The following is a 72,089-nucleotide window of genomic DNA, read 5'->3' on the forward strand; positions in this document are numbered from 1 at the left end:
ACAATGAACACTCGTAACATGGAATGCTGTTGAGAAAAAAAAACGAAAAACACGCGCTCATTCTGAAACAATCCAAATACTTGTAGCAACAACGCCTTGTTATTGCTTTTGGCCATTGTTGATCTACTTTCCAACAACGTCGTTTGTTAATTTTCACAGTTCTTGTTAATGTTTGTTGTTTCAATTTCAAATGATATGAAAATTTAATTTTTAATGAAATCTGTTAACACTTCCTGTCTTGGGCCCAGAAAAAAAAAACAGAATCCGTTTTAGATGTTTGTTAGCGGAACATTTTTTTTTTTTTTGATTTGTATTTTTTTCGATTTTTTTTTTTTTGTACATAGAATACAATAGAAAACATGATAAACACCAGTAAGACTAAACATTTTTTTTCAACCCCCCACTCTTGAGGGGGGTTGAAATCTACTCTAAAAGCAAGAAGAAAAAAATACTATGTCAACATTAGTCTAATAAAATAAACGACTGGAATCCTCCAAAAATAAAGAACAGCCAAGCGAGTAGTGATAAGAAGTTTGGCAGCAAAGCTACGAAAAAAAGGAATGAAATATGTCTTTGGTGGCGCATAGATGACTAACTCCAGTAAACACATTTATCCCAAATAAACATTTGCTTATAATTTCACAACAACAGCAACAACAAGACGGCGAAGAAAAATTATATCTGCATAAATTTCATGGAAAAAACCTATGAGGCATTCAATAATAAATTTGTGTACATTTGGATGTTAAATGAATTATTATCATGACTTCTTTGGTGTTTTATAAGGCCTATGTAGGGAAAGTAGGTCGCTTATAAGTGGCGGGCCACTATATTGTCAACTTGAACGGATTACAAACTTTTCAGAAAAAGACCACATCTCCTCCCCCTCCCAAAAGAAAAAATAATAATAATAACAATTTAAAAAGCAGTAAACTGGGCCGAACTTTGAATGCTCTCCACAATTTGGAACGATATTTAGAAATTTTCAAAAAATAAAATCCTTTAAAAATTCTTTTAAAATCTTAAAAATACCGAATATATCCATTATATAAATATACCCGTTTAAATTCGAAGCTTGAAATAAACGGTGAATAATGCAGCTAAAACCATCCAAATACCGTATATAGGGAGGTACCGTTATATCGGAGCTGTACGAAGACCTGGACCTGCATGGAAAATTTTCTGTAACTTCGAACTTCGAATACGACATCTCAAACAATTTCGTTGAGTATTGTACCTTGAATCGTCAAAAATATAGAAAGGACCTGCACAGACAATTGTCTGCCAAAGGCTGCAGGATCCATTAAGAACTTTAAATTCCAAATTTGAAACAATTCCGGTGAACAATGCAGCTGAAATCAACCAAATACCGTATATAGGGAGGTACCGTTATATCGGAGCTGTACGAAGACTGGACCTGCATAGAAAATTTTCTGTCGTAGGCTGTAGCATCGAACTTCGAATACCACATCTCAAACAATTTCGTTGGGTATTGCACCTAAAATCGTCAAAATACCGAATATAGGGAGGTACTGATATATGGGGCTTATACGAAGACGTGGACCTGCACAGGCAATTTTCTGTCATGGTCTGTAGTATCCACTGCGAACTTCAAATACAAAATTTGAAACAATTCCGGTAAATAATGTCGCTAAAATCATCAAAATATCGAATATAGGTAGGTACCGTTATATGGGAGCTATATGAAAGCGTGGACCTGCACAGACAATTTTCTGTCTTAGGCTGTAGTATTCATTTCGAACTTCAAATACCAAATTTGAAACAAATCCGGTGAATAATGTCGCTAAAATTATCAAAATACCGAATACCGGGAGGTACTGTTATATGGGGACTATATGAAAACGTGGACCTACATGGCCCATTTACAAACATAACCTGCCTACTGGCAAAGTTAACATATGTATACATTTTCAACTTTCTTTCTCAATTCGCTCGGAAGATAGCGTGATTACAACAGACAGACAGACGGACATCGCTAAATCGACTTAGAATTTTACCCTGATCAAGAATATATATACTTTGTTGGACCTGACATGATTATTTCGAGGAGTTACAAACAGAATGACAAAGTTAATATACCCTCTATGATATGATGGGGGATAAAAAAATCCCCTTCAACTGCTTCTGAAAACAAAGTTTTTTTTTAATTGGACTTTCAGGTTGTCCTGATAGCTCCAGCATATTTCCCACAACAAATTATTATTAAAATAATTTAAAATTACTTGGGTTTATAAATATTTTTTGCCAAAGTGTTAATGCACTACTTACAGCTGGGCCATGGATAAAATACCATCACCAACTTACCTATAAAGATGGAAATAATACAATATTAGTTATTTTCTATTATTAATTATTTCTGTATCGAATATTCAGATGTTTTAAAGAAAAATATAAATATTTGACATTAAGAGAAATTATAAAATCATTGAAAAATTATGCAATTGAAAGTACTAAGCTACTAATCACATTTTAAAGGGGAATTTGGGCAATTCCTATTAATTGGTCTTCACAAAAAATTCAGTCATTTTAGAAAAAATTAAAACGGTTGACCCTTAATGGGTGGGGTACCAGAAGGGGTTCGCAGATATATATTATCTTCACAACAGCTCTTGTATTAGCAAAAATGTTTGTGTGTGTGAAATTTAAAGAGAGTTGTACCCTCTCTTTGAGCATTTTGTTTTTCAATATCTTGAAACCTATGTTGGGAAGGCACCAGAAATAATGGGATATCTGAAATATGCAGAGAATCGGATTTAAAATCGTTTTGTATATTCAAAACCCTTTGTGGTTGAGATTCCTTAGGGAATTATCCGATCTCTACTATCTTTATAACAGATCTTGTATTTATGGAAATATTGAGATGAACCAAGTCTGAATGGAATCGGATATTAATTTATGAGGTTCATGGATATTCTAGTGGACCGATATATTCCACCTTAGCACTAGATCTTTAGTTTATAAAAATATTTGGATGTGTGAAATTTTAAGACAATCGGATTCTTACATCACAATTTTGACCCTTTGTGGGGAAGCATTTGATGGAGTGGACCGATATTATCCATTTTTACACCTGACTGAGAACTGAGGATTGAGAATATTAGGATTTGCAAAATTGGAGCAAAATCTGATTACTGCTTCTCTTCCTGTGCAGATTTTTTCGAAAACTTTAACATTTTTTGGTGGGAGGTACCAGAAGGAGTGGACCGATGTTGTCCATTTTCGCACCTGACCAAGCACTGACGCAAATATTAAAATTTTCAAAGTTGGAGCAACATCGGTTTTTTTTTTTCATATTTAACTTTTTACAAATGAGATACATACATTTTTTTGCCTTTTCACACAAAAGAAATATTTTTTTTGGCTTCCAGATTTAGTCAAATTTCTGCCCCCATTTTAGGTAATATTTTTGAAACATATTTTTTGAAATTTGTGAATTTTGAAAATATATATTTTCCACTGGTTTCCTGGACAAAAATATTTTTTGTAAATGAATGTAAAGAAAAGTTTTTGAATATTTTTAAAATTGGTTTATAATTTTATATTTTTTTCATTCTCAAAATTGGTGGTTTCGCAAAATCTTCCTTGTAAAATATCTAAAATAATTTCAAATTTTCTGAAAGGTCTTTATTGAAAAAATATGTTTTTATAGAAATCCGCACATAAACTCTGGACTCTTCTAGAATATTTATTGACTCTTGCACCTGAAAAATACTACAAATGATGCTTTTTAATCGCATATGATTAGTATATATATGCATGACTATATACTGAGAATACAAAGCCACTAACACTACTCTCTCATTTACCCCAATTTTTGTTACTCCCCTTCATCTGCAAACAGCTAATTTAGTCACCCAATTTTCAATTTCAATATCCAATTAGTACAATTTCTATTCTTGATTACTTTCTTCAATACACACCATTCAAATTTCCACCGAAAAAAAAAACAAACTTTAATTTAGTAGCGCAGACCCATTAAAATGTAAATTAAAAATCCTGACGAAAATAAGCAAATACATTCGGGGAAAAATATTGAAAGGCCGAGCAAGGTCAGTGCCAAAATAAAACCAAATCAAAAGTTCTTTACAAAATATTTTTTTTATTTCATTTTCAAATACGTTGTACATTTCTTGGTTAGTAGGGGGAGAGTTTTTAGTTGGTGGCGAATGCTAAAAATATATTTGCTTGAAAACACCCAGTCAACTCCCTTATTAACCTACCTTTAAAAGAAGAAGTGTTGGATGGGGGGAGGAAAGAGAAAGTTCTGTAATCCCATTTAAAATTTGTAAGCAGCTGTATATTTGTAAAATATTTATTTTTTACTATTTACATCAGGTGTTCAACAACACCAGCAACAACAACAAAATCCTCCTTTTTGAAAAGCAAACTCCCATTCACTAACGAAAAAAAAACAAAATTTGAATGAATAGCACGTTCGTTTTCCTCTTTTCAACTTTCAAGCTCTCAAAGTGGATACAACAGCACACTATTTTCTAAGGCCTATGCAACAACAACAAAAAAAAACAGAAACCCAAAACAGAATTCTTGTGAAACAAATTCACTTTCAATTTTCCAAGTTAGTATGGCTGTGTATGTGTGTGTGTGATTTTAAGTTCACACAGTTTGGCCTACCCTGCCGACAGAATGGTGTCGTTGTGTTAGTGTTGGTGTTATTAAGGGAATGTTATTAAAGTTGGTTGCTTCGTTGGTTAACTTGACCTGAAAGGCGTTCGTTTGCTTGTGGTTCTTCGTATGTGTGTGTGAGTGTCTTTGCGGGGGACTATTGCCCGAACAAGTGGAAGTGTATAGCATCTAAGGCTTTAATGTCAAATAGCCCGTGGATATGTGGGCTTTTGTAGGTTTGTATTAAAATTTTTCTCTTATTACCCTCATTAGTTAAGTCATTTGCGAAAAAAAGAAATTATTTTATTTTTCATTTTTTAGATTTCTTAGTAGGTCGAAAACCAAAATTAAAAAAAAAACGAATGAAAAAGACTATGGTGTTGGCAAAATTTAATTTTACAGCAATTTTATATTTGAATATTAGAGTGTTAAGAAATTAAAAAATATATATATTATTTGACACTCAAGGGGGAGAGGTGTTAAAGAAATTGTAAGAAGACATTTTTGTTTTTTGGCAGAAAGTCTTTAAAAGTTCTAATAAAACCAAGATTTTGTAGAAAATCGTTTCAAATATTCTAAAATAGTATCTAATGTTAAAGCGGTAAGGGTAAATATATATTTCTTAAAAAAAAATCTAATTTCTAAAATATATATATAAATGTAAAGTCCTCAAATATCCAACAAAATATTGGAAAAAAAATTATATATGTATATGGAAAGTCTTCGAAACATATTTAAAAATTCACTTTTTCTGTACAAACGGAAAAAAATAAAAAATGAAAAATATATGATTCTGGGCGGGAACGTCCTTGATAATTTTCTTAATCCACGATTCTTAACTAATAAGAACAGGTGGGAAGGATGTAATGAAGGACTTACTAGACGAAAGTCCTTAAATAAAAAACATATTTTGAAACAAAAGACCACGATTTTTCTCTTGAAAGTACTTCCTAGACAAAGTCCTTAAAAAATAATTTGAAAAAAAATCCACTTTTCTTGTCGTGAAATAACTTCCTAGACAAAACTCCTTTAAAAATATTTTGCAAAAAATTCAAGATTCTTGTCTTGGAAGTCCTTAAAAATATTTTGATAAAAAACACGATTCCTGTCTTTGAAGATCTTCCTAGACAAAAGTCCTTAAAAAATATTGTGAAAAAAATTCTACGATTCCTGTATTGGAAGGACTTCCTAGACAAAAGTCCTTAAAAAATATTTTGAAAAAAAATCCGCGATTCTTATCTTGGGAGTCCTTAAAAATATTTTAAAAAAAAAAATCCACGATTCTTGTCTTGGAAGGACTTCCTAGACAAAAGTCCTTATATAAAAACAAAATATTTTGAAAAAAAAAATCAAAAAAGACTTTTTAGACAAAAGTCTCTAAATGAAAACAAAATATTTAAAAAAAATCCACGATTCTTGTCTTGGAAAGATTTTCTAGACAAAATTCCTTAAATAAATATTTTGAAAAAAAAAGCCATTTAAAAAAAATCCAAATCAATCTTAGAAGGACTTCCTAGACCAAAATCCTTAAAAAAATATCCACGATTCCTGTCTTTCAAATCCTTAAAAAATATATTGAAAAAAGGCGATTCTTGCCTTACAAATCCTTAAGAAGTATTTAAAAAAACTCCACGATTCTTGTTTTGGAAGGACTTCCTAGACTAAGTCTTTAAATAAAAAAAATATTTTGAAAATAAAACAATGAAAGACTTCTTAGATAAAAGTCCCAAAATAAAAACAAAGTATATAGAGAAAAAAAAACCACGATACTTGTCTTGAAAGTCCTTAAAAAATATATTAAAAAAATCACAGAAGGTCCTTAAAATATTTTAAAAAATCTACGATTTTTGTTTAGAAGGCCAAACAAATTTCAAAAAATATTTCATGATTCTTGTCTTGGAAATCCTTAAAAAAATAATTTTGTTTTTTTTTAATTACAAAAGGTCCTCAAAAATATTTTGAAAAAAAAAACACGATTCTTGTTGGGAAGTCCTTAAAAATTATTTTTCAAATATTACAAAAGGTTCTTAAAAAATAGTTAAATAGTTAATAGTTAATATAAGTTCTTAAAAATATTTTGAAGAAATTCATGATTCTCGTCTTGGAAGTAAAAGTAGTATTTTGGAGGAAAAACAGGATTCTTGAGAAGTCAATGAAATATTTAAAAAATCCAAATTGCAGTCCCGAATATTTGTAGAAATATGTGTTCTTAAAGTATATCTAAATATGTCTTAGAAGTCCTTAAAAAGGATTATTTTAAAAACTCAATATTTTAGCTTTGGAAGTCTTTAATTTTTTAAGGACTTTTTAACTTGGCCAGAATACCTTGAAAAAATACATTTCAAAACCAGCGATTTTTGGCCAGTAAGTGCTAATCTTGACGTGGAAGAATTTTTTAAGAGTCCACAGTTCTTGGCCAGAAGTCCATGTAAAAATATTCCCAGATTACAATCCTTGAAAATTATGTTATGCCTTAGAAAGGACTTCTAATTTTGCTTTGGAAGTCCTTAATTTTTTAAGGACTTTTTTAAGAATTCCTTGAAAAAATATATTTTAAATTCAGAGATTTTTGGCCAGAAGGTCCATGTCACATATTTCTTAGAAATATTAGCGATTCTTAACTTGGAAGTATTTTTTAAAAGCCCTCAGTTCTAGGTTAGAAGTCCATGTAAAAATATTTCAAGATTATAGTCCCTGCAAATAATATTTTGGAAAAAAACACAGAAATGTGGCCATAAATCAATGACTTTTAAAAAAATCCAGATAGTCCTTAAAAAATATTTCTTTATATTTTTCTTGGTTTAAATTTTGAAATAAATTTGTGTATTCTAAAAAACTACGATTTTCTTAAAAAGACTATCAAAATAAAAGCCAATCTTTGACTTTGTCTCAAAAAAAATCTAAACGGATTGTAAGATAGGAGCCCTGCAAAATGTGCCCTTTGGTCATAAAGGCCCCAAAAATATCACACCTTTTTTGGCCGTTTATCACGGCCTTCCTCATTTTCATATCTTTGGATTTTCTATTGATCTTCCTCTTCTCTTGCCAAATGAATGTGTATCTTCTGTATATTCCCTTCTTGAGTCATAGTACGTATTAGCCGAACTCTATATGTCCACTCCAAATGTTCTAATAAGTATTGAATTCAGATTGACATATAGCCGATGATCTGGAATTTTAATAACGATTTTTCAATATAATTGGTCATTGTAATATTTATTTTTATTTAATTCATCCTCCTGTAATTGATTATTGATAACTTGAAAGGCCATTTAGCTGAGACATAGGGATTTTTGTAAGTTGCATTGAGTTGGCCACATATGTCCATATTCAGATACAACTCACCAATATTTTTGAAAAATTATTAAAATATATCAAAATTTCACTTTTTATTTCCATCCCCGCAGCATCCTAATATACAAAACTCAGCACCACTACATTCAGCCAACTCAAAAAAATTCATACCAAACCCAAAAAAGGTATCTTCTTCTGTCGTGTGAAAACCTTCAGGCCAATTTGCACACTCGAACACAAAAAAAGGACAAATAAAAGTTTTCACTACAGCTGTACTCATAAACAGAGGAATTTAATTTGTATCTTAAGTCCTGCAAAATTTATTGGGTAAACATTCAAATATATACGACCTTAACCCACACACGCATACACATACATGAGGATGTTTTCCAAATAAACACACAACTTGTTCAAACAAATTGTGTTTTAAATATAGCAACGTTTTTAAAGCATGAAATGTATTTTTAAATGCAGAATGGAACGACATATAAATTGGAATTTTTTATATTTTTTTCTCAAAAAAGGTGTGCCATGAATTATGTACTATTAGTATTTGTTATTACCCTTAAGATTTATTTTTATTGTGTCTTAAAATCACACATTTTTTTAATGCATTCTGAGATTAGGGATATGTTTTTTTAAATAACGGAATTTATTGTAAGTAATGTATTTTTAAAGCTTACACACCATTAGAGCTTTCTAAGGATTTTAAAGAAATATTAAGAGGAGTATAAATAATAAACTCTGATGAACTCAGGGTAATATATGTGAACAGGTGCAAAGTCTGCACAATATTTTTCATGGTGTTTTTTTTTTTTTAATAAACTCCACATTCTTAACATGTTAAGGTGGAGTGAAAAATGTCTCCATATAAATATCGTTGTGAAGTGGTTGCTCCCAATAATGTTTTGAAAACGATTTTAAAATTCTTTTATAAGATCACCCTTTATTTTTTGAAAAAATTTTCAACTATTTTAATCCTCTTATCCTGCATTTAATGAATTCAAAAAAAAAAAAAACACATAAAGTAAAATTGTGTCAATGGAGTTGCCCATAAGAAACAAAATTATAAAATGTGTAATATTATATTTTTCATATATTATTCTACAAATTTTGGTCAAATTTTCTTATTTTTTTTTTTTCTTTTTTTGCAATTCGCAAAGACTTCCAAATCTCAAAATGTAGATTCTTAAAATATTTGTTGGCTTCCTATCCAGAAAAAAGTGTTTTTTAATTCTGAAACATTTCATAGGCAATGATTGGTCGACTTTTAAGGACTACCAATTCAACATTTATTTTTTGTTTTTTTAATAAAGACTTTTAAGCAATAAATTTTTGACAATATTTCTTTAAAAATTCCAAGCCAAGAAACATGAGTTAAAAAAATACTGACTTCCTAAACAAGAATGTTTTAAATATTTGTAAGAAAGTTCCTAACCAAAAATATTGGATTTAAAAACATTGAGGAGTCTCTAGCCCAAATGTTTCAATTTTTAAAAGGCTTCCTAATCCAAAAATTTGGATTCCTAAAATATTTGCAAGAACTTCTAAACCAAAAAATGGAAATTTCTGGAAATTTTCTAAGTTTTTTTATTTTTTTTTTTTTTAAACAATTTTTTAAGGACATCCTAGCCAAGATTTTTTAATAATTGAGAACTTGTTAGACATAAAATATATAATTTTTCAATTTTTTAAAGACTTCGTTGTACGAAAATTTTTATTTTTTGAAAATATTTTTCAAGAAACAAATAAATGTGAATTTTTCTAAGAAATGTTATAAAAAATTTTAAAAGACAAATAAAAATTGCGATAAAAATGTCTTTTTAGGACTTTTATCCTAAGAATCGTGTAAAGTTTTAATTATGATATATCTTTAATCAAGGTCTAAGACCAAAATCGAAGTTTTTTCAAGAATTCCTAGACAATTTTCATTTTAATTTTCAATTCTTTTAGCCACAAATTAAATTTTTAATTTTTTTTAGTCCTCCATGACTTCAATTTCTTTGTGTTTGTAACTACGTGGTTCTTAATATTTTGTATATATTTTTTAAGGGCTTTTTATGATTTTTATTTATTATTATTTTTTTTTTTAAATATCTTTCAAGATTTTCAAAGGCAGGAATAGTGTTTTCAATGAGGACTTCCTACGCAAGATAAGTGGATTTCAAAGACTTTGTAGCTGATAATCAGATTTTTCTAATATTTTTTAGGACATGGTAGCCAAGAAATAGTGGATTTTTTAAGTATTTGTCAAAGAAATCGTGAATTTTGTTTTAATTTTTTTAAAAGACTTCGTGGATTTTTAAAATATTTTTCAAAGTCTTCGTGAATTTTTCAGCTATTTTTCAAGATTTTTTCCAACATTTTTCAAGGACTTCATGGATTTTATAAATATTTTTCAATATTTTTGCCAATGTTTTTCAAAAATGTTCCCAATATTTTTTAAAGATTTTGTAGATTTTTTATTTTAACTATGTTTCAAGGTATTCTATTAAAAGAATTGTAGATTATTAAAATTTTTTTAGGAATTATTTAAAAAAAATCCACACATTGAAAAGAAAAAAATCAAATTCTAATTGAAAGTTTATGAAAAACAAATGTAATTTTCGAACTATAATTTAAGTGTTTCAAATTAACAAGTAAAAAAGTATCGGTCTGTTTTGCCGACAGATGTATACCCCCAGCCAATGTTTGATTATTTACAAATATTTTGACTTCTGTTATGATTATTTAAAATACTTGATGGAGTGGACCGATATTGTCCATTTTCGCACCTGACCTAGCACTGACGCAAATATTAGGATTTACAAAATCGGAGCAATATCGGATTATCGTTTCTCTTTCTATGCAGAAAAAAATTCAAAATTTCGATCATTTGCAGGGAAGGCAACAGTAGGAGTGGACCGATATAGTTCATCTTAACACCAGATCTTGGGTTAACATAAATATTGGGAGGTGTGAAATTTGAAGACAATCGGACTCTTGCATCACACTTTATAAGAGTTGTAATCATTCAATATTTTGACCCTTTGTGGGGGAGGTACTTGATGGAGTGGACCGATATTGTCCATTTTCACACCTAACTTAGCACTGACGCAAATATTTGCAAAGTTGGAGCAAAATCGGGTTATCCTTTCTCTTTCTGTGCAGAGAATATATTTTTTGATAATTTTAACCTTTTGTGGGGGAGGTACCAGAAGGAGTGTACCGATTTTGGCATTATCCGATCTCGATCTAAGTTTGACAAAAATATTACGATGAACCAAGTTGGGCCAAATCGGACACTCCCTTCGCGAGTTATCAGTCTAAAATCGTTATTTCGACTGCGCACGTTTTGACCTATCAAATTATATATACCCTCTCTAACCATACGGCAGAGGGTATAAAAAATTCTTGAATTGCAATGGAAATGTTTCGATTTACAATTGTAATTTTTGAATAAAAATATTTAAAATTACATCAATACTAATTATGGTCTCATGCCCTTTTTATGGATTCTAGATATTCCAAATTACAACTTTCTTCAGATATTCTCAAATACTGCTAAGGTTTAAATAAATGTTGGAATTACAAGGGTCAAGGTTATCTTAAGTCAAATATAATTGGCTTAAATTAAAAACAATAACCACCCACCTCGTCAAATACTAATACAATGTAATAACTCAACATTTTATTCGTCGGCCGTCATCAATTAAAATGAAATATTGATAAATTATTGTTTCAAAAATGTCTAAACCATGGCAACCGAATTGAATTTCCATTTATTGGCCCATAATTTATTTACACCACATAATCCTTTTAATTGGACCAATGAGACTAAATGCGACACAGCTCCTAGTCATATAATGGGGTGTCAAATTGATTTTATTCATGTCGTTGACGTTGTTGTTGTTGTCGTTTGTTGTTAATAATTAATGGTGTAACCTAATCAAATTCAGATGTCTGTGATGATAGCGAAACGCTTGCGGCTGTGTCTAATATTAATTTAATAACAATCAAATTTTCAACATAATTAGGCACATCATCATCATCATCATCTGCATCATCAACAGCACACAATGGAACAATATGGAAATTAAAAGCCAAAATGGCAAGCTGATTAATGGGGTGAAGGTGGGCAATATAAAGAGAGGGTTAAAATAGGTATTGAATTGGTTTTAGACCCTAATTGTTTTTGTATATTTGTGTTTCTATTTTTCATAAATTCTGGTTACAATTATTATTTATAACAAATATTAACCTAAGGCTTGCAAATTATTTTCCCAAAAAAGGACAAAAATACAAACAAAATAACAAAAAATATCAAAACATCCTTTAGCACCCTCCCACACACAACCACATTAAATTATCATAAAATTATCTGTATCTTCAATAAATACACATTTCCCCAAATGAAAACTCTATGCAAATAATTTTCAATTTATTATTCATTCATGTTTGGCATTTGCTGTTCAATTGCGCATCGTTTGGAAAATGAACAACCAACAATCGGCCTGCCATGGCGAAGCCACGTTATCGAACAAAACTATGAATTTGAAAAATAAAAACGCAAGAACAATAAAAACAATTAATTTCTAAATACCGATTAGTTTATTTTGTACTTAAATATTCATGAATATAATTAAATGTCTGTTATGTTCTGTGGCAAAATAATCACCAGAGAAATTGATAAAATGCACAGCTGGATTAGAGTTATCATTTTTTTTTTTTTTTTTTTTTTTTGAAGAATTCTCGATGTGATGAGCTAGTTATAGTTTAGTATTTGTCAATTTTTGTGGTTAGCATATTTGAATAAAATAGAAATTAAAATGAACATTAAAAAAATATATATATATGAGATGTTGAAACTGCAACCAACTTCAAACTGCTGTCATTTCTAAGCCACTCGTCCGACAGCTGTTAAAATTATTCCAGTGACAGCTCATTATATTATTTACAAGCGTACAAAAGCATTTTGGTGAGAATTTTCCTGAAAAAATGTTATTCGTGATGTGACTCAAGCGTGATAGTGTGTTTTCTTTATATTTGGCTGGAAAACCACAAGTGTCCATCGTTAGAGCTCTCCAGCATTTAAATATGAATGAATCTTTTGTTTCTCGTATCATCGCTCGTTACCGTGATACTGGTAGCGTAGCCCCAAGTCAAGGAAGTGGACGGAAAAAACAGCAACATCAGCAGAAATTGTTCGAAAAGTGGGGAAGTGACTTGATCGAAACCCGCGTTGACGTAACCAAAAAAATTGCTCATGAGCTAAACATATCGCAATATTCCATTTGGCAAATATTGGAAAATTAGCTCGGGGTAAAGCCATTGAAATTCCAAAAAGTACAATAACTTACTCCGCAACAGAAAGAGAATAGACTCCAAAAAGCTAAAGAGTTGCCTCGCTTGGCCCAAAATGGTGAACTGCCGAATTTGGTTTTCTCCGTCTCCGATGAGATAACATTTGTTGTCCAGTAGTTTGTAAACAAACAAAATGATCGTGTTTACTTGACAAAGAGGTCATCTGAAAATGTGCACCTTCGGTTGGCCACCAGAACTCAAGCGCCGGCGATGGTGATGGTGAGGGCCGCCATAACAGCAGATAGTCACTCTCCACTGGTTTTTAGATAAATGCCGAATATTATCGCGAAAATATTCTGGAGGGTGTATTAAAGCCTTGTACACGCAAATATTTTGGTAGCAGACCTTGGACATTCCAACAGGACTCAGGAAGCGCTACCCAAGAATGGTTAAAAAAAGAGGTTCCTCGTTTCATTTCCAGCGCACAATGGCCACCAAACATTTCTTCTGGTACCTCCCCACAAAGAGTTCAAGATTTTGAAAAATGAAAATACCAAAGACATAATACCTTGACCACAGTGCAGGGTATAAAAAACACAAAAAGCCGGATAAGCATCCAACTCCCTTCAAATTCTACAATATTTATATCATATTTAAATATTCGAACATTGGCTGAGGGTATGCATTTGTCGATTAAACCGACTGATTCTTTTTGACTTGTCGTCGTAGACCCCATAAAGTATATATATTCATAATCAGCATATAATTCTAAGTCAGTTTAACGATGTCCGACTGTTTGTCCGTCTGTTTGTTGAAATCACGATACAGGCCACATTATTTGATGTAGAGCGCCAAAATTTAGGAGAGCAATTTGTATTGTGTCTAGGATGGTTGGTATTGAAAATGAGATATATCGGTCCACGTTTTGGTATAGTCCCCATATAACGGTACCTCCCCATATTCGGTATTTTGAAGGTTTTTGTCACATTTTTTCACTGATTTGTCTAAAAATTGGTATTTTTCGGTCATAATGGGTCTTAGTTCGTGTGGCGAAACATTGTATGTATAGGTCCACGTTTTGGTATAGTCCCCATATAACGGTACCTTCCGATATTCGGCATTTTGATGATTTTTGTCACATTTTTTTACGGATTTGTCTGAAAATTGGTATTTTTGGTCATAATGGGTTCTTGCTCCTTTGGCGAAACACTGTATGTAAAGGTCCACGTTTTTGTATAGCTCCATATAGCCGTATTTCCCGATATTCGGTATTTTGACGATTTTTGGCACATTTTCCCATGAATATGTCTACAAATTGGTATATGTGGGTATAATGGGCCCTAAATTGGTATAATGGGCCCTAATGTTTCCTTTACCCTAAGGTGGAGGGTATTAAAAGTTTGGCCCGGCCGAACTTAATGTTTTTTTACTTGTTTTTAATATAATCCTTCTCAAAGAGCTACAAATGGCTCCGTCAAATTTGATGGAATTCGATTAAGATTTGGATATACAACCGACATATTTGTTCCCTCTGAAACCGAATTATAACAGCTCTTTAGCTATAATATGCATTCAAAAAAGGTTCATAATTGGTTCACATTGATTCCCAATATAAATGTGCAAAATTTTATGGAAAATTTATCGAATTCGAACATATTGCTAGCAAATATACATGGATGAACTGAGGGACTTAAGATTGAAAAGTCTAAAGTTGGACTTAGAATTTAAATATGGCCCGGTAAATGGTTTTGCAAGCTAATCTATAAAACGTGAGTCATAAATAAAATGTATAGCTGTACCAAGTTTGTAAATTAAATCGAAACTATACTTCTCCAGTAGGCACTAAGCAAGAGAACAACCCATAAAAGTATAGAATTGTTACAAATAATGATCCATTCAATTTTTTTTTTTCAAATTCCGCCTGTCACCCACCACCTTTAAATAAAATGAAATATAACAAATTCCTCAATCTAACTTTCATTACTCGCACAAATGATTCTTCCATTGTGTTTGTCCATTACAAATTGTAATGTTGTGCGTGTGTGTGTCTGTGTGTTGTAAGTCGAATCTAACCATAATTAAATGATAGGAATTTTGTAATTTCATTACTTACTTGTCTTGCCATTATTGCGCTTAGACAAAACTTTGGTTTAATGAAATTTCAAAATCCTATAAAAATTTCAATGCAAAGTTGTTTAGACAATTCACAGACAGGGAGGCAGACACACAGGCGGACGGACAAATAATGACGTACAGATTTGTTAATGGAAATTTAGAAAAACAAAGTGTTAATTGAATTGAGATAAAAATAAACTGTTAATTAAAAAGTTGGTAAAATTTGTTATGGCAAGGAAAAGGAATAAAGGTAGGCATTTGCATTGATTGAAAAGAACTGGGTGTTAGGAAACGAAAAGAAAGTTCTTTGTAACGTATGAACAACATTATTGCAAAAGTTTAAGGAGGTATTAAATATAGATTATACGCTAAGATGTACAAAGTTGTTGTTTGTTGTCACATTATGTTAAGGCAATGTAAGCATTTTTTAATGAAATATCTTAGAAATTATTTTTTTGCTGTTGATAAAATTGTGGGTTGACAATTTTCTAAAAATCCCAAGTTGTTAAGGATACTTTGACAAAACATTCAAAATAAATAATTAGAAAATCATGTGTAAAATTTAAATATTTTTAATTTCCATTTTAATATTTAATATCTTTTGAACTTATTTCCAGTCTAGTGAGTTTTAACAAATTTTCGTCCTCCATTCATCACATGTTTGTCCAATTGTGTGTAAAGATTCATAATTTCCAACATTATTAAATATTGATCACAACTTTCCACTTGAAGTGATAATCGAATTTTATTAATAAAATTATTCGATTTTACAAAAATTTTAAGTATTTGGAAAATTCTCAGCAAATATTTTTTTCCAAGAAATTAGCTCTGTTGCAAGCATACAAAATACACACATATAAAAATACGAAATAAAACTACTCATACATAAAAATGTGTAGACTATGAATAATTTATCTTTAAGTAGCTTGAATTCAATTTTCTGTGTGTATTTCAATCAGGGTAAACGTTTTGGGCTTCATCAATTACAGCATTTGCAAAACATTTTCATATTTGGGCATTTTGAAATTTTCTTTGATATTATGACAGAAAAAGAATTGGTAAAGGCTTTTTATTTCGAAATGGCATTATCAATTTTCACGATAGAGTATTTAATAAAATATTTTTCTGCAACATCAAAATGAAGATTTTTTTCCTAAAATTTTGATAGATTTGTTTTTGGTGTTTAGAATAAGTTCTGAGTATTAGAAAAATTTCAGTCTAGTAAAACTGCATTCTAAATAATTTTTTCAAATAAACAAAGTCTTTTCATCTTAAAAAAATATTTTGTTAAGAATACATTTTTATTAAGCCGAACGCTTTATAATACTAATATAATATAAAATAATAATAATATAATACTCAAACATAATTCTAACAACAAAAAAATATATAAAAAAATATATCGAAATTTACTAAAAAATATTAGTTTCCTTCTTTTTGATGCTGTAGAAAGATACGCAAGAACAGTTGTTTAAATTCAGTTTATAGCGGATATATACATATAATTTAGTTCGCCCAAATTGTCTTCGATCGAAATACTTTTCGAAGTCCTTGGTTGTTTATTAAAATTATTTAGAAGATATTCCTGGATAAAAAATCTTGGAATCCTAAATATCGAGTAGTTTCTAAGGTGCATATTGAGATACCCTGTGGGCCAAAATAAATATTAAAATCGTAAAAATTAAAAGAAAAAATATTCAATGCCTTTTTGATCAAAAACGAAGTCCACCAAAGAGTCGTGGTTTTTTTTAAAGAAAAATGATGTCCTTCTGACGAAAACTTTAAGGAGAGTATTAAAGGAGAATTTGAACCTAATATACTATACACTTTTAGAGATAATTTTGAAGGAAATTTCTTTTTAACAAAAGTCGTAAATTTTCAGGGAAAATGTGGATAGACCTTCTGAACGATCCATACATAATTTTTCAATGAAAAATTGCAGGAACTTCTCCTCACAATACACGTCTTTTGGAAATGTTTGAAGAACCTTCAGACCAAAAATCATAGACAAGGACCCTCTAGCCAAATATCTTGTGTTCTTTGATGGGAAATGTAAAAGAGCCTTCTTTTTTGCAAAACTCATGACCGTTTAAAGAAATTATTTCAGGACGTTTGAACCAAAAATCGTTAATTTTTAAAGAAAAAATTGAGAGACCATATGATTAAAAATAAAAAAATTTTTTATCTTAAAATGTTGATATTTATAAAAATGTGAATTTTTTGGAAATATACCTTAGGGCCAGAAATTATTGAATTTTTTTATGAAAATTCATAACTTTCTACATCTTAACTTTCTACATCTAACATGCATAACTTTCTACATCTTAAAATGTTGATATTTATAAAAATGTGAATTTTTTGGAAATATACCTTAGGGCCAGAGATTATTGAATTTTTTTTATGAAAATTATTGAAAGACCTTATGAAAAAAAATCTGCGATTCTAACCAACATCTTGGATGACTATTTTACGAAAATCATGGACAATATTGACAGAAATCTTGATTCAAAATTGTAGATTGTTTAAAAAAAAGTTAAAAGGACTTCTTGACTAATAATCGTGGATTTTTAAGGAAAATATCACAGGAGCACGTGAACAAAAATCTTTAAAACAAAACATCGTGGACTCTTGGATTTTTTAAGGAAATTGTTCAAGGCCCTTCTGAACAAAAACAAACAAACAAAAGGAATATTTTACCACCAATCATGGATCTTTATAGACGATATTGACTGCCATCTGATCCAAAATTGTAGATTTTTTAGAAAAAATGTTGAAGGACCTCTTGACCAAAATTCGTTGATTTTTAAGGAAAATATTGACGGACATCTTGATAAATTTTTTTTTGAATTTTTAGGAAAAAATTGTTAATTTGTTAAGGAAAGAAAATGGGAAGGACCTCTGTACAAAAACTCACGGATTTTTCTTTAATAATATCTTCTGACTAAGAATTGTGGATTTTTGAAGGACATTTTGAATGACCTTTTATTGAGGTAGCACATCTGACCCAAGAAGAGTGGAATATGTGGGAAAACCATTTGGCCGTACATCGCGATTTTTTTTTTGTTTTTTTGAAATATTTAAAAAATCCTAATTTTTTGTAATGGAATGTCGAAGGAACTTCTGATTAAAAATCGAAGATCTCTAAGGGACATTATTTTAAACCTTTCATTTAAAAGGGTTTGGCTAACCCTCGACAATTTAAAAAAATAAAGAGGAGAATCTTGAAAGATCTTCTGTTGAGGTACCTCATCTGACATCAAATTGAGAAATTTTTACGTAAAATTTTATAGAATCTTTGACAAAAAAAGTTTTTCGATTTTGAAAACAGGTCTACGGACCGAAAGAGTGTCAAATGTAAAGATATTAACTTTTAAAGAAACTGTGAATTCAATTCAAGTAATTACGAAATATCGATAAAAATAACGAAGATAGTTACAACAATCTGACCTCGAGCTGAATAATTATCAATAAATTATTATTTTTTAAACAAAAACTTGAAGGACATTCAGAATAAAAATAAACGATTTTTTCTCATGGATATAAAAAATGACGAAGGGCACTTTAATTACTTCTATCAATTTTTCCAAAGTCTTGAAGTTTTTCAGGAAAAATAGAAAAAATTACAACATTTTTCAAAGAGTGTGATTTTTTTTTTTTTTTTTGACGAATAAAGACCCAAATTGTTGGTTTTCTTAGTTTTATTTATATGAGCCCCAAGACTTGCGGAGTTTTGAATAAAATTATTTTCAAGGTCTTTGGTGAATCTTTAAATAATACAAACTTTGTCATTTGGTCGCATTTGGTTAGTACATAGACTCTGAACTCTGTTTATATCTGCTGGTAAACAAACCAGTTTCTATTTTAAAAATGGTTCTAAACATACAAAGTCATTCTAATTAAATACTGCGCTTCCTTGAATTTAAAAACTGTATTTGAAAACTAAAAAATCTTTTTTTTAAGTTCAGAAAACAAATATGTCAAATTACAATAAAAATAATTAAAAAAATAAATATCCTTTTAATACCCCGTTTGGTAGTGAAATCCAAAATGGCAACCCTGATTTTCTAACCCATCATAATGTGGGTAATGTAGCGTAATAGATGATGTTGTTATTCATGTTTCATCCTTCGCAATTCGTGTAATTTTATACGAAAAAAAAATTTGCATTTTCAGTTGCTGTGACAAAAATGGCATCAACGAATAGACATCAGAAAATACTCAGCGTTTCATTTTATTTTCAAACACTGGCACTGGTGCGAATTGAATTTCCATGTTCTTTAAAATAATTTTTGTAATTGAATGTTGTCAAGAGAAAAAAAATACACGCACACACACTCAAGCCTCCGAAACAATAAAGAAATAAAATTAAATATAATTGTGGGCTTTTCTTCAAAAAAGAGAAAAAATCAACGTCTTTTTTTATCAAAAGTAAAACAAAACCGAGGGAAAATTTAATACATCCATCATCGTCATGAGGACACATAAGGCTGTGTGTGTGTAGGTGTGTTCATGTGATAATTTGTGGTTTCCTTTTTTTATAATTTTCCTTTTTAAATGTTTGCCAACACACACACAGACATACATACACAAATAAAGGAGAGAAAAAGTAATTGTGGTTACGAATTAAAACTAATCAAAGAACGAACAAATGTGTAAAGAAAACCTCAAAGCGGTTTCAAGGGTTCGGTGTGGTTTTTGCTCTGAGATGTGTGGAGGTGTGTGTGTGTGTGTGTAATAATATCAAATGACAATTTGAATATGGTGGTGAAAGGTATCACATTACATTCCTAGGAATCTAAAAGAATAATATATTTGTAATTTGTTTTATTTTCAACCCCCTGAAGGTGGGGGAATCATTTTGTGGCAAGGGTAAGTAATATCAATTTAATGGCTAATTATTTATAATTGCATTCCAGATCCAAGCGCTCAGATAAAATATTTTTTATATAAATTAAATGAATATGTTAAAGAAACATTCAAAAATGATAGGTGTTCTAATAAACTTTAACATCAACGCTCAGACGAAGCGGCTGAAAATAGAATTTTCAAATTTTGCACGAGGATAAGTCTCAGTTCGTATAATATCGCATAATATTTAGGGGTTGAAATGGACCAAAAACTAAAAAAAAATTATTTTGCAGTTGCTCAACAGGTCGCAATTATAGACCAATTGACGCGGAAGTTAGCATGGGGCTAGAGCTTAGGGCTGGGCAAAGCTATCTATATTTTGATGGTCTTCGGATAATATTTAGTGGCTAAAATAGACCATAACATCCATGCTAAATAAAAGTCATATTTTCCATTAAACCGCCAATATTTTTAATGAAGGCGAAGTCACTAATAGACGAACATGCCAATTCTGGCCGAAAGTTAATATATCGGGTATATATAGCGAAATATATACAATGTGTATATACAAAGGAAAGGGATTTTAGCAAGAATGCTTAAATCTGAATCTGGTAATGGGGAAATTTAAAGAGCTGAAATCCAGAAATTTGATACTAAGGTCATTATTGGTATCTGAGGATATGGGGACGATGAAATTGTTTTGAATAGAAAATATGGATGTGGGTGCATTGTGCAATTTATAACAAATATTCTCCTCTGTAAAATTCAAAATGAAAGTCTTTTTTGTATAAAAAGTAAATATTTTCCTATTATTATTTCCGAATAAAGGTAAAGCTAAAGGTATACGACTTTGACAAGTGAGTTTTCCGGATGAATAATATGCAACTTTGACTATCAAAATAATGAATAAATCTTTTGTGTCTCGTACCATCGGTCGCTACTGTGATACTGTTAGCGTAGCTCGACATCAAGTAAATGGACGGAAGAAAACAGCAACATCAGCAGAAATGGTTCGAAGAGTAAAGAAGCGACTTGATCGAAACCCGCGGCGCAGTAGCCGAAAAATGGCTCGTGAGCTGAAAATATCGCAATATTCCATTCGGCAAATATGGAAAAATGAGCTCGGGGTAATGCCATTAAATTTCCAAAAAAATGGAAAAAACTTACACCGCAACGGAAAGAAAATAGACTCAAAAGAACTAAAAAGTTGCTTCGCTTGGCCGAAAGTGATGGACTGCCGAATTTGGTTTTCTCCGATGAGAAAACATTCGTTGTCCCGCAGTTTGTAAACAAAGAAAATGATCGAGTTTACTTGCCAAAGAAGTCAGCTGAAAATGTGTACCTTCGGTTGGCCACCAGAACTCAAGCGCCGGCCATGGTGCTAAAATATTTTGGAGGGTGTATTTAAGCCGCGCCACCCAAGAATGCTTACAAAATGAGGTTCCTCGCTTCATTTCCAGCGCAAAATGGCAACCAAAATCTCCGGACACCAATCCGTTGGACTATTGTGTTTGGAGTATTTTGTAAAGCAAGGTTGGCACTAAAAAATACCAAAGTGTCGATCGCCTCAAGCAAGCGCTTTGCCGGGAATGGACCAAAATACAGCAGAGCAACATTCGGGCAGTGTATGACCAATTCGAACAAATCAAATCAAACTTATTCTAAAATTTGATGCTATTTCCGACATTTTTTGCCTTCAATAAAATTTGAAAAAATTTAAAAATTATGGCGTTTGACTTTGTTGCAGTTTTTTTGTCTCAACAATCCACAAATACCTTTTTGTCGGATTTCAGTGTAAAATTCACATGAAATAAATGTAGGGTCCACCTAATAATTTTTTTCATTCCCTACACCACACTGTGGTCAGGGTATTATGTATTTGTTTGTTACATGGGGAAGGAAGCAAGATTGACCCATAGTTCCTTTCGATGATCTACTGGAATCACATTCTTAGTCGATTTATGCATGTCCGTTTGTCCATCCTTGGCCGATCAAGATGAAACTTTGCACAAAACGTTTGTTTGGCCCAAGGACGAACATAATTTAAATTGGAAATAATCGGTCAAAATGTGTAATATTAGCCCAATTAAGATGGGATTTGACACATATATCCAAATTGAGCCTAAAAACAAGTGTGTCATATTTCGTGGAAATCGGTTCAGATAGCTTCCATATATATTCTTCCTCGGATTTGCTATTTTTGCCCTCCACCGCCGTAATATGCACTCCGTAACACCGATATTCGGGGAAATATATCAAATACAGTTCAGAAATCTTGCAAATATCTTCTTTAACATGGCCAGATACCATACCTGCCACTTCTTTCTCGCTTTCGAAGAAAAATTGCGTAATTATGCCTCTAGACCAAAGCCCGCACCACGAAAAAGTAACTCGTTTTCGTTGTATCAGATTTTCAATGATTTCAAGCGGGAACTGCCTATGCTTCTCTTTTTGAAATCTGCACGTAAATGTGGACACATTCTGCAACATTACCATGTGTTGAGGTTCATATAACCGAGAAGCCAACAAACTGTACCTCAATGAAAAAACTATGTCATCATAGAAGATCGATGTTAATCCAAAAGTCTTGTAACCAAAATAAAAAAAAATATATAAATCCTAACTGCTAGATTGTTATAATTAAAAAAAATCTTTATTTAAAACTTAACCTATCTTTCAAATCGGACATGAGCTAAAAAAACGTCGGTTTGCGACCTTATAGAATTTTTTATAGATAGATAGCAGATATCTTTATGAAGAGTGTAAATTTAATTTTACGTGTTCAGGAACATATTTCTTTATCAATATCCTTCAATTCTGGAGTTAGCAGACTTTTTTTTTTTAAATGTCGTGACTTTGTATCTCCTTTTGTGTTACACAAAATTAATAAATATTTAAATCTTTATCTTTGATCGTGAAATTCTTTGGGCAACTAAAACTGTACGCATTTTTTTTTTTTTAATCTTAAGCTCTCTAGAACCAATCTAATGCCTTCTAAAAATGGAATTCCTTTACAAACCAATTCGAAGAAAACATATTTTTCTTTTTTTCCCCGACAACTTGATTGTCTTATAATTTATTTATGGCTTGTAATATTTTATCCAAAAAGCAAGAAAAAGAAAACTATTAATAAACATTGTCTTATGGATTTAAATCGTTTATGGTTGACGTTTTTTTTCATCCTTTCCAAGAAAAATCTGTTTTGGTCTTAGTTATATTCTGTTGTTTTTTTTTCCATTTCCCCCTTCCCTAGATTTTTTTTTTTTTGGTCAAGAGATTTGTTACATTCAGCCCCCTAAATTATGGAGACGCATAAATGAGGGATGAATAAAGCCAGAAAAAAAAAAAAAAACAAAATAAATTTATTATCTTAACAATGTTTTTGCAAGCTGAGCACACGAGATTGATAGGGAAGAGAATGAAGTGGGAGTGGTTGGTTGGTCCGTCGGTCGCTTGCTTACTAAGGACTCCAACATAAATGATAATGACAGAATATTTAATGTCCACAAAAGCCAAAAAACACAACAACAAAAACAAAATAAAAGACAGCAACCAATTGACTTGCGAATGACGTAAATTTGTGTTCAACATAAAAAGCTAATGATGATGATGGTGATGACGAAGGAGGAAAAGCAAAGCAAAGATTATGGTCAGTGATTATTTTTGGGGATTTTTGTAAAATTTAAAATTCATAAGGATGTTGGATTGGATATTGGCCTTGAGTTTCTTAATTGTTTCACAGAAAAAAATGATGTGAAACTTTTTTAAAGGGCATTGGCTTTGGGTGCCATGTGAGGGTGTGTGTGTGTTTATATTCACAGTGAATACATGTGCCTTTAAATTTCCATGTTCAAATTTATTTAGACAAAAAAGTCAGTGCAAGACCTTTAGGAGGAATTTTACCAACATACGATGTATTAGGGAAAATAAAACCTGCAATACTTGAAATATACTCCATATCAAGAGGAGCTGCCGAAGGAACTATATTTTAATTTTTTTTACAGGGTCTCCAGAAAATAGTCGTAGTTTTGAATTGAAACACTACGACATTACAAGCACTTTAAAAAGTATCAGTCGATTATGCCGGCAGATGTACACCCTCAGCCAATGTTTATTTATCTAAATATATATATTTTTTTCTTCACTGACTTGGAAGGGTTTCGAAAAAGTGGGCCATTTTTTATGAGACTTTGGACTTTATCGATTACTTCCTGTAAAGTAGCATGCGATATGTGATAATTTTTGAAAATATTGAAATGTGCGTGAGGTTCCAGATATAGCAGGCCGATATATTCCACTTCATTTAATAATAATCAAAACATTGGGTTAATAAAAAGAATAAAAGAAAAAACATTGATTTCCAATATTTTGCGTATAAATTACAATCAAAAGATTAACCTTTTGTGGGGGAGGAACTAGAAGTAGTGCACGCAAGTTATGATAGATATAAGTATTGAAAATTGTGACCCTTTGTTGGGCAGGCACAAGAAGTGGTGGACCGATAGATATCGACCACACCAGATCTTCCATTAATAAAAATGTTGGGACGTGTGAAATTTAAAGATAATAAAAATAATTATTTCGCATTTTATGAACGTTTTGATATTCAAAATTGTGACTGTTTGTGGGAGAGGTACCAGAAGGAGGTTGCAGACTTGTGCTGATAGAAATATTAAAATTTGCCAAGTTCGAAGGGAATAGGGTGCTCACTTCGAGTTTTATGAATTTCATGCTTATTCTTATTTTAACCCGTTGTGGGAAAGGACCAATATATCCCATATATTTATATTAAAATAAAATATTTGAAATAAAAATGCTTATTTCGCGTTTTATAAGTTTCGCGGTTATTCAACATTTTGACATTTTGGAAGGTACCGATATATCCCATCTTCACAACGGCTCCTTAGTTGATAAAAATATTATGATGAGTGGAATTTGAAGAGAATTGGATACTTATTTCGCATTTTGTAATAGATATTATTATTCAAAATTTTGACCCATTGTGGGGGTAGGTACAAGAAGTTGTGGTCTTAAAAAATTGTATCTTCACACCTGATTATGTGTTTATAGAAATATTTAAATGTGCCGAGTTTGAAAGGAATCTGTTGCTCACATAGAATTTTATGAGTTTCATGGTTTTTCAAAAATTTTCCACGTTGTCGGGGATGTACCAGATTAGTGGACCGACACATTCCATCTTGACACCACATCTTGCGTAGGTAGAAATATTGAGATATGCGAAAAAAAAGGTAATCGGATTTTTATTTCACTCTTGATAAGAGTTATAATTGTTTCAAAATGTTCACCCTTTGTGGTGGAGGTACTTGATGGTGTGAGCCGATATTTTCTATTTTCATACCAGACTCAGCACTGATAAATATATTATATATTATTTGAAAAGTTTGCACAAAATCGAATGATCCCTTCTCATTCTATGCAGTAATTTATTGAAAATATTTAATCTTTAACAGAAGGAGTGGACCTATATTGCCCGAAAAGATTGGACCCCTATTGCCCATCTCCGAACTCGATCTAAGTTTGACAATAATATTACGATTTAATAAGTTTGGACCAAAGTGGTTACTCCCTGCGACAGTTATCGTGTTCACCAGACAGACGATTGGGCACCATTACATCGACTCCAAATGACCTGAAACGGATTTGTTTAAAAAAGATCTAGATCTAGGTCTTATGCTGTAATTTCGATGGCTGAAGGGTGTTTATCTCTCACAGAAAATAACACAACAACGAGATATCTCCCCCCCCCCCCCCCCCTCTCTGTCTCCCTTTCTCCCTCTCAATACGTAAAATAGGCTATTGAGAATAGTGGGCACTAGATCATGGTGATTATTTCACCGATCGAGTGATTATCCAATCCCCACCTCCGAAAAACTCACTAGAATTTCAGAAAACTCAATTTTTCGATGTGATTCCAATGTGAGTGAGCATATTTTCCTCATTTTTGTGTGTGTGCAAAATTCGTTCAAAATCAATCAGATTCTTATTTTTAAAGAGTAGCGACTCGGGTGTAGTGTAGACTTCACAAAAATTTCCCACTCTTCGAGTTAGTTTCGCTCCTGAGTAAAAACGAGCAAATCTGTGCTCTGATCCAAACTACGCTTTTAAAAATTATTCTATACAAAGTAGACCTGCAAACAAACATTGACATGACGATGTACTCAAATCGAGCCACTGATGGGTACGGATTTGAGTCCAGATGTATAATTGGGGCAATTTTCGAAATATTATTGGGATTATTTTCGACGAATATTTTAGACAATAATAGAATGCGTTTCTGTATGCCTATAAAAAATCCATCTTCCCTTTAAACTGCATCGTAGAAAATCTAAATAGTCCAAATACGTTTCTGTCATAAAATTCAACTTTTCTATTACTACTAAGAATGCGACAACAACCGCCTGAATTTTTAATTACTCTGTGCGTCAAAATTATGAAAGTAGAGCAAAACAAGTAAAATAAATTTTACTCAAGAATAAATAATAAATAATAAAACAAACAGGGTGAGCTAAAAAAAGCAGCTAAGTTCGGCTGGGCCAAACTTTTAATACCCTCCACCATTTTGGAGGAAGAAATTTTTCAAAAAAATGTCTTTGTGTTATAGGCTGTAGTACCGATTCCGAACCAAATTTTAAACAATCTTGGTGGAAACAAATTTTCAAAATATCGAATATCGGGATATCGTTGTACGCGGGCTATACGAAGACGTGTACCTGCTTAGGCAAATTTTAGCCATTACGAACTTCAAATACAAAATTTAAAAAAATTCCGGTGAAAAATGGAGGTATCGTTATATAGTGGCTATACGAAGACGTGGACCTGCATAGATAATTTTTTTTTTCATTGGTTATAGCACTCATTTAGATCTTCAAATGTGTAATTTTAAACAATTTCGGTAAATTATGTCGCTAAAATCATCAAAGTACCGAATATTGAGAGGTAGCATTATATGGGGTTATATGAAAATGTGGACCTATATAGACAATTCTCTTCCAGTTGGTAATCTTTGTGTGGATTTTAAGACAATTCAATTGAAAAATTTACCTACAATTATCAAAATTCGGAATATCTGATATATATAGCCAATTCTATTTCAGGAATAACGTATTTACAAGGATTTCCTTGTGCAGAATTTCAGACAATTCCATTAAAAAATGTGGCAGAAATCATCAAAATGTCGAATATTGGGAAGTACCGTTATGTGAGGGATATATGATATCGTGGAACTTATAAACCATTCTCTGAAATCATAAAAACACCGAATATCGGAGGTATTTTTGTATGGGGTCAATACGACATCGTGGACCGATATAGACCATATTCGAAATTAACATGCCTGCAGACAATAGACAGATCAGATTTTGTTGGGTCTAAAATTATTATTTCGATGAGTTACAAGCCGAATGACGAACTTTATATACCCTCCATATTATATATGGTAGAAGGTATAAAAAGAATACAGGTCTATCGGCATTTTGAACGTTTACATCGAAAAGTAAGCAATACAGAGGTGGTAGGTTCCTCCCATGAATAGGTAACGAATACAAATTTTCTAGCCATACCCGAACTGTAAAAGGTATTTAAACCATTAAAATACTTGTAAACTGCTTACAATCCACAGAAGACTTTAAAGAGGCCTTCTTTTATACAAGACCTACAAATAGTCATTTATACAAAACCTGAAAGTGGTGTTGGAGCTGTTCCATTTACAATAATGTTGAATATCTGTAAAACTAACAACTTTCGCAACCAATTTCGCAAATTTTTGCTAACGAAGTTTTGGGTATTCCTAGTAATTTAAAAATGTTCCCATTTATATCCTCCCCAAACACACACAGACTCCATAGTCCCTCTCCTCCATGAAATACACACTCATTATTTACAACCAACTAAAAAATTCTTGGCATTACCATTCAAAAGCAACTCCAAAACCTCTTCTCCCCATCAAAAAGGATACTCTTCCTTCAAAGAATCCTTGATAATCTTTGACCATTTCATCTTTATTGTCAACGCTTTAAAATATTTAACCCATTTTCTATTACTTTTGGTGTGTCTCTCTGCTCTCCATGTCGTTTGCCTTTATCGCAATAATAAAATATCTTCTAATGCTGGCTGTTGCTTCGACGACGAAACATCTCAAAATATCATTTAAGGTTTTTGTTGTTTCAGCATAAATTTCGCCATAAAGTTTTTCTTCGAAACAAAAAAAAAAAAAAAAGAATTCTTAAAACATTTCGTTTTTCAGTTTTGTTGCTGCTGTCGCCTCTTTTCTTTTAAACACATTTTGTCAAAAGTAACAGAATAGAGCGGAGTAGAGCAGATAGACGACAGAGTGACAGTTATTCGTTTTATATTTAAGTATTTCTCTTCTCTCAAGTGTTTTGTTAAATATTTACTTTGGTATTTAAACCTAAAATAACACGAGACAGAATGGAAAGTTTTTGTATATCCCAAAATTTGGTGTTGTTGGTATTTGTATGGAGGGGGCGGAGTGGTGCGAAAGTTTGCTTGTATACATCTACAAAGAGTTTGAAGGTCTAATAAAAATGTTTAATCCCTTTAACAAATTTACTGGCAAATGTTCTGTTTTTTTTTTTAAGGTAAGGAATTACAATGTAAAACCAGCCAAGTGGGAGATTTAAAATTTTGGAAATTTACTTTGTTTTAAAATTGTAAGTCTTCAAATATACATACTTATGTATGTTTACACTTAAACTTAAAATCACAATTTTTGCTTAAGAAAAGCTATAAGTAACCTCCATAAGTATATGATTATGAAATTCAAAGTACTCGTCATATTTGATGTTCTCTGAATGTTTTTGATTGTAAAATGTCTGCATAACTTGTCAAAATATTTTCCAATGAGATAAAATATTTCACTTCGCGTTGCTCTTAAAATGCAAATATAAAATTCTGATTGACACACTTAAGTTTAAAAGAATTTTTCATTTCCAATTATGGCTTGAAAATCAAGTCAGAAAAAATAAAAATTTTTCATTTCAAATTGTACTTGAACAGGTATGACGTCACAGTCTTAGAGGAGAAATGAAAACGACACTTTATTTTAAATAATCAAAACAATTGAGGATATAATATGCCGTTAATAAGGACGACCAATGTAGGTGAAGTGGCTGACACGAGCATGCCTACAGGACCAAAGGATATGGCCATGAAATGTGACCTAACCAAATCGAAAATAGATATTGAATCTATGCAGGGCTGTTGCCATAATCGCTATCCTTCACAGGTCCCCAAAGAAAGAAGTCGCAAGTTGTTAAATAAAAAGACTTTGATGACCAGTTGTGGTTACATCTTTGAGAGACGGCACGGTCCGGAATTGAAGAAACTTTTCAACAATACGCTTGGGTTTTCCCAGCTCAAAATGGGATATTTTTTGCCAATTCATTGTTCAAAATAATTTTATAATTTTGGATAATCATGAAAGACAAGACATTGTTTATGATCGCACCCAGTTTTACAATCGGTGACTGGAAGATTTTTTTGGAGGAGATTTTTTCAGAGGATACATATCATGTGATACGGCCAAAATATGCTCCATCGAAATAACGGTTTTAGAACCTAGGTGTACAAAATACTTTGTACATACTTTTGAGTGCGGTCGAGGCGCTGGGAAATTCTAACAATTAAAAATGAAGATTCCAAGATATCTTGTGCGCTGTCGCATATGATAATGTATAAAATAATAAAGGACATGACCCAAATCCATTTCAGGATATTTGGAGTCGATCTGGGGCGTCCGTCCGTCCATTTGTCTATCTGGCTCGCTGGAGCGCACGATAACTCTCGAAGGGAATATCCGATTTGATCCAAACTTCGTACATTGTAATATTATTGTCAAACTTCGATCGAATTCGGAGATGGGCAATATCGGTCTACTCCTTCTGGTACCTCCCCCAACAAAAATCAATATTTTCACAGAAAATAATTTCCATTATTAAACAAAAAAGTATCACTCAATTTTCTGCAAACTTTGCAAATCTGGATAAATGATGTCAGTGGTAGGTCAGGTGTGAAAATGGACCATGAAGCATCTCCAAAAAGGGTCCAAGTTTGGAAGAATTATAACTCTTATAAAATGTGAAATAAAAGTCCGATTCCTTTCGAATTTCGCACATCTTAACATTTCTACCAAAGCTATATCTGACGTAAAGATGGGATAAATCGATTTACTTCTATTGGTACCCTACCACAAAATTTTGAATAGTTATATCTTGGTTTTGCAAAATAGTCAGGCTTAATCCAATTATTGAGTTTTGCCTTATTAAAGCGAAGATCATATGTTTTATGATTTATGTGTTTGATTTCTCTTTCGAGACGAGCTTAATGATCTGAAATTTGCAGTGAAAAGGAAAGCCAGATAGACACTATCACACACTCACCACTATGCGACGCGTTTCGCCGTTGGTTAAGCGGCTCATCAGGCATATTTGGTGTGGATGATGGCTTACAAGGGCCGTTCTCTGGAAAGTAGTATATATTTCGAACTTATTGCAAATTAGCATATGCGAATTATACACTAGAAACTTTCCAGGTTCGACTCTAGTTCTATTGGCAGATCTTTTTTCACAGCAAAGTTTTTTGTTTTTATAAAAAACAGCGTTTGTTTACTAGTGGAGAATGATGGTAATGTCTACAGGGGTAAGGTATGGAATGCCTGGGTTTCGGAAAGATCCACCAATCCTCATCATTTCCCTTATTTTGTCTGGGATATTCTCCCCAGAAATTATTTGAAACATAACAGCTAAAAAAAATTTTTCCCAAGTGATGAGATGGTAAGCTCAATGGAAGCGGAACGAAATAAGTGTCCGATTCTCTCCAAATTTCACACATCCTATTATTTTTATTAACCCAAGATTTGGTGTGAAGGTAGGACACATCGGTCTTCTCTTTCTAGATCCTCCCCCACAACGGGTAAACATTTTGAATAATTATATCTCTCATACAATACGATATAAGTGCCCGATTCTCTTCAAATTTCACACATAAAAACATTTTTGCTATCACAAGATTTGGTGTGAAGGTACGATATATTGATCCACCCTTTCCGGTACCTCCTCTAAAGTAGGGTTAAAGTTTTGAAAAGTTAAGACGCCCATAGACAAACGCCCTAATTTTTACATTTTTTTTTAAATTTTATTGAATGAAAGCAAAAAAGTCGGCAATAGCATCAAATTTTAGCATAAGTTTAGATTTGTTCAAATTGGTCACCATTGGCATGAAATATGGCCTTCAAACGGTCAATGAAACCGTCACACGCTGTCCGAATGTTGCTCTGCGGTATTTTCGCCCATTCCCAGCGAAGCGCTTACTTGAGGTGATCGCTTGCTTGAGGTTTAGTGTCAACCATGCTTTCCAAAATACTCCAGACACAATAGTTCAACGGATTGGTATCCGGAGATTTTGGTGGCCATTGTGCGTTGGAAATGAAGCAAGGAACCTCATTTTGTAACCATTCTTGGGTGGCATGTGCTGAGTGCGATGGTGCTAATCCTGTTGGAATGTCTAAGGTCTGCGGCCAAAATGTTTGCGTGCCCAAGGCTTTAATACACCGTTTTTCGCGATAATATTCGGCATTTATTCTGATGCCACGGTCGATTAATACGAGCGGAGAGCGACCATCGACTGTTATGGCGGCCCACACCATCACTATGGCCGGCGCTTGAGTTCTATTGGCCAACCGAAGGTGAACATTTTCAGCTGACCTCTTTGGGAAGTAAATACGATCAGTTTGTTTGTTTACAAACTGCTGGACAACGAATGTTTTCTCATCGGAGCGGAGAAAACCAAATTCGGCAGTTCACCACTTTCGGCCAAGCGAAGCACCTCTTTAGCTCTTTTGTGTCTATTTTCTTTCCGTTGCGGTATAAGTTCTTGCACTTTTTGGAATTTCTATGCTTTACCCCGAGCTAATTTTTCAATATTTTCCGAATGGAATATTGCGATATGTACCGCTCACGAGCCATTTTTCGGCTACTGCGACGCGGGTCTCGATTAAGTCGCTTCTTTATTTTTCGAACCATTTCTGCTTATGTTGCTGTTTTTTTCCATCCACTTCCTTGACGTCGGGCTACGCTACCAGTGTCACCGTAACGAGCGATGGTACGAGACAAAAAAGATTTATTCACATTTAAATGCTGGTGTGCTCTAACCATAGCCACTTGTGGTTTTCCAGCCAAATATAAAAAATCACACTATCACGCTTAAATTCCATCATGAATAACTTAATTTTTGCTGGAGAATTCTCACCAAAATGCTTTTGTACACTTGTAAACCATATAATGAGCTATCACTGGAATAATTTTAGACAATATAGACAATATAAATAGACAATATTGGTCCATTCCTTCGGAAGCTACTCCATAGGTTGTCAACCATTTGAATAATCATAACAGATATCAAAATATATTTGAATAATCGAATATTGGCTGAGGGTATACATCTGCCGGCAAAACCGAATTTTTAACTGTTTTTTTTTTTTTTTTTTTTGAAAAATGGCCCCTTTTGTAACTCGTTTCAGCTTCCAAAATAATATTCGTATAGTAAACAATCTTTTTGCAGAAGACACTATATACCTTAAATGCACAGATTCCAAGGAATCTTATTCAGAATTTTTCAAATAATGTGAAAAGTGTTGTAACCTATTTAGGTTACTTTACTTTATTTGGGCACTTCTCAAACCATTTTAGTGCAACTTTCAAAAAAATTTTTTTAGACTCTATCAATTGATAAAAGACTGCGTCCTTATTATATTTTTTAAAACATGTTGTAAAATAATTTCCCGGGAACTACGGTGTTCAAATTCTTCACCTTTAACCTAAAAAGTGCACCATGAAAAAACCCGTCTTTTGCTCGACATCTGTGTCAAGTCTTTTGAAGTTGACGAGGTTAAGGCATGGTGTACGTTTGTCCATCCAACAATGTTTTAAAAAACTTGTGTTATAAAAAAATATTTTAGTTCTCAAAACAACCGAAACTCTAGCTAGATCCAGAATTTTTAAAACCCTGAATCGGTTTGTCAGTACTTGTGTTTTAATGTTTGTTTCACAAACAGAATTTTAATTCTTTTGTCATTTTTTACAACTATTACTGCTCAGTGTTTTAGAACAGAATATTTCAATTCAATTTGAAAATGAAATGTTACCTGGTTCAGAAGCCATATCTTCTATAGTGGATCAAAAGTTATTGTGGGACATATATCCTAAAAAAAATTCAAAAGTGAAAACTTTTTTCACTCATACATTTTTATTACTTTTCTGAGATATATGTTATTACATTTATCAATTTAAATCCACATTTATAAAAGAATTTAAATTGATATTGCCTAAATTTCACGTCCACAATTCATTCTCGTTTAAGTAACTGTAATAGAATACCCAACCTCCCACTGGTGTGGTGTGCAGAGAGAGGTATTATTAAAAAAACCGACTATATTTATGTTCACCATCCCCAATGTAAACGTCTTGAAAGGAAAATTCCGCGAAAAGTATAATTTGGCACATTTTCTATAACCTTGAATTACCCATTTCCCCCCTTTTGCAGGTTTGACTTTGCAAAAATGCCACATTTATTTTTGTTGTGCCTTAAATCACACAACAATTTCAATTAACCAGTAATACACTTCACATTTGTAAATATTCTGGGGATGTGGGTGTGTGTGTGTGTGTGTAGAGGTAGGCAAGCAAGCAGGCATGCTGGCAGACCTTCACGGCGAGCTAGTTAGCAAACTGCTGCCGCTACTGGTTCTCAATCCCCCAGCATCGACACATTTAACCCTGTTGCTGAGAATTGAAAACGTGGGAGAATGGCAGACCTTTCAACACTTTTCCCCTATGGTTTTTTACTTATAAGCCAGTAAACTGGAAACCGTATATATTAAACACTTTCTTATATATATGTGATGAAACAAATATATATATGTGAGTGTGTACTACACGTGCACGTGTTCTTGAAATCATTGTATGATCATTAAATCCCAAATCCCAAATAGGCTGCGGTACTAATATAAAATTTTGTCGTTCTTGTTGTTGTGTGTGTGTGTGTTTTCATGTTTGTTGTTAACAACCAAAATGATGAAAATGTCTTGTTGCAACATCGCAGAAATGAAAAAATTGCGCACACATGTTCCACTGGGGATGTATGAGCATTATTTTGTTCGCCATAAATTCTAAGTTACTCATGTAAGGAATCTAAAGGATTTCATTTCGATTTTTGTTTTTCTTTTAATCTATAATAATGTGTTGCATTTAAGGCGGAATTAAAAATTTTAAATCACGAGTGTAGTTACTACATTTCAGAAAAGTTGTTAAGATGCACTACCAGAATTATTAAGTATACGACCTGGCTTTCACTTTTATTTTTATAACCTCCAACATACTATTAACTTTGTCATTCCGTTTGTAACTCCTTGAAATACTCATGTCAGACCCAACAATGTATATGTATTCTTGATCAGCGTAAAATTCTAAGTCGATTTGACGATGTCCGTCTGTCTGTTGTAATCACGCTATATTTCAAATGAATTGAGATAGAAGGCTAAAATTTTGCACACATGTTTATTTTTCTAGTAGGCAGGTTAAGTTCGTAAATGGGCCATGTAGGTCCACGTTTATATATATAGCCCCCATATAACGGTACCTCCCGATATACTGTATTTTGATAATTTTAGCGGCATTATTCACCGGAATTGTTTCAAATTTGGTATTTAAAGTTCGAAATGAATACTACACCCTAAGAAAGAAAATTATCTGTGCGAGTCCACGTCTTCGTATGGCCCCCATATAACGGTATCTCCCGATATTCGGCATTTTGATGATTTTAGAGACATTATTCACCAGAATTGTTTCAAATTACGTATTTGAGGTTCGTTATGGGAACTACAGTCTGTGACAGAAAATTGTCTATGCAGGTCTAGGTTTTCAAATAGGCCCCATATATCAGTACTTTCCTATATTAGGTATTTTGACGATTTTAGTATTGTTTGAGATGCGGTATTTGAAGTTCATAATGGATGCTATAGCCTGTGACAGAAAATTGTCTATGTCTTCGCACAGCTCCGATATAACGGTACCTCCCGATATACGATATTTTGATGATTTTAGCCACATTATTCACAGCTTATTTCAAGTTTCGAATTTGAATACGGTAATGGCTTATGACAAACAATGCCTATGTAGGTCCACGTCGTATAGACCCCAATATAACGGCTATATTTGGTAATTTTAAAATTTAAACAGATTTTTTTAAGGATTTTATTGTTTGAAAATTACTAAATTTGTTCCAAATGGTGGAGGGTAATCAAAGTTCGGCCAGGCCGAACTTACTGCTCTTTAACTTTTATTTTTTCATTTATTGGTGGCCTTTTCTAGCTTCCACTGCCTCATGTGGCATTGATACCTTGTTTAATTTAAAAGAGTAGTAAAATAACTGACTGGCTGAACAGACGAAACGGCTGAAGGTATAATCATGAATTTTTTCATGAGGGTCAGGCTTGGAGCGTAGTCGTGTGATAAGCCTGTTTTTCTTTGGAAATTCGAACTTTAAGCTTAAAATTGTCCTTAACTTCTAAAAGGGAACAATTTAAATTTCCAAAAAAAGTACCATTGACAAATTTGTTGGAATTTTTAAATATTGTTTTGAGGTCCACGTTGGTGGTAGATTTGTGATAAAAGGGTGGATATTCGTTCTATCATAACTCATACGCCATGTATTTTAGAGAAAGTTAAAATACGGAGGAACTAGATTTCCTTAAGCCTAAAAATGCAGAAGACTTTAAAAAGCACAGCTAAAAATCGACATAGGATTTTACATTACAGGATGAAATGAAAAAACTGCAATCAATTTCAGACTGCTGTCATTTCTAAGCCACTGACAGCTGTAAAAATTATTCCAGTAACACCTCATTATATGGTTTATAGGCGTACAAAACCATTATGGTGAGAATTTTCCAAAAAAAAATTTTTCGCAGAAATGGTTCGAAAAGAAAAAGTTCGAAAAAGATCGAAAACCGCGTCGAAGTTGCCGTTGCAATATTCCTTCAGCAAATATTGAAAAATGAGCCCGGGCTAAAACCATTGAAATTCCAAAAAGGTGCAAGAACTTACACTCCAACAGAAAGAAAATAGACTCAAAAGAGCTAAAGAGTTTCTCCGCTTCGCCAAAAAATTTTTTCCGAATTGCCGATTTTGGTTTTCTCCGAATACCAATCCGTTGGACTATTGTGTCTGGAGTATTTTGGATAGCAAGGTTGGCACTAAAAAATACCAAAGTGTCGATCATCTCAAGCAAGCGCTTCGCCGGGAATGGGCCAAAATACCGCAGAGCAACATTCCGGCAGGGAGTAACAGTTTGATTGACCGTTTGAAGGCCATAATTCGTGCCAAAGGTGACCGATTCGAACAAATCTAAATATATTCTAAAATTTGATGCTATTTCCGATGTTTTTTTCATTACATTCAATAAAATTAAAAAAAATGTAACAGTTATGGCGTTTGACTTTGTTGCAGTCATTTATCTCACCCTGTATATTGCCTATCTCCGAACTCGGTTTAAATTTGTTAAAAATATTTACAGAAAAAGTTGGTATATATGTACTAACCTTCGCAGTACTCGATTTAAATTTGTTAAAAATATATTACGATGCATCAAGTTTGAATGAAATCTGACATTCCATTCGAGAGTCATTGTGAAAAAGCAAGCCAGATGAACACACATAGCTGGAGTGTCCTGAAATATGCTCTTTCCAAAAATCCTATCAAAACTCATACGTTCTTTAACATAACTTATATCAAATAATTTATTTTTATCTCCTTGTGAATTTGGGATTATTTTGCAAAACTGAAAAATATTAAAATCAGCACTGGATCGGAGTGTTTGTTCTTGGATGCCAACACTTCACTCAAAATTTAATATCATATTTGTGGAAAAATTGTATTAAATCTGTCGAATATTAAAAGATGGAAAAATATAATGTATCAAATGCGTTCCATACGAACTCACTCCCTTGGCACTTCTACAACTGAGAAATTTACACATTTTTAGGTTGTTATTCATAATATAAAATTGTATAATATGTGGTTCAAAAAATCCATTTTTAGTTCATTATATTCAATTTTAATTCAAATCCGAAATTTTTTTTTTTTTTTTTTTGTTGCATCGGATTAAAATTGCAAGTAGAATACATGAAATGCTAATGTAATAAATCGAAAAAAAAAATGCAATTCTTGAATTCAATTATAGTTAGGATGTTTTAGGTTACAAATAGAATTTTCGAATTACAAAATCTGTAATATTGCATTTTCAAGTTACAAACGCAATATTAGGGATTAAACTTAAAGTATTTTGAAATTTCAAAAGCGTGTTGTTAGGTGTCCCGTAATTTAGATATAAGAAAAATTACAAAGATTTAATTAAAAAGTGAAAATTAAATTCTCGAGTTTCAGATGCTATTAAAAAATGACCACTTCTATTACAGATCATTTAGGCGTATAACATCTATCAAAACTCATACGCCCTACTGCACTTTAATACCATTAATAATTTTCTACCCAAATTTTGATTTGAATTAAATAATTTTTAAAATACCACAAACATATTTTAAATTTACTTTTAAGCTGACCCTTGAAAAGATTTTGAAATATCATTTTGGTATTTATTCCTTAAATGGAAATGGAAAGAGAATTAAAAATGGAAAAAATCTTACTACAAATGAAATAATTCGAAATTCGTTTGGAATTTTTAAAATTGCAAATTAAATATGTCCAATAGCAAGTGAATTTCTCAAATCACAATTGATGGGAAATTTAATTTATGAAATTTTCAAATTTCGAATGCAATGTCATGAATTAACACTAAAATATTTCGAAAGATTACAAAGTGTATTTAACTATCTTCCTCAAATTTAATATGGACAACAACAAAGATTCTGCTAAAAATTACCACTTTTATAACAGATCATTTAGGCGTTTAACAGTTATCAAAACTCATACGCCACACTGCATTTAAATGTTATTAATTGAACTTTCTTCCCAAGTTATCAGTTATTTTTAATTTTTTTTAAAAATACCTAAACAAACTGTAAATTTAAATTTGAAATGTACCCTTAAGCTGAACCTCAATAAGATTTATGAATAGCATTTTCGTATTTACGTTTTCAAATTAACAATAAAACGATTCAAATTACAAATAGAATTATTTGATTTTTTAAATGAGAAAAGAGAATTAAAAAATGGGAAAATTCGAACTACAAATAAATTAATTCGAAATTCCATTAGAATTTTTAAGACTGCAAATTAAATATCTCCAATAGCAAGTGGATTTCTCAAATTATAATTCGAATTATCAATGAAATTCTCGAACTTCAAATGAAATGTTAAAAATTACAACTCAAGTATCTCGAAAACTTGACAAAAATTCAAATAGTTTCTTTAAATTAAAGTATAAAAAAATTCTAAATTTAATGCGACCAAGTATATAGTTTATATGATGAATTCCCATTTCTATAACTGTGAGGCGTATAACATTCGTCAACACTCATACGCAGTGCTGCACTTAAATCCCAATAATTGATTTTTCTCTTCAAGTTCTGTATACATTTTTAAATATTAAAAAAAAAAATACCCAAAACAGCAAAATATAAGATGAATAGATTTTTTGAAAGCATTGTGGTATTTCCGTTTTTTAATTACCAATCAAATCTTAAAATTTTTAAGTGAAAAAAAATTCAAAGTAGAAAAATTCGAAATACAAATAAAATAATACGAAATTCAGTTGGAATTTCAAAAATTTTTGAATAAGAAATTTTTGAATAAGAAATGGTATATTTTTGAATTACAAATGAAATTCTCGAATTTCAAATGCAATGTCTTGAATTAAAACTAATTTATTTCGAAAATTTGACATGAAATGTGGTTAGATTCCTTCAATTTAAATATCAAAAAATCCTAAATTTAATACGACCAACTATATAGTTTATATGAAAAATTTCCATTTCTATTACTGCGAGGCGTATAACATTCGTCAACACTCATACGCCTTACTGCACTTAAATCCAAATAATTGATTCTTCTTCTCAAGTTTTGTCTACATTGTAAAATATTTATAAAAAATACCCAAAACAACAAAAATTTTAGCTGACCCTTGAAAGTTTTTTGAGAAGGAATATTCAAAAAATGATTCTGATTATAAATAAAAAAGTAAAAATAAAAAAAAAATAAATAAATTAAATAATTCGAAATTCAGTTACAATTTTAACACTTATAACTTATTTCTTGAATAAGAAATTAAATAGTCCCAATAACATGTGTAATTCTCAAATAACATTTGATATATTTCGAATTACCAATGAAATTCTCGAACTTCAAATGATATAGCGCATTTCAACTCAGGTATATCGAGAATTTTACAAAAATGTAGTTAATTTCTCTCAATTTAAATAGAACAATTCCTAAAGTTATTACGACCAACTATATATTTTATATGAAAAATTCTCATTTCTATTACTGCGAGGCGTATAACATTCGTCAACACTCATACGCCGCACTGCACTTAAGTCCGAATTCCATCGATTTTCTCCTTAAGTTTTGTCTACATTTTTAAATATTAAAAAATACCCAAAACAAACAAATATTTAAGCAGGCTTTTTTAAACTACCAATAAAACGATAAAAAATTTTAAATGAAAAAAAGAGAATTAAAAGTGGAAAAATTCGGAATACAAATGAAATAATTCAAAATTCAGTTGGAATCTTAAAAATTTCAAATGAAATTCTCGAATATAAAATGGAATATTTTTTTGAATTACAAATGTCATAAATTAAACCCAAAGTATTTCGAAAGTATATGTAAAATTCCCATTTCTATTACTGGAAGGCGTATAACATTCGTTAACACTCATACGCCTTACTGCACTTAAATCCAAATAATTGATTTTTGTTCTCAAGTTTTGTCTACAATTTTAAGCTGACCCTTGAAAAGATTTATGGAAAGCTAAAGAAGGGGAATAACAACAAAACATTTTTAGGAAAACATGCCAAAATAAAATGACCAATGTGACTAGAGAGCCTCAGCAGAACACGGAAAATTGATTTTTTCTTTCTTTCCATTTTGTTTGTGTTTGTTTATTTAGTAGAATTTATACGCACTTTTTTGTGGTTTATTTGTTTGTTTGATGCTTTGTTTTGTATTTGCCGCACTGCACTAAACACTGAGGATGATGAAGAAGATGAGAATACGACTGCTGCTCGATGTTATTATAGAATTTGAAGAAACGCTAGCAACAACTGCTATATATTTTCGTTTTGGAAACCCAAAACGTTTGCAACACGTTTCCTTGCTCGAACAAAAGTTTTCCTTTCCACGTCTGTATTTTTTTCGTTTTTTTTTTCTTGGTTTTCTTGCGTGCTTGTTAACCTCTTTTCAAAGAAATACTATATACGTGGAATTTTGTTGCTCTTGAGCTTCTTTTGTTGGGATTTGTTTACAAAACTTTATTTATATTTCTTTCTTTTATTTGTAAAGAAGAGATTCTTTGGCTTTATTTTATTTCGTTTCTTCGGGTGCAATGATTAGGGAAAAACTTGTTATGTGCAGCACTTCACCACGTTTTTCTTAAGTTGGGCTGAAGAATGAATTTTCTTTTTGGTTTTCTGAAGACAATTTCCGCTCAACTTTTTTTCCACACTCACTGTTCAAACTTTAATTATTTCCCTTCGGCACGACTTTCACTTGGAAATTTCGAAATGAGACACTTTTTTTCCACACATATATATCTGTTATATTTTTTTCAAGATAAATTCATTTTACACTTCACTGCATAAGGCCATTACAAATTTTCTTATTTGCCAATTTTTGTTTTCCTTTTTCAGACCTCTCTCTCTTTTTCGGTGAATGGCTGGCTATGGCCTGGCGTATGTTGCTGACACAGCTAATGTTGTGTTAGTTGGCCTTTTTCTTTCCCGTTTCAATTTTTTTTCAGATTTCGACCAGCCCAAAAGATGAAATTTAGTTTGTTTTCTTTTTGCATTAAACACCAGAACCTGGCACTGGTTTCAAAGCTGGCCAAACAAAGAAGGAAAATTAATTCACAGAGATTTATTTTCCTTTTCCTCCTCTTTTGTCGTCTGGCTGGCTTTATTTTCGTTTAATTTTCAATTTCAAGAGACAGAGAATCCCAGTTTGGTAGCAAACTTTTTTCTTCCGAATTGGCTTTAATATGATTTATCTTTTAGTTTGCCTGCTTGTAATATATGTGTGTTTAGGTTGAAAAAATTTTTTTCTTGCTTATTTGAATCGTTAAATCGTTTGTTCGGTATGTGTTATTAGACTAAAAGCGAACCGTCTCGTTCAAGCCCACGTTCTAAACTGAAGTTACAATGGCTGAGTATCCACCGTCAGACATGGCCATGCGATGCCAAAAACAAACACTAAACTAAACTGCAGCATATCTTTACACCACACAACAGAGTACAGGGCTGACAGCCAGGCATCAGGCATCGTCTTTTGTGTGTTAGTAGTGGAAGCAGCAGCAGCAGCCAACATCTCACGTGCGCAACGAACACACACAGCCACCCATACACACACACACACAAGCAACAATGTAATAGCCTCCCATTCACTTTAACAGCAGATACGACAACGAATTTGTTTGTTTTTGTTATTTCCTTACATTCTTGGCGAAAATATTCATCTCGTATTTACACTCGTGCTCTTCGAATTCGAAACGAATTCAAACACACGCACACACACACACTCTCACAAACATCCAACACCGATACCTTGAAAAGGATGCTGGCTGGATGTTCGAATCCATAGCCTCGGAATTTTAATGTGCTCTCTTTGTATGTTATGCTTTGTTATTTGTACTATTATCTCACATTTTCATTCTCTCATTGTTTAGGGGGTTTGTTGGTGTCGCTCTCACTCTCTCTGTCTCTCTTGCTATTTTGAAGTCTTTCTCGTGTTATGTTAAATTTTGTAAACAAACCGGTAGTTAGCTGTTGTGTGTGTTTTGTTTGAGCCCAAATTTCGTGGGGGCCATGTGATGTATTATGCTTTATACAGTATGTGGACACTTTGTTATGACGTTAGATACGAAATTAATTAGTTATGAATGCACAATTTTTGTAAATATTTATATTAAAAAGTTAGCATTCTCTACATTATTTTGCGACTGATATGATATAATTTATACAAAGAGTGTGTTTTTATTTTATTTTACTCTTTTAAATAATCTTAGTGTTAATATCTGTAGAAATTGAAGAAGCTGAAGCATTTTTACTCGAAGTTTGATATAAATAGAGAAAAGTATCTTATCAATTCCCAAATTGTCTATTTCTTAGCCCTAGTAAAAACATAACTTTTTTTCAAATAATGATATAATCCAAAATCTATTGAATTGTTTTATTATAATAAGTCAAACAAGTAAAAAAACATTAAGTTCGACCGGGACGAATTTGAATACCCTTTTTATGTAAAATATCTGAATACATAAGTGTTCCAATTTAAATTACAAATACCAGTAAGAACGTTTGGATAATACTATTAAACTTTTCAAAAAATCAGGCCGTTATATGGGGGCAATACCAAAACGGGAACCTTTAGAGACAATTTTATAATTCAAGGATTGTCATTTAACAAATCTTCTTAAATACCAAATTTAAAACAATTTCGTAAGTAAATGTGACTAGGATTAACAAAATACAGAAAATCCGTGGATATCGTTATATGTGCACTATAGGCAAACGTGGACCTAAATATTAAATGTTCTGCCACCGGAACCAGAATCCACCAAAAATGTGGCAAAAATCATCAAAATACCGAATATCGGAAGGTACCATTGTATGGGGGGCTATACCGAATTGCGAATTACAAATACCAATTTCTAGACAAATCCGTGAAAAAATGTGGCAAAAATCATGAAAATACCGAATATCAGGAGGTACCGTTATATATTCGGCTACATCAAAACGTGGACCGATGTATATAATATTCAATACCAAACATCGTAGATACAATACAAATTGTTCTGTGAAATATGTGAGCTGTATTGTGATTTTTACAGACAGACACGCAGACGGACATCGTTAAATCGAATTTTATGCTGATTATTAATATATATATAGTTTATGTGGTCTACGACCAATATTTATATTACTTATTATGAAAGCATTGACTTTCACCATACATTTTTGGTGATGAGGTAAATAATTTTTAAATTTACGATTCAAGTTCAAAAAACCTTGGAAAGTAGTAAAAAAAAAAACGGGGGAAAAAACTAAAAACCATATAGTCCTAAAAATCCAAGTTTTGAGGTTCTGAAATCCATGAACAATATTTCTGAAAAATTTAAGATTTTGGGGTTTGAAATCCGCGAAAAGTATTTTTAAAATTTTTTTGATTGTCCACGATTCTTGGATTCTTGCCAGTAAGTTCCGGAAGATATATTTAAAACAATCCGCAATGTTTCGTTAAGAAATATTGTTTTTTTTTTTTTTCAAATCATCAAGATACTTGTAAAATAAGAAAAGAAAGAACCAACTTATTCTTTGGATGTAGTTTCGATTCTAGCTATACCCTCCCCATATGGCTAGAGAGGGTATATATCAATTGATACGGCCAAAACGTGCCGCATCGAAATAATGGTTTTAGACTAAGTCTCTAAGTCTCTTCGGACCAAATCAGTTTCGGGATATTTGCAGTCGATTTAACGATGTCCGTCCGTCCATTCGACTGCCTGTCTGGCTAGCTGGTGCCCACGATAACTCTCCAAGAGTGTATCCGATTTGGTCTAAACATGGTACATCACAATATTATTGTCAAACTTAGATCGAGTTCGCAGATGGATAATAAAATTTAGATCATGTTCGCAGACGGATAATATCGGTCCACTTCTTCTGCTACCACCTCACAAAAGGTCGAAATTTTCAAAAAAAAAAAAAAAATCCTACACAAAAAGGGAAAGGCTTATCCAACTTTTAAAACCCAAATATTAGCATCAGTTCTGGGTCAAGTGCGAGAATAGACATTGCTGGTCAAAATTTTGAATAATTCTAACATTTAGAATATGTGTTGTAAATGTCCGATTGTCTAAAATTACACGAATCGTAATATTTTTATTGACGAAAATTCTGGTGTGATGATGGAATATATCCCACTAAGCGTCAATATTTTGAAGCTCATAAAACTCAAAATTTTCCATCTGAGCCCATTCAGACTTGGCTCATCGCAACATTTCTATCAACTCATGATCTCTTATAGAAGATGGTAGAGATCGGACCATTCCTTCCGGTACCTTCCACACAAAAGTTCAAAGTTTTTAATAAGCAAAACGATCATAAAATCCGTAATAAGCATCCGATTTTCTTCATATTTCACTCACCCCGTTATTTCTACTGACACAAGATCTGATGTGAAGGTGGAATTTATCCGTTCACTCCTTCTGGTACTTCCCCCATAAATCGTCATAATGTTGAATATCCATGAAGCACATAAAATGCGAAATTAACGTCCGATTTCAATCACCCTTGATGCATCTCAATATTTCCATAAACACAGGATTTGTTATAAAGTTGATAGAGGTCGGACCATTCCTTCTGATACCCTCCCTCCCCACATCTTTCACACATACAAACACTTTTATTAACACAAGATCTGGTGTGAAAATTATATATCTGCGAACCCCTTCTGGTACCTCACTCACAAAGGGTAACAATTTTCCATATTTTTTTCTGTCATAACTTGCGAAACGAATATTTCTCTCAACCAGAAACCTGGGATGAACATAAAATTTATGATTTCACATAAAATTGGACATTTATGTCCGATTCGATTTTCTTGCAATTTTGCCCTTACCATCTTATATCACATGTATTTAGATCCGATAAGAAATGGACTATATTGACACATGCCTTCCATCAATTCCATAGAGGACCATCAATTTGAATAATCAAAACTGAAGTCAAAATATATTTTAAAAATCGAACACTAATATTTTTGGACTTTTTGAGATAAATTTTCTAATATTCCGAAAAAGAAAGTCTTAGGATAGTTTGGATAGGTTCACAAAATCGAAACTGGATCTGACAAAACAAAAAACAACTAGGGTTTTTGAATCTTAAGTCTGCACGAACACTATTTTCAGTATTGCGATCCTTTCTAATTTATCATTCCCACACTGTATCGCATATTATGTTACTTCCCTTTCTGATAAGGGTTAACTTGAAATGTATTATGCATCATAACATAATCACCGTGTCAAGAAAACACTCTCATTTGGAATTTCTCTCTCTATCTCTCTCGCATATATTTAACATTTGCTTTTAACTGAATAACATTTATGTGCATTCTCTCACATTTCAAGTATGTCAGAGCTCAACATTCAATGTTAAAGTCTCTGCTTCCGGGTTTAGTTGTGGTGTTTTATTTCGCTGGGCTTCCTTTTGAATTGAAATTTAAATAGGGTTGCCAGATGACTTTGAATTGTCAGAAATAATTTTTGTGTGTCATGTGGATTCAGATGGGAAAAGGATTACAAAGTTTGTTTTGAGGTTGTATTTATTGATGCAGTGATGAGGTTTTGGAGAAGAAAGAGTTGAGCGATATAATGAATTTGAATAGTGTAAATGCTGAGAGCTAAAAACTTTAAATATGGAATGTGAATCAAGGTTGAGAAGTAGAGTCGATGTTGCGAAGAGTACTAAACAGTACTTAATTATATTATGAGTTTGGAGGAACGGATGGAGCTGAAATGGTGAAACATGAAATTAACATTACTGGCAGAGAAAAGGATTGGGACATGAAGGTAATTTTGAAAATGTGTACTTATAAATACTAAAATATACGGAATTTGGTACAATTTGAACACATGTGAAGAGCTGGAAATTTGGTATTAAGGGACTGTCGTGTCTGTGGTTAAGGTGGAGGTGGTTTTGAAAGTGTGTACCATTAATTGTTCGGAAAATACTAAGTGGTAGAAAATTGGGTATTGGGTGAAAGGATAACGTTGGAATCCTGAAGTTTGAAAATAGGATTATTATTGCATTGTAGGATTAAGATATGTTGAAAGTTGCTGAAATTCGTAGATATACAATTTAAGTTTTTGAGAACAGGTAGAGTTGGAATCCTCAAATTCAGGTATAATATTTTCATTGGATTGTATGCTGTAGGTAGTTATGGAAACTTGTATTTATGTGTACTAAATGGTACTCAATTTAGTACAATATGGATTTGGGTTAACCAATAGAGCTGGGATCCTTAAATTTGGAATTATGATTGGACTGTAGAAAATGTTGTAAATTTGTACTTATGGATCTATGGAGATATAAGATAGAATGAGATACTTCGTGGTACAATTTATATTTAGGCGAACCAATTGGAGTGTAATCCTAAAATTTAGAATTGGAATTACTGTGGGAGTGCACGTTTTTGATATGTTGGAAGCTTTGGAAATTCGAACTTATGTGTACTAAACTGTACAAAATATGGTACAATTTAAATTTTCGAAGAACCAGTAGATTTGAACTCTTGAAATTTGAAAAGGAGATTTTTATTGGATTGTATGGTGTAGATAGTTAAGTGAAATTTGTAATTATGTGTACTAAATGGTACTAAATTTGGTACAAATTGGAATTGTGGTAAACTGATCAGCTGCAATTTTAAAATTGGAAATACAATTTCTATGGGGCTGTATGATTGAGGTATGGAGGTAGTTTTGAGAATTTGTTGGAACGAATTTAAAATGTTGGAGGACGAAGCAACGGGCACATGCTAGTATCTATATATTTTCGAAATATTGTTAAATAATTATCACCTGGCAACTCTAATACTGAAGTGGGTGTGGATGGAAGATTGGGCGAGCTTCATATTTATGTTTGTATAATGTTAGCTACCAATCTGTCACATTGCCTATCAAAAGTTCTGCTCTATATAAGAAACTAAATATTTTTCCCCATCTCCTTCACATATATTGTTGTTGTTCGTTGACCGTGCACGCAACGCCACTACTTCTAGGTGAGAGCGGAGAGGAAAAAATGTAAACAAAATCCAATGCTTTTGCACAATGCTACTGCTGCTGGTTCGGTGTCTGCAAACCACGTGTTATCGTCGGAAGCGTGCAGTGTGTTTTCTGGTGGCCTGTATTATTTTCTTTTCTCATCCACGAGTCCATTGTCCCGATTTGTTTTTCTTTATGTTTGTTTTTTTCTCGTTTATGTTTTTCTCTCTCCCGCTTCAAATCATGGCATTTTCTTCTCACTTTCTCCAGACGCGAGTCTGGGCAAATTAATTTATTTTTATGTTATGATATTTACGCAAAATCCCTCGAACACTGTCGCCTGCCCTTGGCAGGAAACTGTAATTTTCTTTGACGATTCCTAATGCGACCTTGACAAAATAGAAATCATATAGCAACAACAGCAACAACAACAAAATTGCACAACATAAAGGTGAACGGTTAGCTCTAACGCTCTTCAAGTTAATTGTGATGTAACTGAAAGACGGTCGGGTTGGGTTGAGCAGCAGCAACAACAACAGCAACAGCTCGTGACTCGCTCAGACACGCACTCAAAATGTAATGAACTTGAAATTGCATGCACAGTCAGCGAAGAGATGAGAAATGAATGGAAGCAAAATAAATGGAAATGGAAATGAAAAAAAAAAAAAAAACAAGAACACCAACAACGAAATAACCTTAGCAGGATTATGATAATGTTAAAATTTAAAAAAAAATGAAAAAAAAAAAAAAAACGGAAGAATAAAATGGTTCTGTTAAATATATGTATGTGTGTGTATCTGTCTCTATGTGTGTCGCTATGCTATACTATATGACCACTCATGCAGATGATTTATAGCATTTTGATGCAGTGCTCCGTTGTGTTCGGCCACAGCTTCTTTGATTGAATATTAATTGTTAGCTGGCCTATGTCAACTTATTAAAGAGTTGACATAATTGTTTTACAAAAAATTAAACTATGACTTTTAACCCTACGGTTTACAGTGAGCTCAATGAACCCAATTGGGTTCATTTTTTAAAAAAGTGTAAAATAAAAAATTAATTCCCGAAAAATTATAAACTACTTCAAATTGTCAATGTTGAGGTGTCTCAAAAATTATGAGGAAATACTTCAATATAAATGCAGAACATGGGTACATGTTGGGTGTTAAGGCGAACTGCAATAAGGATGTTAACGCATTATTTTGCCTTTAAGAATAATATCAGTCCTAGTCAAAATTTTTGTACCCTCCACCTTGAAGTGGAGGGTATATTAACTTTGTCGTTCCGTTTGTAAGAATTCTAAATATTCGTATTTGACACAGTAGTTTGTATTGTATTGGTTGGTATTGAAAATGAGATATATCGGTCCACGTTTTGGAATAGCCCCCATATAAGGGTAGTACCTTCCGATATTCGGTATTTTAATGGTTTTAGCCAAATTTTTTTCACAGATTTTTCTAAATATTGGGCTCTCGCTCCGGTGGCACACTATTGTGTATATACAGGGTGAAATGAAAAAACTACCACCAACTTCAGACTGCTGTCATTTATAAGCTACTTGTCCGACAGCTGTTAATATTATTTCAGTGACAGCTCATTATATTGTTTACAAGCGTACAAAAGAATTTTGGTGAGAATTTTCCAGAAAAAAAGTTATTCGTGATGGAATTTAAGCGTGATAGTGTGATTTCTTTATATTTGCCTGGAAAACGAAAGTGGCTGTCGTTAGAGCACTCCAGCATTTAAATGTGAATAAATCTTTTGTGTCTCGTACTATCGGTCATTACCGTTACTGGTAGTGTAGCCCGACGTCAAGGAAGTGGACCGACAGGAACATCAGCAGAAATGGTTCGAAAAGTAAAGAAGCGACTTGATCGAAACCTGCGTCGCAGTGACCGAAAAATGGCTCGTGAGCTGAACATTTCACAAAATTCCGTTCGGCAAATATTAAAAAATGAGCTCGGGGTAAAGCCATTGAAATTCCAAAAAATGCAAAAACTTACACCGCAACAGGAAGAAAATAGACTCAAATAAGCTAAAGAGTTGCTTCGCTTGGTTGAAAGTTGTGAACTTTCGAATTTGGTTTTCTTCGATGGGAAAACATTCGTTGTCCAGCAGTTTGTAAACAAACAAAATATTCGGGTTTACTTGCCAAATGGGTCAGCTGAAAATGTGTACCAGATGTGTCGGTTGGCCAGCAGAGCTTAAGAGCCAGCCATGGTGGGCTGCCATAACAGTCGATGGTCGCTTTCCGCTCGTATTAATCGACTGTGGCATCAGAATAAATGCGGAATATTATCGCGAAAATATTCTGTAGGGTGTATTAAAGCCTTGAGCACGCAAATAATTTGGCCGCAGGCTTTGGACATTCCAACAGCACCATCGCACTCAGCACGCGCCACCCAATAATGGTTACAAAATGGGGTTCCTCGCTTCATTTTCAGCGCACAATGGCCACCAAAATCTCCGGATATTAATCCGTTGGACTATTGTGTTTGGAGTATTTTGGAAAACAATGTTGGCACTAAAATATACCAAAGTTTCGACACCTCAAGTAAGCGCTTCACCGGAAATGGGCCAAACTACCGCAGAGCAACATTCGGGCAGCGTGTGACGGTTTCATTGGCCGTTTGAAGGCCATAATTTGTGACCAATTCTAACAAACCTAAAAAATCCTAAAATTAAATGCTATTTCCGACATTTTTTTCTTTCATTCAATAAAATTAAAAAAAATTTAAAATTATGAAGTTGGACTTTGTTTCAGTTTTCCCTCTGCCCTGTTGTCCAAACCTGGCACGTCGCAATATTTATATCATATCAGCGTGTGACGGTTTCATTGACCGTTTGAAGGCCATAATTCGTGCCAAAGGTTACCAATTCGAATCTAAACTTATTCTAATATTTGCTGCTATTTCCGACTTTTTGTGCTTTTTAAAAAAAATATGTAAAAATTATGGCGTTTGACTTTGTTGCAGTTTTTCTTTTATCTCACCCTCTATATATTCGACGTTGAATCCATTAAATTTTATATGCGATACATTATATTCCCTGCTTTTAAGAAAAGTTTACAGCTTTGCCTGCACCTTGCGCAATCTTATTATTTTTGGCTTATATCCGTTACAAATTAGTTTAATTGGATATTCACATTTTTAAACTTATAGTGGAATGACCAAATTAACATCCTCATCCTCATTAACCTCATCTATGTTAGAAAAGAACATATAACTAACACATTCACACAAATGAGGGTTATTACGATAATTGTTAGCTCTAAATGAGTTTGGAATTCAATACAAAGCATATTGATTCCATAAAAACCATATTTCTCATTTAAAAAATATCTGCATTTTTTTTTTTTTATATGTCTCAATTTTTGCGATGAACATGAAAATTATTATAAATTCTGTGTCACAATATAATGTTGATGCTAGAGGCATATGTAGTTATGAATGTGTGTGTAAGTGCCAATTATTTGGATCACCTCATTATTATGGGTCATCAAAGTTCATTTGTTTTCATATTTTGCAAAACGCTATGAAAAAAATGCCTTTTTTGAATATTTAACCAAAAAAAGAAAATATTTTAATAAAAAAAGAGCCACAATGAAGACATTTGCGAAAAAGAACAAAGTTAAGAGACTATAATAGCAATGTTTATTTTAATGTAACATGTAATTCTCTTTAAACATCAACGAAGTGCACGACTGCTGTATAAAAATTTGTCGAACATTCTCGAATGGAATGCTAGATAAGATATTGTTTTTATACCCTCCACCATACTATGGAGGGTATATTAACTTTGTCACTCCGTTAGTAACTCATCGAAAAACTAATCTCAGACCCAAAAAAGTATATATATTTTTTATCAGCGTAAAATTCTAAATCGATTTAGAGATGTCTGTCTGTGTGCTGCAATCACGCTATCTTTCGAACGAATTGAGACACAAGGCTAAAATTTTGCACATATGTTTATTTTTCCGGTAGGCAGGTTAAGTTCGTAAATTGTTTTCATATTAACTCCCGATATTCGGTATTTTGATAATTTTACCGGCATTATTTACTGGAATTGTTTCAAATTTTTCGAAGTTCGAAACTACCGCCTAAGACAGAAAATTGTCTGTGCAGATCCACGTCTACATATAGCCCTCATATAACTGTACGTCCCTATATTCGATATTTTGATGATTTTAGCGACATTATTCACCGGAATTGTTTCAAATTTGGTATTTGAAGTTCGTAATGGATACTACCGCCTAAGACAGAAAATTGTCTATGCAGATCCACGTCTTCATATAGCCCTCATATAACGGTACGTCCCTATATTCGGTATTTCGATGATTTTAGCGACATTATTAACCGGAATTGTTTAAAATTTGGTATTTGAAGTTCGAAATGGATACTACAGCCTTTGACAGAAATTGTATGTGCAGGTCCACGTTTTCATATAGACTCCATATAACGGCACCTCCCGATATTCGGTATTTTGATGATTTTAGCGACGCTATTCAACGGAATTGTTTCAAATTTGATATTTGAAGTTCAAAAGGGATACTTCAGTCTAAGACAGAAAATTGTCTGTGCAGGTTCACGTCTTCGTATAGGCCCCATTTATGAGTATTTCCCTATATTGGGTATTTTGACGATTTTAGGTACAATATCCACCGAAATAGTTTGAGATGTCGTATTTGAAGTTCGTAATGGATGTTACAGCCTGTGACAGAAAATTGTCTATGCTGGTCCAGGTCTTTGCACAGCTCCGATGTAACGGTACCTCCCTGTATACGATATTTTAATATGGTAGTGGCTTATGACAAACAATGCCTATGTAGGTCCACGTCGTATAGACCCCAATATAACGGATATATTCGGTATTTTTAAGATTTTTAATAGAATTTTTTTTAATTTCCAAATTCGTTTCAAATGGTGGAGGATATTAAAAGTTCGGCCCGGCCGAATTTTCTGCTTTTTAACTTGTTTTTGCTTTTTTTGTGGTGGAGGATGAGATACCTTGGTGCTATTAAATTTGCTGCGGTAAAATTATAATTTTGTGTATAGTTCGTAGTTTATAAGGGCTTAGAACTTGTGACAGCAGGAGGAGTAGGTTGATATTTCCGATTTTCGCACTTGACCTAAGTCTGATACAAATATCAAAAATCTCGTCGATTTGTGGATTAAGTAACAAAAGGACCTCATCTTCGCTCTTGATCTATTTATTGATGCTAATATTGAAACAAGATAAGTATAAAGAATGTTGGTCAATAAATTCAGATTTTAAAAGACAAATGATTTTTACACACAAGCCAAGGATGTAATGCTCCATAATCTGTATAAGAATATTTGAAGTGTTTTGAAAATTCTGATTTTGATTTGATGATACATCGGAATATTATTATCAAACTTAGATCGAGTTCAGAGATGGGCAGTATCGGTCCACTTCTTCTGGTACCTACCCCGCAAAAGGTCAACATTTTTATAGAAAATAATTTATCTGATAGAACAGGAAAGGATCTCCACATTTGTTTACACATTGCAAATCATAATATTTGTATCAGTGCTAGGTCAGCTGGGAAGATAGACTATATCGGCTCACTCGCTCAAGTACCTCCCCAACAAGTGTCAAAATTTTGAATGATTATAACTCAAAATAGAAATTTGGTACATCCCAATATTTCTACCAACAGAATATCTGGTACGAAGATGAAGTACATCGATCCACTCCTTCCAATACCTCCCCACAAAAAGTCAAAATTTCGGATAAAAAAACGATCATAAAATGCGAAAAAATCTTCCTATTCTCTGCAAATTTCACATATCCCAATATTTTATCTAATGGAAGATCTGGTGTAATATGATAGATATCGGTCCACACCTTCTGGTACATCCCCCTCTACGTGGTACATTTTTCAATACTTATATCTCTTCCAACTTGCGAAATAAGTCAGCGATTCATTTGAACCTTTTTACATCGAAATATTTTTCTCAACCAGAGATTTTATGTGAATATGGAATTTATCTGGCCATTCTTTCTGGTATCTTCCCCGCAAAAGTTTAACATTTTGACAAACAATTGTTCGCATAAAATTGAAAATAAATGTTCTATGTTTTATTCTTTACTATTTGGCAACAACAAAATCCGTTAAAAATTCTGTTAAAATCTTAAAAATACAGAATATAGCCGTTATATTGGGGTCTCTACGACGTGATAATACATAGGCTTTGTTTGTCGTAAGCCATTACCATATTTAAATTCGAAACTTGAAGAAAATGGTGAATAATGTAGCTAAAATCATCAGAATACTGTATATATGGAGCTATACGGAGACCTGGACCTTCATAGACAATTTCACAGGCTGTAGCATAAATTACGAACTTTAAGTACGACATCTCAAACAATTTCGGTGAGTATTGTACCTAAAATCGTCAAAACATCGAATATAGGGAGGTACTGATATATGGGACCTATACCTGTATAGACAATTTTCTGTCACAGACCGTACTTCCCATTTTGAACTCTAAATACGTAATTTGAAACTACTCCGGTAAATAATGACGCTAAAATCATCAAAATGCCGAATATTGGGAGGTACTGTTATATGGGGGCTATATGAAGACATGGATCTGCACAGACAATTTTTTGTCATAGGCTGTAGTATCTATTACGAATTTCAAATACCAAATTTAACACAATTCCGAAATCGCCAAACAATTCCGAATTCGCCAAAATCATCAAAATACCGAATTCCGATGAATAATGTCGCCAAAATATATATACCGAATATCGGGAGGTACCGTTATATGAGGGCTCTATGAAAACCTACATGGCCCATTTGCGAACTTAAAAAAATGTGTAGCCTTCTATCTCGATTCGTTCGAAAGATAGCGTGATAACAACAGGCGGACATCGCTAAATCGACTTTGAATTTTACGCTGATCAAGAATATATACACTTTATTGGGTCTGACATGAGTATTTCGAGGAGTTACAAACGGAATGACAAAGTTAATATACCCTCCATAGTATGGTGGAGGGTATAAAAATAATCCTACGTTTATTTCTTCAGAATTTATACCAATGAAACATATTAGAAGTAGCAAAATTCAATACTATAGTATGGTAATATTCAATTTAATATTAAATTAAATTTATTTTCTATCAGCTAAATTTTGAAAAGCTTTTCTCTCCTTCTGTGGAATCTGTATAAAATTCCCCTTAATTCCATGGTGGATTTTACCTGAAGCTTTCAGCATTGTGTTTTAACTTTGCTGGTTAGTTTTTCATGAAGGGGGAAAAAGCTTTAAGACTTTGTACTTTTGTTCTGCCAAAGTACGGTCAACAACCGTTTTATTTAATATGATTTCCAAACTGTACACAGAATAATGTTATGTTAAAATAAGTTTGATTCAGCAAAATTGTAGAAAATTTTTATGGGTAAAATTGTAATAGATTCATTGTTAATATTTTTAAATTATATAAAATTATACGTTTTTATAGATGATGGTTTTGATGTACATACCTTGTTTTCTATAAATTTTATTCCAAATCTCTAAATGTTAGTAAATTAGCAAACGTGGCAATAATGTTTTAGAACAACTGTGTTATACGTTATGTCTGTATGATTATGTATCATTGTCAGTTTTTAAAACTGTTATAATAGTTATGAAAAATATTTGAGACTACTACCATTGTTCGCTGCTACCTTAGAAAAAAATTTAAACCTTATTAAAAAAACGGGGAAATAAGCGACCTGGTCGAACTTTTAATATGATTCTCCATTTGAAAGGAACTTGAAAATTTTCAAAAAATTCAGAAAATACCCTTTAAATTTTGGGGTTGTACGAAAACGTGGACCGACATCTTCCATTTACGTCTACTGGTAGAATACACATGTGTGCAAAATTTTAGCCTTCCATCTCAATTCGTTCGAAAGAAAGTGTGACTACAATAGACAGACGGAGGGACGCTATGGAATGGGTGATTGTTTTTTCGACGACAATCTCTATTTAAGAAATACACATTTATCTTTTTTACTTTCCACAAGGATACGTTTAGTGTCGATAAAACAGTTTGCGTACAGTGGTTGTTTTAACCATAACGCATGACAAGAATTTACCGACACTATATTGTCCTTTAAATTTGGGGGTAGAAATATTTCTCGAATACCAACAGGCATAACAGTTCATTTAATACGTTTTGTACATGTTGAGCTATACAAGTACATATTAGAATGGAATTTTAAAAGGGTCGATAAAGGCGCTTAAAATATTTCTGAGATGACATTTAAAATTTTTAAAGGCATTAACATGAGCGTAACGTTGTTGTCTTATATTATAATGGATGTCCTTTTGTTATTGGCATCCTGCAATCATAGATTAACACCAAGATCTAAATATATAATGATTGTTAAATTGGCTAAAGTAAGATGTACCAATTCTTTTGTCCACCACTGTACATTTACCGTATGGTGCGTGTCATTGCTACTTGCAGCTGTACATGGTTCTCGACTAAGATAAAATGTTATGGCCATACCTCTGCTTTGACAAATCTACTCTTAATACGATTTGAAGTCTACACTTAATTTTCCCATAAAGAGTTGCCACGAAAGGGAAATAAATACTGTTAAGGCATTCTTATGCTTTGTATGCATTGCTATTAAGTGCTATACCAAGGGTTAAGTTAAATCTTGGCAAATATGACAGACACGTGCTGTTTTCATAATTCAAGCCTTAAAACTGATCACAAATAATAGCTAAAAACGCCGAAAACTCCAGTTATGGCCATTTTAAAATATTGATTAATTCACACTTAAAAAAGTGATCACAAATAATAGCTAAAAACGCTGAAAACTCAATATTTAAGTAGTTATGGCCATTTTAAAATATTGATTAATTCACACTTAAAAAAGTGATCAAAATAATAGCTAGAAACGCTGAAAACTCAATATTTAAGGAGTTATGGCAATATTAAAATATTGATTAATTCACACTTAAAAAAGTGATCACAAATAATAGCTAAAAACGCTCTTAAGTCAATATTTAAGGAGTTATGGCCAATTTAAAATATTGATTAATTTACTCTTAAAAAAGTGATCACAAATAATAGCTAAAAACGCTCTAAAGTCAATATTTAAGGAGTTATGGCCATATTAAAATATTGATTAATTCACACTTAAAAAAGTGAGCACAAATAATAGCCAAAAACGATCTAAATTCAATATTTAAGGAGTTATGGCCATTTTAAAATATTGATTAATTCACACTTAAAAAAGTAATCACAAATAATAGCTAAAAACGCTGAAAACTCAATATTTAAGGAGTTATAGCCATTTTAAAATATTGATTCATTTACACTTAAAAAAGTGATCACAAATAATAGCTAAAAACGCTCTAAAGTCAATATTTAAGGAGTTATGGCCATTTTAAAATTTGGATTAATTCACACTTAAAAAAGTGATCACAAATAATAGCTAAAAACGCTCTAAAGTCAATATTTAAGGAGTTATGACCATTTTAAAATATTGATTAATTCACACTTAAAAAAGTGATCACAAATAATAGCTAAAAACGCTCTAAACTCAATATTTAAGGAGTCATTTAAGGCCATTTTAAAATATTGATTGATTCACACTTAAAAAAGTGATCACAAATAATAGCTAAAAACGCTCTAAAGTCAATATTTAAGGAGTTATGGCCATTTTAAAATTTGGATTAATTCACACTTAAAAAAGTGATCACAAATAATAGCTAAAAACGCTCTAAACTCAATATTTAAGGAGTTATGGCCATTTTAAAATATTGATTAATTCACACTTAAAAAAGTGATCACAAATAATAGCTAAAAACGCTCTAAAATCAATATTTAAGGAGTTATGGCCATTTTAAATTTTGGATTAATTCACACTCAAAAAAGTGATCACAAATAATAGCTAAAAACGCTCTAAAGTCAATATTTAAGGAGTTATGGCCATTTTAAAATATTGATTAATTCACACTTAAAAAAGTGATCACAAATAATAGCTAAAAACGCTGAAAACTCAATATTTAAGGAGTTATGGCCATTTTAAAATATTGATTAATTCACACTTAAAAAAGTGATCACAAATAATAGCTAAAAACGCTGAAAACTCAATATTTAAGGAGTTATGGCCATTTTAAAATATTGATTAATTCACACTTAAAAAAGTGATCACAAATAATAGCTAAAAACGCTCTAAAGTCAATATTTAAGGAGTTATGGCCATTTTAAAATATTGATTAATTCACACTTAAAAAAGTGATCACAAATAATAGCTAAAAACGCTCTAAAGTCAATATTTAAGGAGTTATGGCCATTTTAAAATATTGATTAATTCACACTTAAAAAGTGATCACAAATAATAGCTAAAAACGCTCTAAAGTCAATATTTAAGGAGTTATGGCCATTTTAAAATTTGGAGTAATTCACACTTAAAAAAGTGATCACAAATAATAGCTAAAAACGCTGAAAACTCAATATTTAAGGAGTTATGGCCATTTTAATATATTGATTAATTCACACTTAAAGTGATCACAAATAATAGCTAAAAACGCTCTAAAGTCAATATTTAAGGAGTTATGGCCATTTTAAAATTTGGATTAATTCACACTTAAAAAAGTGATCACAAATAATAGCTAAAAACGCTGAAAACTCAATATTTAAGGAGTTATGGCCATTTTAAAATATTGATTAATTCACACTTAAAGTGATCACAAATAATAGCTAAAAACGCTCTAAAGTCAATATTTAAGGAGTTATGGCCATTTTAAAATTTGGATTAATTCACACTTAAAAAAGTGATCACAAATAATAGCTAAAAAACGCTCTAAAGTCAATATTTAAGGAGTTATGGCCATTTTAAAATATTGATTAATTCACACTTAAAAAAGTGATCACAAATAATAGCTAAAAACGCTGAAAACTCAATATTTAAGGAGTTATGGCCATTTTAAAATATTGATTATTTCACACTTAAAAAAGTGATCACAAATAATAGCTAAAAACGCTCTAAAGTCAATACTTAAGGAGTTATGGCCATTTTAAAATATTTATTAATTCACACTTAAAAAAGTGATCACAAATAATAGCTAAAAACGCTGAAAACTCAATATTTAAGGAGTTATGGCCATTTTAAAATATTGATTAATTCACACTTAAAAAAGTGATCGTGAAATATTGATTAATTCACACTTAAAAAAGTGATCACAAATAATAGCTAAAAACGCTCTAAAGTCAATATTTAAGGAGTTATGGCCATTTTAAAATATTAATTAATTCACACTTAAAAAAGTGATCACAAATAATAGCTAAAAACGCTCTAAAGTCAATATTTAAGGAGCTATGGCCATTTTAAAATATTGATTAATTCACACTTAAAAAAGTGATCACAAATAATAGCTAAAAACGCTCTAAAGTCAATATTTAAGGAGTTATGGCCATTTTAAAATATTGATTAATTCACACTTAAAAAAGTGATCACAAATAATAGCTAAAAACGCTCTAAAGTCAATATTTAAGGAGCTATGGCCATTTTAAAATATTGATTAATTCACACTTAAAAAAGTGATCACAAATAATAGCTAAAAACGCTCTAAAGTCAATATTTAAGGAGTTATGGCCATTTTAAAATATTGATTAATTCACACTTAAAAAAGTGATCACAAATAATAGCTAAAAACGCTCTACAGTCAATATTTAAGGAGTTATGGCCATTTTAAAATATTGATTAATTCACACTTAAAAAAGTGATCACAAATAATAGCTAAAAACGCTCTAAAGTCAATATTTAAGGAGTTATGGCCATTTTAAAATATTGATTAATTCACACTTAAAAAAGTGATCACAAATAATAGCTAAAAACGCTCTAAAGTCAATATTTAAGGAGCTATGGCCATTTTAAAATATTGATTAATTCACACTTAAAAAAGTGATCACAAATAATAGCTAAAAACGCTCTAAAGTCAATATTTAAGGAGTTATGGCCATTTTAAAATATTGATTAATTCACACTTAAAAAAGTGATCACAAATAATAGCTAAAAATGCTCTAAAGTCAATATTTAAGGAGTTATGGCCATTTTAAAATTTGGAGTAATTCACACTTAAAAAAGTGATCACAAATAATAGCTAAAAACGCTCTAAAGTCAATATTTTAGGAGTTATGGCCATTTTAAAATTTGGATTAATTCACACTTAAAAAGTGATCACAAATAATAGCTAAAAACGCTCTAAAGTCAATATTTTAGGAGTTATGGCCATTTTAAAATTTTCATTAATTCACACTTAAAAAAGTGATCACAAATAATAGCTAAAAACGCTCTAAAGTCAATATTTAAGGAGTTATGGCCATTTTAAAATATTGATTAATTCACACTTAAAAAAGTGATCACAAATAATAGCTAAAAACGCTGAAAACTCAATATTTAAGGAGTTATGGCCATTTTAAAATATTGATTAATTCACACTTAAAAAAGTGATCACAAATAATAGCTAAAAACGCTCTAAAGTCAATATTTAAGGAGTTATGGCCATTTTAAAATTTGGATTAATTCACACTTAAAAAAGTGATCACAAATAATAGCTAAAAACGCTCTAAAGTCAATATTTATGGCCATTTTAAAATTTGGATTAATTCACACTTAAAAAAGTGATCACAAATAATAGCTAAAAACGCTCTAAAGTCAATATTTAAGGAGTTATGGCCATTTTAAAATATTGATTAATTCACACTTAAAAAAGTGATCACAAATAATAGCTAAAAACGCTCTAAAGTCAATATTTAAGGAGTTATGGCCATTTTAAAATTTGGATTAATTCACACTTAAAAAAGTGATCACAAATAATAGCTAAAAACGCTGAAAACTCAATATTTAAGGAGTTATGGCCATTTTAAAATTTGGATTAATTCACACTTAAAAAAGTGATCACAAATAATAGCTAAAAACGCTCTAAAGTCAATATTTAAGGAGTTATGGCCATTTTAAAATTTGGATTAATTCACACTTAAAAAAGTGATCACAAATAATAGCTAAAAACGCTCTAAAGTCAATATTTAAGGAGTTATGGCCATTTTAAAATTTGGATTAATTCACACTTAAAAAGTGATCACAAATAATAGCTAAAAACGCTCTAAAGTCATATTTAAGGAGTTATGGCCATTTTAAAATTTGGATTAATTCACACTTAAAAAAGTGATCACAAATAATAGCTAAAAACGCTGAAAACTCAATATTTAAGGAGTTATGTCCATTTTAAAATATTGATTAATTCACACTTAAAAAAGTGATCACAAATAATAGCTAAAAACGCTCTAAAGTCAATATTTAAGGAGTTATGGCCATTTTAAAATTTGGATTAATTCACACTTAAAAAAGTGATCACAAATAATAGCTAAAAACGCTCTAAAGTCAATATTTTAGGAGTTATGGCCATTTTAAAATATTGATTAATTCACACTTAAAAAAGTGATCACAAATAATAGCTAAAAACGCTGAAAACTCAATATTTAAGGAGTTATGGCCATTTTAAAATATTGATTAATTCACACTTAAAGTGATCACAAATAATAGCTAAAAACGCTCTAAAGTCAATATTTAAGGAGTTATGGCCATTTTAAAATTTGGATTAATTCACACTTAAAAAAGTGATCACAAATAATAGCTAAAAACGCTCTAAAGTCAATATTTAAGGAGTTATGGCCATTTTAAAATATTGATTAATTCACACTTAAAAAAGTGATCACAAATAATAGCTAAAAACGCTGAAAACTCAATATTTAAGGAGTTATGGCCATTTTAAAATATTGATTAATTCACACTTAAAGTGATCACAAATAATAGCTAAAAACGCTCTAAAGTCAATATTTAAGGAGTTATGGCCATTTTAAAATTTGGATTAATTCACACTTAAAAAAGTGATCACAAATAATAGCTAAAAACGCTCTAAAGTCAATATTTAAGGAGTTATGGCCATTTTAAAATATTGATTAATTCACACTTAAAAAAGTGATCACAAATAATAGCTAAAAAACGCTGAAAACTCAATATTTAAGGAGTTATGGCCATTTAAAATATTGATTAATTCACACTTAAAAAAGTGATCACAAATAATAGCTAAAAACGCTCTAAAGTCAATATTTAAGGAGTTATGGCCATTTTAAAATTTGGATTAATTCACACTTAAAAAAGTGATCACAAATAATAGCTAAAAACGCTCTAAAGTCAATATTTATGGCCATTTTAAAATTTGGATTAATTCACACTTAAAAAAGTGATCACAAATAATAGCTAAAAACGCTCTAAAGTCAATATTTAAGGAGTTATGGCCATTTTAAAATATTGATTAATTCACACTTAAAAAAGTGATCACAAATAATAGCTAAAAACGCTCTAAAGTCAATATTTAAGGAGTTATGGCCATTTTAAAATTTGGATTAATTCACACTTAAAAAAGTGATCACAAATAATAGCTAAAAACGCTGAAAACTCAATATTTAAGGAGTTATGGCCATTTTAAAATTTGGATTAATTCACACTTAAAAAAGTGATCACAAATAATAGCTAAAAACGCTCTAAAGTCAATATTTAAGGAGTTATGGCCATTTTAAAATTTGGATTAATTCACACTTAAAAAAGTGATCACAAATAATAGCTAAAAACGCTCTAAAGTCAATATTTAAGGAGTTATGGCCATTTTAAAATTTGGATTAATTCACACTTAAAAAAGTGATCACAAATAATAGCTAAAAACGCTCTAAAGTCAATATTTAAGGAGTTATGGCCATTTTAAAATTTGGATTAATTCACACTTAAAAAAGTGATCACAAATAATAGCTAAAAACGCTGAAAAGTCAATATTTAAGGAGTTATGGCCATTTTAAAATATTGATTAATTCACACTTAAAAAAGTGATCACAAATAATAGCTAAAAACGCTCTAAAGTCAATATTTAAGGAGTTATGGCCATTTTAAAATTTGGATTAATTCACACTTAAAAAAGTGATCACAAATAATAGCTAAAAACGCTCTAAAGTCAATATTTTAGGAGTTATGGCCATTTTAAAATATTGATTAATTCACACTTAAAAAAGTGATCACAAATAATAGCTAAAAAACGCTGAAAACTCAATATTTAAGGAGTTATGGCCATTTTAAAATATTGATTAATTCACACTTAAAGTGATCACAAATAATAGCTAAAAACGCTCTAAAGTCAATATTTAAGGAGTTATGGCCATTTTAAAATTTGGATTAATTCACACTTAAAAAAGTGATCACAAATAATAGCTAAAAAACGCTCTAAAGTCAATATTTAAGGAGTTATGGCCATTTTAAAATATTGATTAATTCACACTTAAAAAAGTGATCACAAATAATAGCTAAAAACGCTGAAAACTCAATATTTAAGGAGTTATGGCCATTTTAAAATATAGATTAATTCACACTTAAAAAAGTGATCACAAATAATAGCTAAAAACGCTCTAAAGTCAACATTTAAGGATTTATGGCCATTTTAAAATATTGATTAATTCACACTTAAAAAAGTGATCACAAATAATAGCTAAAAACGCTCTAAAGTCAATATTTAAGGAGCTATGGCCATTTTCAAATATTGATTAATTCACACTTAAAAAAGTGATCACTAATAATAGCTAAAAACGCTCTAAAGTCAATATTTAAGGAGTTATGGCCATTTTAAAATATTGATTAATTCACACTTAAAAAAGCGATCACAAATAATAGCTAAAAACGCTCTAAAGTCAATATTTAAGGAGTTATGGCCATTTTAAAATATTGATTAATTCACACTTAAAAAAGTGATCACAAATAATAGCTAAAAATGCTCTAAAGTCAATATTTAAGGAGTTATGGCCATTTTAAAATTTGGAGTAATTCACACTTAAAAAAGTGATCACAAATAATAGCTAAAAACGCTCTAAAGTCAATATTTTAGGAGTTATGGCCATCTTAAAATTTGGATTAATTCACACTTAAAAAAGTGATCACAAATAATAGCTAAAAACGCTCTAAAGTCAATATTTAAGGAGTTATGGCCATTTTAAAATTTGGATTAATTCACACTTAAAAAAATGATCACAAATATTAGCTAAAAACGCTCTAAAGTCAATATTTAAGGAGTTATGGCCATTTTAAAATTTGGATTAATTCACACTTAAAAAAGTGATCACAAATAATAGCTAAAAACGCTCTAAAGTCAATATTTAAGGAATTATGACCATTTTAAAATTTGGATTAATTCACACTTAAAAAGTGATCACAAATAATAGCTAAAAACGCTCTAAAGTCAATATTTAAGGAGTTATGGCCATTTTAAAATATTGATTAATTCACACTTGAAAAAGTGATCACAAATAATAGCTAAAAAAGCTCTAAAGTCAATATTTAAGGAGTTATGGCCATTTTAAAATATTCATTAATTCACACTTAAAAAGTGATCACAAATAATAGCTAAAAACGCTCTAAAGTCAATATTTAAGGAGTTATGGCCATTTTAAAATTTGGATTAATTCACACTTAAAAAAGTGATCACAAATAATAGCTAAAAACGCTCTAAAGTCAATATTTAAGGAGTTATGGCCATTTTAAAATTTGGATTAATTCACACTTAAAAAAATGATCACAAATATTAGCTAAAAACGCTCTAAAGTCAATATTTAAGGAGTTATGGCCATTTTAAAATTTGGATTAATTCACACTTAAAAAAGTGATCACAAATAATAGCTAAAAACGCTCTAAAGTCAATATTTAAGGAATTATGACCATTTTAAAATTTGGATTAATTCACACTTAAAAAAGTGATCACAAATAATAGCTAAAAACGCTCTAAAGTCAATATTTAAGGAGTTATGGCCATTTTAAAATATTGATTAATTCACACTTAAAAAAGTGATCACAAATAATAGCTAAAAACGCTCTAAAGTTAATATATTTGGAGTTATGGCCATTTTAAAATTTGGATTAATTCACACTTAAAAAAGTGATCACAAATAATAGCTAAAAACGCTCTAAAGTCAATATTTTAGGAGTTATGGCCATTTTAAAATTTTCATTAATTCACACTTAAAAAGTGATCACAAATAATAGCTAAAAACGCTCTAAAGTCAATATTTAAGGAGTTATGGCCATTTTAAAATATTGATTAATTCACACTTAAAAAAGTGATCACAAATAATAGCTAAAAACGCTCTAAAGTCAATATTTAAGGAGTTATGGCCATCTTAAAATGTTGATTAATTCACACTTAAAAAAGTGATCACAAATAATAGCTAAAAACGCTCTAAAGTCAATATTTAAGGAGTTATGGCCATTTTAAAATATTGATTAATTCACACTTAAAAAAGTGATCACAAATAATAGCTAAAAACGCTGAAAACTCAATATTTAAGGAGTTATGGCCATTTTAAAATATTGATTAATTCACACTTGAAAAAGTGATCACAAATAATAGCTAAAAACGCTCTAAAGTCAATATTTTAGGAGTTATGGCCATTTTAAAATTTTCATTAATTCACACTTAAAAAGTGATCACAAATAATAGCTAAAAACGCTCTAAAGTCAATATTTAAGGAGTTATGGCCATTTTAAAATATTGATTAATTCACACTTAAAAAAGTGATCACAAATAAAAAGTGATCACAAATAATAGCTAAAAATGCTCTAAAGTCAATATTTAAGGAGTTATGGCCATTTTAAAATATTGATTAATTCACACTTGAAAAAGTGATCACAAATAATAGCTAAAAACGCTCTAAAGTCAATATTTAAGGAGTTATGGCCATTTTAAAATTTGGATTAATTCACGCTTAAAAAAGTGATCACAAATAATAGCTAAAAACGCTCTAAAGTCAATATTTAAGGAGTTATGGCCATTTTAAAATTTGGATTAATTCACACTTGAAAAAGTGATCACAAATAATAGCTAAAAACGCTCTAAAGTCAATATTTTAGGAGTTATGGCCATTTTAAAATTTGGATTAATTCACACTTAAAAAAGTGATCACAAATAATAGCTAAAAACGCTCTAAAGTCAATATTTAAGGATTTATGGCCATTTTAAAATATTGATTAATTCACACTTAAAAGAGTGATCACAAATAATAGCTAAAAACGCTCTAAAGTCAATATTTAAGGAATTATGGCAATTTTAAAATATTGATTAATTCACACTTGAAAAAGTGATCACAAATAATAGCTAAAACCGTTGAAAACTCAATATTTAAGGAGTTATGGCCATTTTAAAATATTGATTAATTCACACTTAAAAAAGTGATCACAAATAATAGCTAAAAACGCTGAAAATTCAATATTTAAGGAGTTATGGCCATTTTAAAATATAGATTAATTCACACTTAAAAAAGTGATCACAAATAATAGCTAAAAACGCTCTAAAGTCAATATTTAAGGAGTTATGGCCATTTTAAAATTTGGATTAATTCACACTTAAAAAAGTGATCACAAATAATAGCTAAAAACGCTCTAAAGTCAATATTTATGGCCATTTTAAAATTTGGATTAATTCACACTTAAAAAAGTGATCACAAATAATAGCTAAAAACACTCTAAAGTCAATATTTAAGGAGTTATGGCCATTTTAAAATATTGATTAATTCACACTTAAAAAAGTGATCACAAATAATAGCTAAAAACGCTGAAAACGCAATATTTAAGGAGTTATGGCCATTTTAAAATATAGATTAATTCACACTTAAAAAAGTGATCACAAATAATAGCTAAAACCGCTGAAAACTCAATATTTAAGGAGTTATGGCCATTTTAAAATATAGATTAATTCACACTTAAAAAAGTGATCACTAATAATAGCTAAAAACGCTCTAAAGTCAATATTTAAGGAGTTATGGCCATTTTAAAATATTGATTAATTCACACTTAAAAAATTGATCACAAATAATAGCTAAAAACGCGCTAAAGTCAATATTTAAGGAGTTATGGCCATTTTAAAATATTGATTAATTCACACTTAAAAAGTGATCACAAATAATAGCTAAAAACGCTGTAAGGTCAATATTTAAGGAGTTATGGCCATTTTAAAATATTGATTAATTCACACTTGAAAAAGTGATCACAAATAATAGCTAAAAACGCTCTAAAGTCAATATTTAAGGAGTTATGGCCATTTTAAAATATTGATTAATTCACACTTAAAAAAGTGATCACAAATAATAGCTAAAAACGCTCTAAAGTCAATATTTAAGGAGTTATGGCCATTTTAAAATTTGGATTAATTCACACTTAAAAAAGTGATCACAAATAATAGCTAAAAACGCTCTAAAGTCAATATTTAAGGAGTTATGGCCATTTAAAATATTGATTAATTCACACTTAAAAAAGTGATCACAAATAATAGCTAAAAACGCTCTAAAGTCAATATTTAAGGAGTTATGGCCATTTTAAAATTTGGATTAATTCACACTTAAAAAAGTGATCACAAATAATAGCTAAAAACGCTCTAAAGTCAATATTTAAGGAGTTATGGCCATTTTAAAATATAGATTAATTCACACTTAAAAAAGTGATCACAAATAATAGCTAAAAACGCTCTAAAGTCAATATTTAAGGAGTTATGGCCATTTTAAAATATAGATTAATTCACACTTAAAAAAGTGATCACAAATAATAGCTAAAAACGCTGAAAACTCAATATTTAAGGAGTTATGGCCATTTTAAAATATTGATTAATTCACACTTAAAAAAGTGATCACAAATAATAGCTAAAAACGCTCTAAAGTCAATATTTAAAGAGTTATGGCCATTTTAAAATTTGGATTAATTCACACTTAAAAAAGTGATCACAAATAATAGCTAAAACGCTCTAAAGTCAATATTTAAGGAGTTATGGCCATTTTAAAATTTGGATTAATTCACACTTAAAAAAGTGATCACAAATAATAGCTAAAAACGCTCTAAAGTCAATATTTAAGGAGTTATGGCCATTTTAAAATATTGATTAATTCACACTTAAAAAAGTGATCACAAATAATAGCTAAAAACGCTGAAAACTCAATATTTAAGGAGTTATGGCCATTTTAAAATATAGATTAATTCACACTTAAAAAAGTGATCACAAATAATAGCTAAAAACGCTGAAAACTCAATATTTAAGGAGTTATGGCCATTTTAAAATATTGATTAATTCACACTTGAAAAAGTGATCACAAATAATAGCTAAAAACGCTCTAAAGTCAATATTTTAGGAGTTATGGCCATTTTAAAAATTTTCATTAATTCACACTTAAAAAGTGATCACAAATAATAGCTAAAAACGCTCTAAAGTCAATATTTAAGGAGTTATGGCCATTTTAAAATATTGATTAATTCACACTTAAAAAAGTGATCACAAATAAAAAGTGATCACAAATAATAGCTAAAAATGCTCTAAAGTCAATATTTAAGGAGTTATGGCCATTTTAAAATATTGATTAATTCACACTTGAAAAAGTGATCACAAATAATAGCTAAAAACGCTCTAAAGTCAATATTTAAGGAGTTATGGCCATTTTAAAATTTGGATTAATTCACGCTTAAAAAGTGATCACAAATAATAGCTAAAAACGCTCTAAAGTCAATATTTAAGGAGTTATGGCCATTTTAAAATTTGGATTAATTCACACTTGAAAAAGTGATCACAAATAATAGCTAAAAACGCTCTAAAGTCAATATTTTAGGAGTTATGGCCATTTTAAAATTTGGATTAATTCACACTTAAAAAAGTGATCACAAATAATAGCTAAAAACTCTCTAAAGTCAATATTTAGGAGTTATGGCCATTTTAAAATATAGATTAATTCACACTTAAAAAAGTGATCACAAATAATAGCTAAAAACGCTCTAAAGTCAATATTTAAGGAGTTATGGCCATTTTAAAATATAGATTAATTCACACTTAAAAAAGTGATCACAAATAATAGCTAAAAACGCTGAAAACTCAATATTTAAGGAGTTATGGCCATTTTAAAATATTGATTAATTCACACTTAAAAAAGTGATCACAAATAATAGCTAAAAAACGCTCTAAAGTCAATATTTAAAGAGTTATGGCCATTTTAAAATTTGGATTAATTCACACTTAAAAAAGTGATCACAAATAATAGCTAAAAACGCTCTAAAGTCAATATTTAAGGAGTTATGGCCATTTAAAATTTGGATTAATTCACACTTAAAAAAGTGATCACAAATAATAGCTAAAAACGCTCTAAAGTCATATTTAAGGAGTTATGGCCATTTTAAAATATTGATTAATTCACACTTAAAAAAGTGATCACAAATAATAGCTAAAAACGCTGAAAACTCAATATTTAAGGAGTTATGGCCATTTTAAAATATAGATTAATTCACACTTAAAAAAGTGATCACAAATAATAGCTAAAAACGCTCTAAAGTCAATATTTAAGGAGTTATGGCCATTTTAAAATATTGATTAATTCACACTTAAAAAAGTGATCACAAATAATAGCTAAAAACGCTGAAAACTCAATATTTAAGGAGTTATGGCCATTTTAAAATATTGATTAATTCACACTTTGAAAAGTGATCACAAATAATAGCTAAAACGCTCTAAAGTCAATATTTTAGGAGTTATGGCCATTTTAAAATTTTCATTAATTCACACTTAAAAAGTGATCACAAATAATAGCTAAAAACGCTCTAAAGTCAATATTTAAGGAGTTATGGCCATTTTAAAATATTGATTAATTCACACTTAAAAAAGTGATCACAAATAAAAAGTGATCACAAATAATAGCTAAAAATGCTCTAAAGTCAATATTTAAGGAGTTATGGCCATTTTAAAATATTGATTAATTCACACTTGAAAAAGTGATCACAAATAATAGCTAAAAACGCTCTAAAGTCAATATTTAAGGAGTTATGGCCATTTTAAAATTTGGATTAATTCACGCTTAAAAAAGTGATCACAAATAATAGCTAAAAACGCTCTAAAGTCAATATTTAAGGAGTTATGGCCATTTTAAATTTGGATTAATTCACACTTGAAAAAGTGATCACAAATAATAGCTAAAAACGCTCTAAAGTCAATATTTTAGGAGTTATGGCCATTTTAAAATTTGGATTAATTCACACTTAAAAAAGTGATCACAAATAATAGCTAAAAACTCTCTAAAGTCAATATTTAGGAGTTATGGCCATTTTAAAATATAGATTAATTCACACTTAAAAAAGTGATCACAAATAATAGCTAAAAACGCTCTAAAGTCAATATTTAAGGAGTTATGGCCATTTTAAAATTTGGATTAATTCACACTTAAAAAAGTGATCACAAATAATAGCTAAAAACGCTCTAAAGTCAATATTTAAGAATTATGACCATTTTAAAATTGGATTAATTCACACTTAAAAAAGTGATCACAAATAATAGCTAAAAAACGCTCTAAAGTCAATATTTAAGGAGTTATGGCCATTTTAAAATATTGATTAATTCACACTTAAAAAAGTGATCACAAATAATAGCTAAAAACGCTCTAAAGTCAATATTTAAGGAGTTATGGCCATTTTAAAAATATTGATTAATTCACACTTAAAAAAGTGATCACAAATAATAGCTAAAAACGCTCTAAAGTTAATATATTTGGAGTTATGGCCATTTTAAAATTTGGATTAATTCACACTTAAAAAAGTGATCACAAATAATAGCTAAAAACGCTCTAAAGTCAATATTTTAGGAGTTATGGCCATTTTAAAATTTTCATTAATTCACACTTAAAAAGTGATCACAAATAATAGCTAAAAACGCTCTAAAGTCAATATTTAAGGAGTTATGGCCATTTTAAAATAGTGATTAATTCACACTTAAAAAAGTGATCACAAATAATAGCTAAAAACGCTCTAAAGTCAATATTTAAGGAGTTATGGCCATCTTAAAATGTTGATTAATTCACACTTAAAAAAGTGATCACAAATAATAGCTAAAAACGCTCTAAAGTCAATATTTAAGGAGTTATGGCCATTTTAAAATATTGATTAATTCACACTTAAAAAGTGATCACAAATAATAGCTAAAAACGCTGAAAACTCAATATTTAGGAGTAGTTATGGCCATTTTAAAATATTGATTAATTCACACTTGAAAAAGTGATCACAATTATAGCTAAAAACGCTCTAAAGTCAATATTTTAGGAGTTATGGCCATTTTAAAATTTTCATTAATTCACACTTAAAAAGTGATCACAAATAATAGCTACAAAACGCTCTAAAGTCAATATTAAGGAGTTATGGCCATTTTAAAATATTGATTAATCACACTTAAAAAAGTGATCACAAATAAAAAGTGATCACAATAATAGCTAAAAATGCTCTAAAGTCAATATTAAGGAGTTATGGCCATTTACAATATTGATTAATTCACACTTGAAAAAAGTGATCACAAATATAGCTAAAAACGCTCTAAAGTCAATATTTAAGGAGTTATGGCCATTTTAAAATTTGATTAATTCACGCTTAAAAAAGTGATCACAATAATAGCTAAAACGCTCTAAAGTCAATATTTAAGGAGTTATGGCCATTTTAAAATTTGGATTAATTCACACTTGAAAAAGTGATCACAACATAATAGCTAAAAACGCTCTAAAGTCAATATTTTAGGAGTTATGGCCATTTTAAAATTGGATTCATTCACCTTAAAAGTGATCACAATAATAGCTAAAAACGCTCCTAAAGTCAAATATTTAGGAGTTATGGGGCATTTTTAAAAGATTGATAATTCCACACTTTAAAGAGTGATTCCAATATAGCTAAAAACGCCTCTAAAGTCATATTTAAGGAATTATGGAAATTTTAAAATATTGATTAATTCACACTTGAAAAGTGATCACAATAATAGCTAAAACCGTTGACAACTCATATTTAAGGAGTGATGGCCATTTTTAAATATTGATTAATTCACACTTAAAAAACCGTGATCACAAATAATAGCTAAAACGCTGAAAATTCAATATGTTAAGGAGTTATGCCATTTTAAAATATAGATTAATCACACTTAAAAAGTGATCATCAAATAATAGCTAAAAACGCTCTAACTTCAAGTCAATTTAAGGAGTTATGGCCATTTTAAAATTTGGATTAATTCACACTTAAAAAAGTGATCACAAATAATAGTAAAAACGCTCTAAACGAGTCAATATTTATGCCCCATTTTAAAATTTGGATAATTCACACTTAAAAAGTGATCACAAATATAGCTAAAAACACTCTAAGTCAATATTTAAGGAGTTATGGCCATTTTAAAATATTGAATTACTTCACACTTTAAAAAAGTGATCACACATAATAGCTAAAACGCTGAAAACGCAATGAAGGAGTTATGGCCATTTTAAAATATAGATTAATTCACACTTAAAAAAGTGATCACAATAATAGCTAAAAACCGCTGAAACTCAATATTTAAGGAGTTATGGCCATTTTAAATATATGATTAATCACACTTAAAAAAGGATCACTAATAATAGCTAAAACGCTCTAAAGTCAATATTTAAGGAGTTATGGCCTTTTAAAATATATGATTAATTCACACTTAAAAAAGTGATCACAATAATAGCTAAAAACCGCGCTTAAAGTCAATATTTAAGGAGTTATGGCCATTTTAAAATATGATAATTCACACTTAAAAAGTGATCACAAATAATAGCTAAAAAACGTCTAAGGTCAATATTTAAGGAGTTATGGCATTTTAAATATTGGATTAATTCACACTTAAAAAGTGATCACAAATAATAGCTAAAAACGCTCTAAAGTCAATATTTAAGGAGTTATGACCATTTTAAAATATTGATTAATCAACTTAAAAAAGTGATCAAAAATAATAGTTAAAAACGCTCTAAAGT

The sequence above is a fragment of the Musca domestica genome, unplaced genomic scaffold (assembly GCF_030504385.1).
Source record: "Musca domestica strain aabys unplaced genomic scaffold, Musca_domestica.polishedcontigs.V.1.1 95, whole genome shotgun sequence".
NCBI classification, from domain to species: domain Eukaryota; kingdom Metazoa; phylum Arthropoda; class Insecta; order Diptera; family Muscidae; genus Musca; species Musca domestica.